The 72,089-nt window shown below is 37.5% G+C and overlaps 1 protein-coding gene and 1 long non-coding RNA gene across 2 annotated transcripts; one reads left to right on the top strand and one right to left on the bottom strand.

Annotated features, from left to right (window-relative positions):
- The first annotated feature begins 44,477 nt into the window (after positions 1-44,477).
- LOC128919858 (uncharacterized) lies at positions 44,478-57,610 on the top strand. Its single transcript, XR_008469995.1, has 4 exons — positions 44,478-45,342; positions 45,410-45,796; positions 48,755-48,988; positions 52,562-57,610. It is a non-coding gene; the product is annotated as an uncharacterized LOC128919858 (long non-coding RNA).
- A 3,988-nt stretch (positions 57,611-61,598) lies between these two features.
- LOC105210226 (uncharacterized) lies at positions 61,599-65,834 on the bottom strand. The gene is made up of 5 exons (XM_011181045.3): positions 64,494-65,834; positions 63,793-64,434; positions 63,600-63,732; positions 62,024-63,543; positions 61,599-61,965 (listed from the first exon to the last, which is right to left on the bottom strand). The coding sequence occupies exons 1-5, from the start codon at positions 65,584-65,586 to the stop codon at positions 61,796-61,798; spliced, it is 3,558 nt and encodes a 1,185-aa protein (XP_011179347.1). The 5' UTR covers positions 65,587-65,834; the 3' UTR covers positions 61,599-61,795.
- Positions 65,835-72,089: the final 6,255 nt, after the last annotated feature.

The raw sequence follows: 72,089 nt of genomic DNA, 5'->3' as shown, positions 1-72,089 counted from the left end.
CTGCAGCTCGTATTATTTTTTCCAGCAATAGATTGAAGAAGTCGCACGATAGTGAGTCACCCTGTCTGAAGCCTCGTTTGGTATCGAACGGCTCGGAGAGGTCCTTCCCGATCCTGACGGAGCTTTTGGTGTTGCTCAACGTCAGCTTACATAGCCGTATTAGTTTTGCAGGGATACCAAATTCAGACATCGCGGCATAAAGGCAGCTCCTTTTCGTGCTATCGAAGGCAGCTTTAAAATCGATAAAAAGATGGTGAGTATCGATTCTTCTCTCTCGGGTCTTTTCCAAGATTTGGCGCATGGTGAATATCTGGTCCATTGTCGATTTTTCAGGTCTAAAGCCACACTGATAAGGTCCAATCAGTTCGTTGACGGTGGGCTTTAGTCGTATACCACGGTAGTTGGCGCAGATTGTGGGGTCTCCCTTCTTATGGATTGGGCAGAGCACACTAAGATTCCAATCGTCAGGCATGCTTTCTTCCGACCATATTCTACAAAGAAGCTGATGCATGCACCTTATAAGTTCTTCGCCGCCGTATTTGAATAGCTCGGCCGGTAATCCATCGGCCCCCGCCGCTTTGTTGTTCTTCAAGCGGGTAATTGCTATTCGAATTTCTTCATGGTCGGGTAATGGAACATCTATTCCATCGTCATCGATTGGGGAATCGGGTTCGCCATCTCCTGGTGTTGTACTTTCACTGCCATTGAGCAGGTCGGAGAAGTGTTCCCTCCATAATGCCAGTGTGCTCTGGACATCAGTTACCAGATTACCTTTTCGGTCCCTACATGATAATGCTCCGGTCTTGAAACCTTCTGTTAATCGCCTCATCTTTTCATAAAATTTTCGAGCATTACCCATGTCGGCCAGCTTTTCAAGCTTTTCATACTCAAGCATTTCGGCCTCTTTCTTTTTACGTCTGCAAATGCGTCTCGCTTCCCTCTTCAGTTCTCGATATCTATCCCACCCCGAACGTGTTGTGGTCGATCGCAACGTTGCGAGGTTGTTTTCTCTCCACTGCGGAACGACAATTCTCATCGTACCAACTGGTTTTTTGGCGTTGCCGGAGACCAATTGTTTCGGCTGCAGCGGTATGCAATGAGTTTGAGATGCCGTTCCACAGCTCCCTTATATCGAAATGCTGATGAGTGCTCTCAGAGAGCAGGAGTGCAAGTCGAGTAGAAAATCGTTCGGCTGTCGGTTGTGATTGCAGCTTTTCGACGTCGAACCTTCCTTGTGTTTGTTGACGGGCGTTCTTTGCTGCACAGAGGCGAGTGCGTATCTTTGCTGCTACTAGATAATGGTCCGAGTCAATGTTTGGTCCTCGGAGCGTACGCACGTCTAAAACACTGGAGACATGTCTTCCGTCTATCACAACGTGATCGATTTGGTTGCGCGTGTTTCGATCAGGGGACAGCCACGTTGCTTGATGAACTTTTTTATGCTGGAATCTGGTACTACAGACAACCATATTTCGGGCCCCAGCGAAGTCGATCAGCCTCAGGCCGTTTGGCGATGTTTCGTCATGGAGGCTGAATTTTCCGACTGTTGTGCCAAAGACACCTTCTTTACCCACCCTGGCGTTAAAATCGCCAAGCACGTTTTTGACATCGTGGCGGGGGCAGCGCTCATAGGTGCGTTCCAGTCTCTCATAGAAAGCGTCTTTGGTCACATCGTCCTTCTCTTCCGTTGGGGCGTGGGCGCAAATCAGCGATATGTTGAAGAACCTCGCTTTTATGCGGATTGTGGCTAGACGTTCATCCACCGGGGTGAATGCCAGGACTCGGCGACGGAGTCTCTCTCCCACCACAAATCCAACACCAAATTTGCGCTCCTTTATAATTGACGTTGAGCAACACCAAAAGCTCCGTCATGATTGGGAAGGACCTCTCCGAGCCGTTCGATACCAAACGAGGTTTCAGACAAGGTGACTCACTATCGTGCGACTTCTTTAACCTGATACTGGAAAAAATTATAAGAGCTGCAGAGCTAAACCGAGAAGGTACAATCTTCTACAAGAGTGTACAGCTCCTGGCGTACGCCGATGATATTGATATCATCGGAAGCAACAACCGCGCCGTTTGTTCTGCTTTTTCCCGCATGGATAAGGAGGCGAAGCGAATGGGTCTGGAGGTGAATGAGGACAAGACGAAATATCTCCTGTCATAAAACAAACAGTCGGCGCATTCGCGTCTTGGCTCCCACGTCACTGTTGACAGTCATAACTTCGAGGTCGTAGATAATTTCGTCTACCTGGGAACCAGCATCAACAACACGAACAATGTCAGCCCCGAAATCCAGCGCAGAATAACTCTTGCCAACAGGTGCTACTTTGGACTGAGTAGGCAATTGAACAGTAAAGTCCTCTCTCGACGAACCAAAATCAAGCTCTACAAGTCGCTTATCATTCCCGTCCTGCTTTACGGTGCAGAAGCTTGGACGATGTCAACATCAGATGAGACGACACTAGGAGTTTTCGAGAGGAAAATTTTGCGTAAGATTTATGGTCCTAAGAACATTGGCAACGGCGAATACCGCAGACGATGGAACGATGAGCTGTACGAGTTATACGACGACATTGACATAGTTCAGCGAATAAAAAGACAGCGGCTACGCTGGCTAGGTCATGTTGTCCGAATGGACGAAAACACTCCAGCCCTGAAAGTGTTCGATGGAGTACCCGCCGGAGGAAGCCGAGGAAGGGGAAGGCCTCCACTCCGTTGGAGGGACCAGGTGGAGAGCGACCTGGTTACACTTGGGATCTCCAACTGGCGCCGAACTGCGAAGGAGAGAGAGAGGTGGCGCACTATCGTCGATTCGGCTATAACCGGCTAAACGGTAGCAACGCCAATTACATATATGGCCGCTGTAGTAGATGTCACAAGGACCCACCTTCTTCCGTCCTTGTCCCGTCCATCGCACTTCTTGGACGGCGGTGATGTCAGCCTTTAGTTGTATGAGGACATCAACCAGCTGGGCAGAGGCACCTTCCCAATTAAGAGTCCGGACATTCCAGGTGCATGCCCTCAAATCATGATTCTTAGTACGTTTGCAGGGGTCGTCATCAAAAGGGGGGTTTCTCATCCGAGGCTCGGTGTTTGTTTTCATTGGGGAGATTTTTTTATGTGGTGGGTCCCAAGCCCTACGCACAACCGCATAAGCGGGCTTCGCCTTCTCACTTTAGCTCACCTCCAAACGGATGTCTGTTAGCTACCCAGGGGATACTTGGTCTAAAACCGGAAGTCGTGAGCTGCTTGAGTCATATGGAAAAGAATCGTTCCTGGCCACTCCCAAGTGAATGGCAATCAGAAACTTTCCTCACTTGCGTGAACCTCTACATATGACCCCAAGCCAAGTAGCTTGATGTATTTTCTTATGCTGGAATCTGGTACTACAGACGACCATATTTCGGGCCCCAGCGAAGTCGATCAGCCTCAGGCCGTTTGGCGATGTTTCGTCATGGAGGCTGAATTTTCCGACTGTTGTGCCAAAGACACCTTCTTTACCCACCCTGGCGTTAAAATCGCCAAGCACGACTTTTACATCGTGTTGGGGGCAGCGCTCATAGGTGCGTTCTAGGCGCTCATAGAAAGCATCTTTGGTCACATCGTCCTTCTCTTCCGTTGGGGCGTGGGCGCAAATCAGCGATATGTTGAAGAACCTCGCTTTGATGCGGATTGTGGCAAGACGTTCATTCACCGGGGTGAATGCCAGGACTCTGTGACGGAGTCTCTCTCCCACCACAAATCCAACACCAAATTTGCGCTGCTTTATATGGCCGCTGTAGTAGATGTCACAAGGACCCACCTTCTTCCGTCCTTGTCCCGTCCATCGCACTTCTTGGATGGCGGTGATGTCAGCCTTGAGTCGTATGAGAACATCAACCAGCTGGGCAGAGGCACCTTCCCAATTAAGGGTCCGGACATTCTAGGTGCATGCCCTTATATCATTATCCTTAAAACGTTTGCAGGGGTCGTCATCAAAAGGGGGGTGTCTCATCCGAGGCTTTCGTAGATTTTTCATTGGTACTTCGTTTTTATGTGGTGGGTCCCAAGCCCTACGCACAACCACATAAGCGGGCTTCGCCTTCTCACTTTAGCTCGCCTTCAAACGGCTGTCTGTTGGCTACCCAGAGGATACTTGGTCTACAACCGGAAGTCGTGAGCTGCTTGAACCATGTGGAGAAGAATCGTTTCTGGCCACTCCCAAGTGAATACCAATCAAAAACTTTCCTCACTTGCGTGAACTTCTACACATGATCCCATCCTCCTACTACTTACGGGTCAAAAACCATATCTCAGGAACTACTCGACAGATTTCATTGAAATTCGGTATATAATATTTTCTTGACACCCTCATATCACGGGTAAAAAATGGGCGAAATTGGTTCACAACCACGACTACTTTCCTTATAACTCAAGTTTGAAATCCAGCTGATTCCTTCACTTTATAATATATACTTAAGGAACCAATGAAGATAGCGGAATAAAACATTACACAAATAGTACATATCATCTCTAGCTTCACTTGTGAAAAAATTGTCAAAAACGAACTATAACTTTTCAAAGCCCCAGATATCGAATATGTTGAACTCAGCGCCTAAGGGTAAATTTTAACCGAAAATGTGGGTAAATCTCTCAGATTAATTCAGAGGAAAGTTGTTTCTTCTAATAGTGTGTCGCTATTCCAAAAATTATTAAAATCGGGTCATAACATCTCCTAGTTCCCATATACCTAATTATAGGTTTTTCAAAAATACGGTGGGCTTTAATCTGCATATATGTATTGGTTAATATGTGAGATAGTTTAGCAAAATTAAGTGAGTATATAGTCTTGGATATAGTGTACCTTGCTGGTGAAAATGAATGAAATCGGTTCAGGAATTACCTCAGCCCTCATATACTATATGTAACGATTTTCGTTATTCTATTAAACTTTATGCCGAATTTAATAAAATTTCTTCAATAAATTGCGAGAGTATAAAATGTTCGGTTGCACTCGAACTTAACCTTTCCATATTTGTTTTTATTTACATTTCTCGCTGTTGCGCAATACACTTTTAAGCTTTTTATCAACAAATTTGTAAACAAAAGCCATTGTAGCGATAAGGTACTTCTACCATTTATAAAACAATTGCTATTATTTATTTTAACAACTTAAAATCATTCAATATATAAATATTTTTCGTTTCGACAGTTAATTTATCCGCTAAAGAAATATTTGGTATTTCATTTCGCTGAGAATAGCCTCCACTGAAGTAAACACAGAGAATGTATGATATATATATTATACATTTTCCGGAAAACGTCAATTTTCGTACTTTGTTTTGTGCCTATTCGTACAAAGCAGCGAGTACGAACTCACCAGCCCTGTTGGTGAACCTGCGCAATGCAACGTTGCCACACTTTGCATTGGTTGGGTTTAAGAAATGTACTCAACTTTACAAAATGCTGAAGTAATTGTCAGTAAAAATAAAACTAATAGTATTAAAATATAGGGTACTCGTATATTTATTAAAATATATTAAAAAAAAACATTATTCTTTATTTTAACACTTTTCCAAATCATTGTACACAACTAGACGCAACAAAAAAATGTTGATTAACTGTATTGTAAAAAAGGCAATTATTACTTTGAATTCCATAGTGAATAACGAAAAATAAATATCATCAATACTGCAACCACCTCATCCAACGAATTTCCATACCAATTTCAAACAATAAACAAAAACATGCAAACAAGTTAACATAATAAGTAAAATTTGAGTCATAATAAATTAAAATTGGAAATTTTGTTTGCAAACTTTTTCGCATATCATTATTCCAAGCAACAACACACGTTAAACTCATTAAAATCACAAAATTGCTGAACCAACACACACAACGGCGTTATTGAAATGCCCCAAATTCAGCCGAATGCATAACAATGCTAATTTTTTATTTGTTTTTGTATTCGCGGATTATAAGCATATAAAAAAGTCATAAATCCGAATTGAAAACAAATTTGTTTTACGCACTCAACTGCAACCTGATTGCACTGGCTTGGAAAATTCATTTTAGTAATTTCCATTATCCGTTACAATTCGCAACATTCCTTCTGCAACACACACAAATACATATAAACCTACCTCTATGTATGTATGTACATTCAGAAGTATCTGGCACTCAGAGGTATGCGGTTTTAATGACGAAATATTTTTCATTATCTTCTGGTAATAAAAGAAAACGTATAATTGTCTGAAAATCGCTGATGATACTGAATTTAATAAATATATATGTTTAATGCGCTTATTACATTCATTCCAATAAAATCGCATTCATACAAACCATATATTTTTTTCGCTTTCACTTATTGAGAGAAATTATACACTTTTCTATTAGTCAAATAAATAAATAGAAAAACAATGGATAATAGAAACTGTTAAAATTTTGTTGTTTTAATTTCGCAGTTGTGATGCCAATTCATAAGAAAGAAGTCATGGGTATATATTGAGTCAGTTTACCATTATTATTTACTGTACAGTAGTCTTGACCGTAGTACTACGACTTAGGCTCAACCCACACCAGATTAGTCAAAAACGTCTTTGACTAATAAGACACAAAAACGTATTTTGCTCTAACCCACACCAAGCGAACATGTTTTTTTGTCTTGTTCGGTGTTGGTTGACACATATGAAGCTATAGGATGTTGACGTATCAGACAAGAAAAGTCTGTGGGACGAGCCTAAGTCTTCAGCTTAAGCCGCATTAATTCGCAGTCCTTTTTAAGTGACCACTTGACTTTAAACGTATAATTTTACACTCCCCTGCTGCAGCTGCTGAACTAGCCCGAAAAAGAGTTTTTAAGTTCCATTCATTTACTGTGCTTAAAATTATTTCTTCTCTATAATAATTAACAAACTCGAAAAAATTCACAAAAGAGCTGCATAAGGTGCAAATAAATGAAACTAATTCATTTTCAGTTGTCCTCTAGAAGAGGGAGGAAGAGAGAAATTTCCGAGTGAATCAAAAGTTACCTGAATATACAAAAGCGAAATACACAAATGTTGAATCAAAGCATTGAATAATTGTTTGGTATTAAGACAAAGTTTGGATTGCGTTTTTATTAATCCAGGCATAGGTTTGCGTTTGTGTGGGTACATATGGGACAAGTATGTTCTTAGTATCCTTAAAGTTGTAAACAAGTACGAAAGTTCAAATATATTCCAATACAATAATGAAACAAACAAGAACCAATTGGAATTAGATATATATATATATATATATATTCGAAAATATTTCCAAATATACATACATATGTAGCTTTATGTCCGCACAACACTTGCATATTTCCACAGAGATTTATTAGAAATCAAAATTTTGAGAAAATTCATTTCAAAATTCAGCCTGACCCTACACCTTTTATTCAAATTATAATAAAATGCTCACATTTCAAGCTTGAAAATACTCAAAACTTCAGTAGGATCGAATTTAAAAAAATTCAATATATCTGCTTCATTGCCCATAACTCTGTAGAAATTAACTCTACGGGAATTAGGATGACAGCAAACGATAGCTGAGACAATCTACTATGGAAATAATATTTTGGAATAAATACGCCAGGTAATACGTGTACGATCAACACATTTCATAATTTACTCAAGTTATCGCTTACATGGTCATTCAGATATCCGAATTTCAACTAGTCTCGCTCCTGAGATTTTCATTTTATGTATTATATATGACTGTACTCATGTCATTTTAGGTGTTGCAAGCAATACACTTCTATCTACTTATATTTGAAGTCTATTTCATGTTCTTACAAACAGCTATTAACCAAAAAACTGCAAAGCCCACATGTTATTTATGGCATTTAAGTGTAAAAACTTACCAATAACAAGTTTTGCATGAAATACTAATACGAGTTAATTCAAAGTATTTCCGTTTTCTGTACGTTATTCTTAATATTATATTATACCCTTAAATTGAAAAGTAACTGTTGCCTAAAACAAAAGAAAATTTTACACAAAATTCTTAACGAGGGCCAACTCAGCAGTCATGATTGGAACACATCGATTTCCGTTTGCGTCAGTTAAACCCTTAGGAATGCATATATTTAACTTGTTCTGCCGTGATTTATGGCCTTGTCGACATCCTTCTGTTGGCATAAATTATTCAAATTCAATCGTGTAATGGGTGCAATCTCTCACTTGGGTCGATGTGGTAAGAAAAGTGCTAACTTATAATATCGATATGTATTCGTATGTGAGGCAGAAGCAGAACTTGCATAAATTTAGTTTGCAAAATAGAGTGCCCAACAATAGAACATAATATGTGTAGCAGGTGGGTAATGCGTGCTTTTGGGTTTTATTTGTGAAAGAGGATTGCAAAACACTATCTTCGAACCTTAAGAGTATTTACATAAGAGGTACTCGCATAAGGCTGTGTGTACTTTGCTTTTGTAATCAATATTGCTCATGTATTGGATTGATGTATAATTTAGTCATTCCTTTTACTTTTAACATATGTTACAGTCCTTTTTTAATTCCTTTTCAGATATGACGAAATAATATTTGTAATTCTACCTAGAAGGTTAATTAAATTGTATACTGGTGAGATCCCAAATCATCTACATTTGACAAAGCTGTGGAATTTTTTTAGGAAATATTATTTAAAGCCCAACTATGAATGAAGCGAGTAGCGAATCGAACATACCACTGACAAATAAAAATATTATAAATATGGGTTGTATTCAATTGGTTATTTGTGTTATAGCTTTCATATGTAAACCTTTTGTATATTTGCATGTCGTATAAATGAAGATTAGTTTCTAGATATTACTCTACGATAATAAGATTTCTTTATTGCCATGTTAGTACAACTTTAGTAGGTGTTTTACTGTTCGTATCTTTGTAAAATTACATCAACAGCGATGTCCTCCCATTCGTTTTTGTTTATTTTGTTAACAAGCGAAGCCACAAAGTTAATGAAATACTCAAAGAGTAGAATAATCTGAGTAAATGTGTGCTTTCAAGGAAAAGGACAAAATTTTACAAAAGCGGCCTAATTTCAAATACAATGAATCTCCACAAACTTTACTCTGATTAACACTGTGTTAGTAAAATAAACAGACGTGTACACTTGAGGACGCGCAGTTAAAGTGCAAATAGTCCACAACTGTCAAATGTTTCGATCAAAGTCCTAGCTAATTATTGTTGCGTAATTTAGGAAATTAAAATGTGGGCAACAAAGTTTAAATACCATTTGACATTTTCATGACACTTACAACCACAGTTTGGCACAGCTGTGTGCTCAATTCAAGCAAGTGCTTAAGTATATGAGTACAAGTAAACATTAACATCCTTCGGACGACCTTTGTCATTGGTTATTTGGCTTACACCGAAACCACAGCTGTGCAATTAAATTTGTTCTTAGCACATTTGGCACTTACATTTATAGATATAATGTGATATACCCAGTAGTGAAATGAACTGCTTGCAAAATATCTTACAACTGGTATGAAACTTAAATGTGCATTCGACTACATTTTTTATAAATGTATCTGGTGCTCAAAGGCATATGTACTGAGACACACAAATTGACGAACGCCAATACCAAACAGAGTGTGGAGCTAAACGAGATAGATGCATAAACTCAATACTCTCTCCTTGGCTGACCAACTTTCGTAAGACTCTGATTGAAAAATTGAAGTAAACGTACATGATGGCTTTAGCGCGGAGATCAGCCCTGAATTTCTGGAACAAACGCGTATCTAATTAGCATCCACCTAGTGTTAATAAATCCCATATTTTATTTAAAAAAAACACTAACAAAAAGTTAAACAAAATTGATCCATTGTATTAATGTAAAAAGTATGTTCCAACTGATTTTTAGCTCATTAGTTTCGCAAATTTAAATTTTTTGTAAAATTATTCTAAAAAATTGTATTTATAGAACTGAAGCGTGTAGTGAAAAATATACATGTAAAATACTACACGCTTGCATAAGCATAAAATATAGAATTTCATAGCATACCTCTAGGCGATTAAATGTGTTACTTAAATTTTCTACAGTCAGGGAAACTTTTTGTTGAATTCAAATTGAATAACGAGATGTGCACATGGCACCGTTAATAATATTTTAATTATCCAATTAATTAACACATATTCGTGTAATCCAAATCACAAATTTCAATCGTCTAATTATAACGACGTGCAAAGTAGGGCATACAAATTTTTGCAACAGTGATATATTATTTACTATATCATATATGTATATAAATTTGAGATAGGCAGTTTTTACCGAAATTCGGTGGAAAAAACTAATGAATTAAGTATATTTACTAAATTCTGGCAATAATATAAATTCATAGTTTTAATGATGTTCTGCTTACGCTCCTAAAGGTAGGCAGTTCGAATTGAGATTCTATGGTACGCAGATTATTATAGTATATTCGATAGCATCCTGAGTTCGTATAACAATGCATAAAAATGTTCGATCACTAGGCAAGAGGAAAACAGTTCCCTCCGGAACCAAAGATAATTCAGTTGAGTGTTTAAATAGTTAAGCCATTTTAGGTACCAAATATTGCTAAATTGTTGCGGAGTTAATTTTCATATATTGCTGAATAGCTAAAGGTATAAACCCCTCATATACGAGGAAATTGATAAAATAGGAAATCAAACAGTTTAAAGAAATTCTCTCGAAAAACATTTTTATTATTTTCGAGAAAGCATGTAAATCGATCGTAACCATAAAATTAGATCTTTAGTAATCTGATATATTTGCTATCTTCAACTGGGTTATGTTTTGGAGATATGAGAAGAATTTAAAAACAAGCAGGTCTGATAATCATATTTCGACTAAGCAAATAATTTGTCTAAAAACGCAATAGCTTTGTAAAATAAAATATTTCTCGCTGCCATTATTTTCATCTAATTTGTACTTATGTACATAAATACATATGTTTAAGACAACCTTTCCTAAGCAAATGTGTTTAACACTCACAAATGAGCACTTATCACTTCACAGTCGCCTGACTTTTAGGAAATTCGCTTTACAGTCTATTCAAATGGCATGAAATGCTTAAAATGCTGATAGCATTCACATTATTTTTGGGTTAAATAAGCCAAACCGAATAATAAATTTTATAAGACAAACGTGATTTGGCTACCGACTGGTAGATTAGATTACTCCAAGCTACATTTGTTCCAGTTCAATGCGAATTGAATGTGCATAAAGCATAAAAAACGATAAATGCCAAATATGTTTAATGTAGGAATGTAAATTTGTAGAATTCATTAAATATGAATATACACAGGCTTATTTATTGAAGCGAATTAAACAAGCGAGACTTTTTGGAAGAGGCTGCTTAACATTGAATTTTATTCTCTTACCTGGAGCATTATCTGAATCTCTTCTTCTTTGAATCCACTGCTGTTGAGTTATTAACACATGGGTGCAAAGAGTTGATTGAGTATCAAGCAACACTGCGGCAAATAAAAACACACCATTTGAATACATACATAAACATGAGTATGTATATAATGCCAGACGACATAAAAGTCATTAAATTGGCGTCAAGGCGCAACATTCCGTCTGCATTCACATATTTTTTGCGATTCCATTCACATAAATGCATACATACACCCAAACATATGGACATCTCATTTTTAGCAACCACAGTGCTCAGCGTCACAACACCACTCGGTGGATTGTGCAAGTGTTGAGGTTAGCTATACACACAAACATACCACCGAATGTGTGTGTAGAAGAAGTCGCACATCTGCTTGCAAGTTTTAATGAGTCTTGAACGTGACACTATCTGTTCCGGTGGGTGACGCCTCTAATGAAATTAAACGTGCTGCAGCAATAAAAGCCACCATATAAACACGCGTGTGAGCTTTCCTCAGTGAACATTTTCGGAACCAAGAGAATTGAAGAGCTTGCACTCTTCATCACTTCGGCTATTGTGCAAATGTCAGTCAGAACATTGTTGAGTTGAGTTGACTTAAATGGTCGTGACGATAAATGAATTTGCGAAGTGTCAGAAAGTCGCTGAATCGAAAAGTTTTTATAAATGCATATACGTATATGCATATGATTAATGGCATTCACATATTTAAAACATGAGAACTCTTGATTTTTATGCATAATTGCTTGTGAGTGCAATGTGTATGCCCGCGGCGCACAATGCAGATGTTATATACCGAGGTCAGTACACTTTACTTAAATATCCAAATATTCGACATTATTTTCATTCCCTAAGTTAGCTGCCTTCAATGTGAGAATTTGAAAGCGAGTACACAACTTTACAACTGTATAACTTAACCGTTGCTCACCTAAGTTTGACTAGAGAGCAGAACTCAAAACAACTATCGAAGAGTTGGCGTATCGAAGACCACCACTTTGCTATGGAATTAAGTATACATCCACTACGTTCATTATCAGCGCAAATCAAGTGGGACCGAATGAGTTTATCATTCAATTAAAACTTAGCAGCAAATCTATTTCACTTATGCAATTATTTATACACAACCACGAAGCACCAGTTGACTATCATTTAATTAGCAGACGTCAATGGCAAATCGATTGTGTTTACTTGAGCAACTTCATTGCATTATTGAATGTAGACCATTATAGACCATTATACATAGGCATAATTAGGCTGAACAAATGCGAAGGCTTTATGAGTTATCATCTGCGATTTTGAAAAGTTGAGTTGTTTTAACTGGTACTAATGGTTATTAAATTGCCTCAGGAGCTTCTGCACATAGCATTCTGTTAAGACATATATTCATTGCATTACATACATTTTCTGAATATATATTGGATAACTTCGAAACATAATCAACACACATAACATAATTTTAAACGCATTGCAATTGAGCTTATCATATTTTATACTTATTGTCCGACACTTTAATGTAAAACCTAAAGTTCTCCTACAACACTTGAACCTTACGAACAGTAAGAGTCAGCGTACAAATATTTGTTGCGTCAACTTCTTGGTAAATAGGAAGTGCTACTATGCACTAGTATTGTGCTGCATAAATGGGCTTCCAAATGTATCTATAGTGAGCGTAACATACTTGCAAATATGTATAGCGATTTTCTATGCCCTAGTCGGTATTTAAATATTTGCTCTTGCAGCACACCTGTGAGAAATATATAGTTGTTCAAATCTTATCGAGTATTAGATTTTGCTTTGTAAGTAAGTCGCAATGTTTTAACTGCACACACTTTATTGGTTTATTTTATTGAATGTATAGTATATAGTATTGGAGTTGGGTGCTTGTAACCATGATATTGTGTTTTTCTTGAGCGCCTGCAGCGGCTGATTTGATAGACTTTCTACTGTGCACAATTGAGAGATTTGAGGTATTACAAAAATGAAGTTCACAATCGAATTCAATCGAAATTGAGTTTATTAAAACTGGAGCTGAAATAAATAATTTTTCATTGGCTATAAGCAAGATTACAAAAAATAAATAAATAAATAATAACTAAATTTACATACCAATACTGTTTAATATATGCATTCCATACATACGAGTAGACTTGTAGTTAGGGTTGCAAACGATGTATCGATGTTTTTGAAACATCGATGTTTTCGTCAAAAAGCATCGATGTCTCGAATCTAAAAACATCGATGCATCGATGTCACTTTCAACGATGTTTTATGTCGATGTTTTATATAAAAATTTGACTTCACATCTTCACACTTTTCGGGTATTAACTCGAAACCCTCTATTTGGATAGGCTTTATTACATTGGAATTCGATTTTTGTAAAATACGGAGAATTCGTTAAGGGAATGTGCGCTTGGACAATACTGCGGTTACTTTTATGATTTGTTTATACAATTTAATTCTGGCATAGGCTACTGCGTTAGATCAGAGATTCAAATTACTGCATTTTAAAGATGCTATGGCTAAAGGAGATGGAGGAGGAGGATCATGTGTAGAAGTTCACTCAAGTGAGGAAAGTTTTTGATTGTCATTCACTTGGGAGTGGCCAGAAACGATTCTTCTCCACAAGGTTCAAGCAGCTCACGACTTCTGGTTTTAGACCAAGTATCCTCTGGGTAGCCAACAGACATCCGTTTGAAGGCGAGCTAAAGTGAGAAGGCGAAGCCCGCTTATGCGGTTGTGCGTAGGGCTTGGGACCCACCACATAAAAACGAAGTACCAATGAAAAATCTACGAAAGCCTCGGATGAGACACCCCCCTTTTGATGACGACCCCTGCAAACGTTTTAAGGATAATGATATAAGAGCATGCACCTGGAATGTCTTAATTGGGAAGGTGCCTCTGCCCAGCTGGTTGATGTCCTCATACGACTAAAGGCTGACATCACCGCCATCCAAGAAGTGCGATGGACGGGCCAAGGACGGAAGAAGGTGGGTCCTTGTGACATCTATTACAGCGGCCATATAAAGGAGCGCAAATTTGGTGTTGGATTTGTGGTGGGAGAGAGACTCCGTCGCAGAGTCCTGGCATTCACCCCGGTGGATGAACGTCTTGCCACAATCCGCATCAAAGCGAGGTTCTTCAACATATCGTTGATTTGCGCCCACGCCCCAACGGAAGAGAAGGACGATGTGAGCAAAGATACTTTCTATGAGCGCCTAGAACGCACCTATGAGCGCTGCCCCCGCCACGATGTAAAAGTCGTGCTTGGCGATTTTAACGCCAGGGTGGGTAAAGAAGGTGTCTTTGGCACAACAGTCGGAAAATTCAGCCTCCATGACGAAACATCACCAAACGGTCTGAGGCTGATCGACTTCGCCGGGGCCCGAAATATGGTCGTCTGTAGTACCAGATTCCAGCATAAGAAAATACATCAAGCTACTTGGCTGTCTGAAGCGACTTAACGAAGGTATCAAGACCGGAGCATCCTCATGTAGAGACCAAGGTGATAATCTGGTAACCGATGTCCAGGGCATACTGGGATTATGGAGGGAACACTTCTCCGATCTGCTGAATGGCAGTGAAAGTACAACACCAGGAGATGGCGAACCCGATCCCCCAATCGATGACGATGGAACAGATGTTCCATTACCCGACCATGAAGAAATTCGAATGGCAATTACCCGCTTGAAGAACAACAAAGCAGCGGGGGCCGATAGATTACCGGCTGAGCTATTCAAATACGGCGGCGAAGAACTGATAAGGTGCATGCATCAGCTTCTTTGCAGAATATGGTCGGAAGAAAGCATGCCTGACGATTGGAATCTCAGTGTGCTCTGCCCAATCCATAAAAAGGGAGATCCCACAATCTGCTCCAATTACCGTGGGATCAGCCTCCTAAATATCGCATACAAGGTTCTATCGAGCGTACTGTGTGAAAAACTAAAGCCCACCGTCAACAAACTGATTGGACCTTATCAGTGTGGCTTTAGACCTGGAAAATCGACAACTGACCAGATATTCACCATGCGCCAAATCTTGGAGAAGACCCGTGAAAAGAGGGTCGACACACACCACCTTTTTGTCGATTTTAAAGCTGCTTTCGACAGCACGAAAAGGAGTTGCCTTTACGCCGCGATGTCTGAATTTGGTATCCCCGCAAAACTAATACGGCTGTATAAATTGACGTTGAGCAACACCAAAAGCTCCGTCATGATTGGGAAGGACCTCTCCGAGCCGTTCGATACCAAACGAGGTTTCAGACAAGATGACTCACTATCGTGCGACTTCTTTAACCTGATGCTGGAAAAAATTATAAGAGCTGCAGAGCTAAACAGAGAAGGTACAATCTTCTACAAGAGTGTACAGCTCCTGGCGTACGCCGATGATATTGATATCATCGGAAGCAACAACCGCGCCGTTTGTTCTGCTTTTTCCCGCATGGATAAGGAGGCGAAGCGAATGGGTCTGGAGGTGAATGAGGACAAGACGAAATATCTCCTGTCATCAAGCAAACAGTCGGCGCTTTCGCGTCTTTTCTACCACGTCACTGTTGACAGTCATAACTTCGAGGTCGTAGATAATTTCGTATACCTGGGAACCAGCATCAACAACACGAACAATGTCAGCCTCGAAATCCAGCGCAGAATAACTCTTGCCAACAGGTGCTACTTTGGACTCAACATCAGATGAGACGACACTAGGAGTTTTCGAGAGGAAAATTTTGCGCAAGATTTATGGTCCTCAGAACATTGGCAACGGCGAATACCGCAGACGATGGAACGATGAGCTGTACGAGTTATACGATGAAATTGACATAGTTCAGCGAATAAAAAGACAGCGGCTACGTTGGCTAAGTCTTGTTGTCCGAATGGACGAAAACACTCCAGCCCTGAAAGTGTTCGATGCAGTACCCGCCGGAGGAAGCCGAGGAAGGGGAAGGCCTTCACTCCGTTGGAGGGACCAGGTGGAGAGCGACCTGGTTACACTTGGGATCTCCAACTGGCGCCGAACTGCGAAGGAGAGAGAGAGGTGGCGCACTATCGTCGATTCGGCTATAACCGGCTAAACGGTTGCAACACCAATCACATGGCTAAAGGAAATACTTTTTTTTTGTTTCATATAAAATTCAAAGAATCGCGCTGATACAACGGAATCTTCAGATGAGTGTAAAACAGAATACTCGTTTCATATTTGGAACCAGAATAAACATTTGGTCCACCAAAAGGTGAAATGTACGCTGTCAAATTTATCTACAATTACAGGGACGGAAGGTTGAAGAGAAAGTGTATCTCTGCTGTTACCCCTACCAATCAGAAGCCAATATAGTTTGGGTTGACATGATACTGTGTCTCCGGAGTTGTATAAATAGGCTTATTAATATTTACACATTGTGGCCACTTCAGTGCCGAGTAAACGACCGTTTTCTAAACCCACTACTTTTCACACTACTACATTTCATTTATTTATGCTTCTGATTCTGTATCCCTTAGCTTTTCACACTAAACCTAAAATAAGTTAAAAAAGTTGAAAAATACATCGATGTTTCGATGTATCTATGTTTTAATGGTCGATGTTTTTGAAGAAACATCGATACATCGAACCATCGATGTTTCATTTCACGATGTTTGCATCTCTACTTGTAGTCAACTAGCCTGCTACATACATATAGTTACGCATACGCCGCGTCAAACTTAATAGTTATACTGGCTGGTAGCTATAATATTGAAGAGATTGTAGTTTTAAATGCAATACAATTTTTTTTATAAAAATCACCTAAATGGAAAGAATTTATCTTATTATATCTTCATATAAGCCAGCCTTTTTCCCAGCGGACAAATTTGCTCTCGGAATGGTATTTTTTATTTTATTCTAAGGTGATAGAAACAATTTATCGCAGCAAAAAACTCACCAAGGCAAGAAACACTTCCCACACATAGACATACACTTGAGAATAGGCGAATATACAAAAATACATCTAAAAGCACACGTAATGGATGTTGAACAAGTGTGCGCAGTTATTTCCTGAGCAAACATTCCCACACAGCGGCGGTTGTGTGATAGAATTCCCATATGGAGCAAAAACTCATTGATGCTCATACGTCATTTAGCACTCACATACTTACGTACCACAGGCACATATGTTATGGATGGCATATCACCCCACATTAAGGATGCCAATGAATGATACATGCTTCATACGAACTTAAAACCATTCGCTTCTCGACACACACTCAAAGGATTGGAAGTACGAGTAGTTGTTGAACAAAATGCTATAACGATTGTTAGTTGATGTCTGCAAAATCCGATAAAATGGAGGTCGCACATAAAACACAATTAGATGACTTCGTCTCATGCCAGTTGTTTGCTGTGCATTGTTAAGAGAAGAATCCATTCGATTGCTTGTAGATAATTGAAGTATTTGATACATGCATAAATGCATTGTGATACATGCGAATATATTGATGTATAGAGGAACCTATTAAATGGAATATTATTTTTACTTTATAAAAAGCAGCTTAAGTAAAGTTCTATTAAAAATATAAGAACAATTTTACAAAAGCAAAGTTCTTAAGCATGTTACTTGAGTGAAGTATATGACTAATAATAGTCGTATTCGATTCGATACTTTATAGCTCGTTATGTTGGAGCTATACAATCTACATTCAAGTGCTGTTTCTTCCTCCTGTTACTTTTCCGTTTGTTTGATCCGCAGCTCTTTTATTTCCAAGTAAATCGAAGACAGCAAAAAAAATTTATTACTCGAATAGCATAGCGGTTATATAAATATGTAGACTTACATATTTCGTATATTGCATTAAAATAGACATTTTATAAAATTGAAGTTGACTGTAAGTAGCTTTTCTCAAGCACAACAGTAAAACTTTAAAGCCTAAAGAAATTGATAGTGAAATATATAACCCTTTTAATGTGCTTACAAGAGTACAAACAGGAGGAAACGAGGAAGAGACCTAAGGCAAAGCCACTTCGACGACAGAGAATGAAATTGTGAGTCTCCTTTGGTGAAATTTTAAAGAGAAACATTTTTCCAAAATTTAATAACACATATAAAGTCAAATAAATTTTGCCAAAAACATTTTTATTATATTTTTTAGTAAAATTATTTCTTTCCATTTCTCTTTTCAAAACATACTAGTAATTACACTAAGATTCTAAAAAAAGCAGTTTAAGCAATTTGACTTACGATATATAGTATGTAGTATTTCAACTTCAACTTTAGTTAGTCTTTTCATTTATCTACATGCTAGTTTTCACATTGAAAAATGTTGCTTACTTTAGTATGAGTGTGTTTTCCTTTGATTAAGTTGTTATTTCAACTGTTAAATCCTTTACGGCTGTTTTCGGCTTTTGCCTCTCTCTCACACTCTCTCTCTTTCAAACACTGTAGGCACACAGCTTCCGGTGTACTCAAATTGATAAACAAGCAACGGAGAGATAATCGAAAGACCCCCAGGAGTTGTCAAAGCAAATTGATAAATGACATTTGATTTGGGTTTCGATATTTGATGTGCTTTCATCACATAAATGACGATATGTGTCACTCAATTTGTTGTAATGCACTAAGGATAGTGGTGATTGTCTAACGTTTTTATAAATTTGGTTATTTTAAAGTTTTTAAAATTATTTAGAAGGAAAATTGCATTTGCAATTCTAAAATCAAGAATTTTCGGAAAAATAGTGCGATATTCTTAATTATTTAACCAAAAATGCTGATTAATCCTAAAATATATATTTGAGATTTTCTTACAGATTATAAGTTATTTGAAGACATGAAGAAATGCATTATATTCTTGCGGAACTTCTATAATACATATAAAGGGTGACTATCTTCAATAGAATATAATATTATATTAAACGAGTATTTGAGTTTTAAAAACTATTTGGTTGTCGCTATATTCACAATAATTTTCGTAAATATAACGAACATAACTATCAAAATATATGCTTAATTTGACATCTGATTTGAAAGCTATTACTCTAAAATAGCACCCTGTATACAAATTTAACTCTTGCCACACATTATTAGTTTGTCGGTAGACATCTACTTTCTACAACGTTTGTAACTTTTCTTTACTTTGTACTCTTTATTTATCCGACAATCGTGACGCATACAGGAAAGACGTCACGTTAGCTTTACAACAATTTGCACGTGCCGCCATGAAAACTTCAGGTTAAGTTTAACGAAACAAGTACAAACAAGACGAATTTCATTGGGATTAAAGGATGCCTGCAATTATACTCAACCAAAATAAAGATTATAAGTAATTGTTCGCTTCGCTAGTTTAATGTGACTATGAGATTGTGTTTCGAATAGTTTTTCATTAAAGACACATTCACAAGAAATCTTCGGTAAGAATATTGAAAGTTGAGAAAGAAAACAAGAATGGAAGTTCGTGTTTATTTATATATCTAATGTTATTAAGTCGTGGAGTATACTAAAATAACAAATATTATTATATGTATATATTATATACAAACTGGAATAATCACTATATCAATTTCAACTATGTTTGCCACCCAGCTACATTATATCCAAGATTTTACATCCTTCAATTTTTCTAAGATATCTCACATCTTAATCAATATACATATATAGTATAAAGTCCACCAGAAGTCCATGACGTATATGGGGCTAGAGGAAGTATTGAACATGATATGCAAATTTTTTTTCAATATTTGTAAAATTTCTGAAAGATTTGCTGGTATTTTTGCAAACTGTATATGTTTCTTCAATTTTTTAAACTTAGGTATTGGCGCAGAATTCTAAATTAAACGATTTAATCGACCAGTGCTTGACCCTAGAGACATCTATTGAAGAAGCAAAGTTGTAGACCTAATATACGAGGGCTGCTATATATATTTCTGTCCTAGGCAACACTAAGTGTTGTCAGGTATAATCTGACATTTCCATTGGAAAGTTTGACATTTTATAGCATAACATCACTCAGAACGTTTTGTCATTTAATCGTGAATTGTTTTCTTTACAGGGAATTAAAAAATTCATCTCGGCCAAAAAATGGAACTAACTCGTGAACATTTTCGTGCGATCATTTTTCACAACTTTCGACGTGGATTATCGCGACAAGAGTGCATCGATGAACTAAAATCTTTGTTTGGCTATGAAGCACCATTCTATAGCACTGTGAAAAACTGGTACAACGAATTCAATCGTGACCAACGCTCGCTCAAAGACGAATTCCGTGAAGGTCGTCCAAAAACAACCGTTGTGCCAGAAAATATTGATGCCGTACGTGAACTGATAATGCAAGACCGTCATGTAACATACCTTCAGATAGATTATGCATTTCTTTCACCAGCATACATTCGATATTGCATGAACACCTGGCCGTAAAAAAGGTTTGTTCTCTTTGGATCCCGCACAATTTGACAATCGCTCAAAAAAAAGGCTCAAAAAAAGTGCTTCAAAAATTGGTTTGAGCGCATGCAAAAGTGTATAAATCTTGATGGAGAATATTTTGAAAAACAATAAAACCATTTTCGTTGATAAATATTCCTATTTTCATTATTAGGCCACAAATATATATAGCAGGCCTAGTATTTATAAAAAAACTGTATATTAAATATTTCATGCTGGTACTCGTTAGAAGATAATATGATGGTATTTGATTTATTGGTTTCTTTAAGAGTTTCACGAACTGACTTATTAAGCTTTATAGCGATCTAATTTTTAATACAATTTCCGCAACTTGTTCCAAATCAAGCTTACATTAATTTTAAAATAATATGCTTTCACTTTTATTTCTTGCATTTTTTTATTTAAGAAATGCTTCATGAGCCAGTTTATTAATCTTTACAACGAGATTTTACTTAGTCAAATTACTACTTTTTGTAACTATTTCTAAACCATGACGTTTCCTAGTTATTTGTTTTTTTTTTTTTGTCCAAACAAAGCTGTGATATTCGGACAATATGCATGAAAGTACCCATAAAACCATGCACCATTTCAAAACCAAATGATGCCATTCTGCACATAAAATGACAACAACCAATGTCACATACAATATTCATTAAAATCGCATCTCTTTTGTAGCTATTTTCACATATGCGCGAATAATATTGCCAATTCGCCGGTTTAATGCCTCGCATCGGATGTCATGGCGAATATACATACCAGCGTATACTTCTATACAATGAATTACTTATTAATGCTCATAAAATGCTGCTCTGGCAACAACTACAAGTGTGTATGCATGTATGTGTGTAAAGACAAACCGGAAAATATGGCTGCTGCTATGTGAGCTGCATGTGTCTGTGGGACAAGTTGAATTTTACTGCTGCTTTTATCGTAATTACACGCTGTTGTGGGGGATCAAACAATTTAGGTTTTAGTGCATTAGGGAATGTTTTTGGGGGGAATGTGCAATACAAACTAACGATTTTTAGTGGCTAAAGTAGTAGCGAAACAAATGAGTATTATTGAATTGCACACTAATTGTAATATCACACATTTAATTATGCTTTGTGTGAAACTAAACAGTTCACAAAATTACAGACACATTTAGTACATATGTGTTTGTTTATTGTTTGTGTTTGTATTTGCTCCAAAACTAATTGCACCGAAAGTTAGTGGAAAATTCATTAAAAACTGCTGGTGATGTGTAGGAACTTTAATATTCTAAAACAAAATGTCAAAAATTATAAAATAAAGGCATTGTGGTTGTCTAAATTAATTTATTAAGTAAACAAGGAGCGCTGGAAGAACGTTGAGCTCTTAAATTCTAGGATGTGGGTCGGATGTAGTAGTAACCTCGCTTCCTAATATTATTTCATATATATTATTATTTACATATAATATTGAAGAGACGAAGTTTGTTTAGAATTTTAGGAATCTCGTGAGATATAATTTTTTTTTTGTCGCATGATATATTGTGGATTGAAATTGTTGAAATTTTTTTAACTAATTCCCATACATTTTTATGAAAATTGATTTTTATTTTCTTTTTCGTATATATTGTTCACTTTTAATAGAGAGCATTAATCATCAGCACTAAAATTGATCCCAGTAGCTGGCATAACTTTTACAAAACCATTAAGCAAAAGGAGAAAAATTAAAGTAATATGTCTGGATGTGGCATCGACAATATGTCGGAAATGTTGGCGGAAATATGCAATTCGTTCTACTTTGTCTAACTAGTTTCAATGACTACTAACGACCGGCAAATGGTGTGTGAAAAGGTAAAATGGGCAAAGCAATGCGGAGCACAAACTGGAAATTTATTGCATTCAAGGTTCATTGCACAGTGAAGATGCTGCCGACTGACTGTGTGTGTGTAGATTGTATGAGTGGTTTGGCGTTAAAAGTATAAATCTGGCGCTAATTACAACAAACTAAACTGTGAATATGAATGCAAATTTTATAAAAACTTTTAAAAATGAATATTTAAATTTTAAATGTATTTTCACCAGCAGCAAAACACACAAAAGTAAACTTTGTGAAACAAAACAATTTGTGACTTTGCAAATGAAATGGATAACAAAAGCCATTATCCACACGTTTACCAACAAAGACAAATTAATCCAATGAGAATTCGCAAATTTTTCGGCAAAAAGGTAAATGATTGTGCAAAGGCAAGTAGAAAGTGGAGGAAGGACTATGGGAGCGCGTAAGGCAAATATACCAAATGAAAAATTTGTAGAGGTCATGAGGAACAGAAAAAGTAGCCATAATCGCCCAGTTGTCTGCAATGAGAAAACGGAAGAGCAAAAGCGTAAAATATTCACGAAATATAGAAATATTGCACAAAACTTTCGCCGCGCTGTTAAAAATGGAAATTGAGAAGCGTAGAAAAAGGTGAAAGGGCGATACTGAATTGCCTTAAGCATGTAACTTGAATGCTCCTCTTTTATAGCGCGCAGATAGCCAAAGGAGAAGTGCCATTTTATTGTCCTTAGGCCCCGAATAGTTTACAAAGTTATTTAAAATGAAATTTTGGAGCATACAAAAATTTACAAAATATTTTTATTTTATTTTATTAGATTGCAATTTAACTTTTCGCTCACAATTGGCGTGTTTCCCAAAACACAGTTTGTCTTTTAGCGCTTTTTACTAAGGAAAAATTCTCTTAGAAATGAAGAAATAACTATGAATTGAAGAAAAAAAATAAATCAGAGTTTGTTTCACGTAACAGGAAATAATTTAACGGATATGGGGTAACCGGAAATGGAGAAATCGGAACCGCATGTGGGGTATCCGGAAATAATAATCCTGTTACCCATGAAGCGGACATGGGGTAACCGGATGTGGTGTTAACGGTGCCGGAACCGGAAATAGAGCAACAGGAACCGGATGTGGGCAACCGGATATGTGTAATATTGTTGCGAGATGTTATGTTGCCGAAATCGGAAATGGGGTAACCGGATATGAGGTGACCTCACTTTCAATCCATGTCATCAGGGTGTCTAGAAAGTATTATGTGCCGAATTTCAATGAAATAGTTTTTGACCCATAAATAGGCGAAGCCACGCCCATTTTGGATTTTTTAAACAAATCTGAGTAATAACGTTTTCCGTTAGTTAGTTAGCGCACTTTTAGAAACTTTTAACTTAACTTTTGTATGTAAGGTGGTCGTGGTTATTATCCGATTATATCAATATTAGTCGTGTGTAATTGGGTCCGTAAGGGAAACGACTGCATAAATTAAGCTATATTAGTTTCCGAGATATTCACAAAAAACTTATTTAGGTAAGGGACCACGCCCGTCAAAAAAATTACATCCATATATGCCCCTTCCTAGTGAAATCCTTTATATCAAATTTTACTCTTATAGCTTAATTTGAAGAAGAAGAATTGCTATTCAATTAAATGAAACAATAAACTAATTATTACAATATTAATTATTATTTTTTACAACATAATATAGAGATTGCGTTCATAAGTTTTTCTTTAATCAAATCTATAGTTCAACTGTCGTGGGAATTCTTTAAATTAGTAATTCCACAGTCAAATTTTGATGCACACAATTCCGATGTGCACAAAGCGGCAGATAAAAATTCGCATTCACCAGAATTTGTAAGTACAAAGGACATTCCAGGGGCACTCAAACGGATTATCATAAATGAAATTAGGATTTAGCTCAACTGTAAAAGCATAATAATGCACTTTACACCCATTCAATTACATACATCTGTACGCAGATATGTGCAGAAATAAGCTTTATGTAAATTATGATCCGAATTATTTGTTATATATGTGAGCGATTTCACCACTTTCCGGTATGAATTACAACGTAGTGACAGCAACAATAACAAATGTAGAATATGACATGACAAGCTGTAACAAGTGATGGCCTCATTAGCATAGTGAGGACACTTTAACCAAATCCTCTACGTGTTTATGAAAGTAAATAGTTCGTAACAACAAATAAAATGTTTAAACCATCAAAAGAGCTTCGCAGAATTTTTTTATATTTGGTACAAATTTGATCTCAGCAGAGAAATATTAAAAAATTTAGAAATTGTTCCTGTAGTTCCTTTAAATTTTCTCTTAAGAATTCAACTTTATGCGCTTGATTAAGCTTACTCTTGATTCAAACATGTAGATTGGGACTTTACAAATACTAGAAAACAACAATAAGAATAATTTGCAATTTGACAACATTGTGGTGTATGACTTAATGATCCCTAACACATAGGGAATACTAGTATTTGTCTGCTACTAAAGGGTGATTTTTTAAGAGCTTGATAACTTTAAAAAAAAAAAAAACGCATCGGTTCTTTATTTGAAACGTTAGATTGGTTCATGACATTTACTTTTTGAAGATAATTTCATTTAAATGTTGACCGCGGCTGCGTCTTAGGTGGTCCATTCGGAAAGTCCAATTTTGGGCAACTTTTTCGAGCATTTCGGCCGGAATAGCCCGAATTTCTTCGGAAATGTTGTCTTCCAAAGCTGGAATAGTTGCTGGCTTATTTCTGTAGACTTTAGACTTGACGTAGCCCCACAAAAAATAGTCTAAAGGCGTTAAATCGCATGATCCTGGTGGCCAACTTACGGGTCCATTTCTTGAGATGAATTGTTCTCCGAAGTTTTCCCTCAAAATGGCCATAGAATCGCGAGCTGTGTGGCATGTAGCGCCATCTTGTTGAAACCACATGTCAACCAAGTTCAGTTCTTCCATTTTTGGCAACAAAAAGTTTGTTAGCATCGAACGATAGCGATCGCCATTCACCGTAACGTTGCGTCCAACAGCATCTTTGAAAAAATACGGTCCAATGATTCCACCAGCGTACAAACCACACCAAACAGTGCATTTTTCGGGATGCATGGGCAGTTCTTGAACGGCTTCTGGTTGCTCTTCACCCCAAATGCGGCAATTTTGCTTATTTACGTAGCCATTCAACCAGAAATGAGCCTCATCGCTGAACAAAATTTGTCGATAAAAAAGCGGATTTTCTGCCAACTTTTCTAGGGCCCATTCACTGAAAATTCGACGTTGTGGCAGATCGTTCGGCTTCAGTTCTTGCACGAGCTGTATTTTATGCGGTTTTACACCAAGATCTTTGCGTAAAATCTTCCATGTGGTCGAATAACACAAACCCAATTGCTGCGAACGGCGACGAATCGACATTTCACGGTCTTCAGCCACACTCTCAGAAACAGACGCAATATTCTCTTCTGTACGCACTGTACGCATTCGTGTGGTTGGTTTAATGTCCAATAAAGTAAACTGAGTGCGAAACTTGGTCACAATCGCATTAATTGTTTGCTCACTTGGTCGATTATGTAGACCATAAATCGGACGTAAAGCGCGAAACACATTTCGAACCGAACACTGATTTTGGTAATAAAATTCAATGATTTGCAAGCGTTGCTCGTTAGTAAGTCTATTCATGATGAAATGTCAAAGCATACTGAGCATCTTTCTCTTTGACACCATGTCTGAAATCCCACGTGATCTGTCAAATACTAATGCATGAAAATCCTAACCTCAAAAAAATCACCCGTTACTATACATTAGTATATACATATATGTGCAAGTATATGGTAATACAATATAACATTATAGGAATCGTAGTACGTTCAATTGTAGTATTGTCAAATGGCTGTTGGATAGCTGTCCACCTGCGGCTGCCAAAAGACTGCTCTCGGATGGCAGTTACATCTGGCATATGACTGTTGTCAGAAATATGTCATACAACACCTGTCAGATGTATGTAAGCTCGAAACCACGTAATAGATCATACAAATAATTCACACTGCACACTTTTTCAATCAAATATTTTTTTTCACAAAGCTAAACATTTCTTAAGCACAACTTGAGTAACATGGAGAGTAAAAAAGCTGTTTCTAAGATAAATATCGCAACTAAGCAGTCAGGCAGTCAGCCAAGCAGTGCACTGGAAAATCACTGAACAAGAACATAAAAGCGAAAATCAGACAAAGGAAATTGCGAGCTGAGTGGAGCTAAGCAGCGAGCAACCGAACTTATTCTGTGTCAGTGCAATGAAAACTATGAATTGAAATTAAAACGCGCTAAAGCGTAAAAAGACATTAGAATATTACTTATTTGGTTGGTGGGCACTGATTATACACCAAAATGAATGCATGCGAAATTATCGTGACAGTATAACACTCACACATATGCTTTTGTACCGGAGGGGCATATTCGAAGCACCGGATCTGTGATACGGTCGGGCAATGGAACATCTGCTCCATCGTCGTCGATTGGGGAATCGGGTTCGCCATCTCCTGGTGTTGTACTTTCACTGCCCTTCAGCAGGCTGGAGAAGTGTTCCCTCCACAAACTCAGTATACTCTGGTCATCAATAACTAGATCACCTCTGGGGTCCTACAGGAGTGTGCTCCGGTCTTGAAACCTTCTGTTAATCGCCTCATCTTTTCATAAAATTTTCGAGCATTACCCATGTCGGCCAGCTTTTCAAGCTTTTCATACTCACGCATTTCGGCCTCTTTCTTTTTTTGTCTGCAAATGCGTCTCGCTTCACTCTTCAGCTCTCGGTATCTTTCCCATCACGCTCGTGTTGCGGTCGATCGCAACATTGCGAGGTAGGCAGTCAGTATTCTCTCTCCACTGCGAGACGACAATCCTTATCATACCAGCTGTTTTTTTGACTTTTCCGAAAACCAATGGTTTCGGTTGCAGCTGTACGTAAGGAGTTTGATATGCCGTCCCACAGTTCCCTTATACCGAGATGCTGAAGAGTGCTCTCAGAGAGCAGGAGTGCAAGTCGAGTAGAAAATCGTTCGGCTGTCGGTTGTGATTGTAGCTTCTCGATGTCGAACCTTCCTTGTGTTTGTTGACGTGTGCGCTTTTCTATACAGAGGCGGGTGCGTATCTTAGCTACTACAAGATAGTGGTACGAGTCGATGTTGGGACCACGAAGCGTACGCACATCAAAAACACTGGAGACATGTCGTCCATCTATCACATCATGATCGATCTCGTTGCGGGTGATTCGATCCGGGGACAGCCAAGTAGCTTGATTGATTTTCTTATGCTGGAATTTAGTACTACGGACGACAATATTTCGGGCCCCGGCGAAGTCGATCAGCCTCAGACCGTTTGGTGATGTTTCGTCATGGAGGCTGAATTTTCCGACTGTTGTGCCAAAGACACTTTCTTTACCCACCCTAGCGTTGAAATCGCCAAGCACGATTTTGACATCGTGGCGGGGGCAGCGCTCATAGGGACGTTCTAGGCTCTCATAGAAGGTATCTTTGATCACTTCGTCCTTCTCTTCCGTCGGGGCGTGGGCGCAAATCAGCGATATGTTGAAGAACCTCGCTTTGAAGCGGATTGTGGCTAGACGTTCATCCACCGGAGTAAATGCCAGGACTCGACGACGGAGTCTCTCTCCCACCACAAATCCCACACCGAATTTGCACTCCTTTATATGGCCGCTGTAGTAGATGTCACAAGGACCCACTTTCTTCCGTCCATCAACCAGCTGATAAGGTGCATGCATCAGCTTCTTTGCAGAATATGGTCGGAAGAAAGCATGCCTGACGATTGGAATCTCAGTGTACTCTGCCCAATACACAAAAAGGGAGACCCCACAATTTGCGCCAATTACCGTGGGATAAGCCTCCTCAACATCGCGTATAGGTTCTGTCGAGCGTATTGTGTGAAAGACTAAAGCCCACCGTCAACAAACTGATTGGACCTTATCAGTGTGGCTTTAGACCTGGAAAATCAACAACAGACCAGATATTCACCATGCGCCAAATTTTGAAGAAGACCTGTGAAAAGAGGATCGACACACACCACCTTTTTGTCGATTTTAAAGCCGCTTTTGACAGCACGAAAAGGAGCTGCCTTAATGCCGCGATGTCTGAATTTGGTATCCCCGCAAAACTAATACGGCTGTGTAAGCTGACGTTGAGCAACACCAAAAGCTGCTGTGTTATTCGACGACATAGACATAGTCCAGCGAATAAAAAAACAGCGGCTATGCTGGCTAGGTCATGTTGTTCGAATGTTTGAAAGTGCTCCAGCTCTGAAAGTATTCGATGCAGTACCCTCTGGTGGAAGCCGAGGAAGAGGAAGACCTCCACTCCGATGGAAGGACCAGGTGGAGAGGGACCTGGCTTCGATTGGTATAACCAATTGGTGCCAAACTGAAAGATGGAGGGATACGTGGCGCGCTGTTTTGGACTCGGCTATAACCGCGTAAGCGGTGTCTACGCCAGTCAAGAAGATGAAGGATCTGTGATACACAGTTGATTTGCATTCTATTATGCTAAGTTGTTTGTATTCGAATAACTGCTGGACTAATAACAAAACATTTACAGCATTCGTAATTATTTCGATAAAACCATGATTATATTATTTAAATGGGCTCGAATTATCTGATATATAGAAATGTAAGTATGTATATGTGAACACTTGGAATACGATAAATATCGATATAAAGTAGATTATGTGCTCAATTGTAATTTGCTACACATACTTTGTAGCACCTTTAAATTCAATTTTAGTTTACATTTTTCTACAAATGAGTATGTAGTTCATCAAGTTGACATTAAATAGCAGTCAATGGATTGAAAAAATATCGTACACCTTAAGAAATATGAGGAATGTTGCAAGCAACTTCATGTTAGTCATTTTATCGTCTGCTCACCTCCAATTGGACAAACATTCAGATACAAATGTGCATGAATATACCTCACATTGAGAGGGTGAGGGCTGGGAGCGTGTAAAGAAAACCGTCGCGACGAACTGAATTTTATGACTCTCAAGAGTAAGTGCGATGCGAAACAAGACGAACGAGCTGTGGCCGCGAGGAAAACTATTCAACGGATAACTATGCACACAAAGTGAATACGACTGTATATACGTATGTATATGCGTTCGTAAGCATTTACTTGAAGAATTCTGACAGTTTTTCCCGTGGAATTAATATAAACAACAGCAGACAACAAATGCAGTGAAGAGGCGAATAAATACGGTGAAAACCGCATAACTCCAACAAAGGCATTTTCCTCGACACAGTTTATCGGATGCCAAAGGCTCCACGTCTGGCTGTAACTGTAAGTGCAAGACATCGTATTTATCGATGCAGCCATCAATTTTATAAAGTTGCCATTTTTATATAAATAAATACATATTTATGTGTACATATGTATGTATAGTAAATGCATAAGGAATAAAAATATCAATAAATGGTAAATATGCATTGAAACCTTCAGAATATGAAAAATATTATTCATACATAAATGATCAATAAATAAAATATATAAAAATTGTATTTCATTCTGAAAAGTTGCGGTGCTGATAGTTAACCAACATGTTTTCTTCTGCAAATAAAAATATTAAAACCAAATTGCCTGAAATCAATTCGAATTTGTGGCTCAGAACTCTCAATGGGCATATTGTAGTAATCAAAGCTGCCTTTCGGTGTAGCGTAATCGATAAAAATTTATTAAATAAAACTGCATTGCGGTACAATAAAATTCCTTGTGGTTAGAGCAAAAAAATATTAAACCAAATTTTCCAATATAATTAAAAATTATAATCAATTACCTCTACATATTGTATGTACATTAGGACGGGCCGATTTGTATGGGTAAAAAACCAACAAAGCGGCTAGCAAAAACGAAAGTTACAGAAAATTCTAAGAAAGTTTTGCCAAGAAACCATGGGTCTAAAATAAATTCCCAGTTCGCGCAGAGCGACTTTAGATTTTGAGGTCATACTTATTAAATTGTACTCAAAAACCTATACTTTCTATACTATCCGGAAAAATGTGCTTGGTTTCTTTGATTATAACGAAAGTTTGTGCTTGGGTATGACATGGAATCACTGGGTCAGAAAGCGACAGATCATCAGACTCAATAAGCTGCAACAAGTGTTCGTATGAAATGTTTGCTGAGAATGGAGGCTCAGACAAAACACTGTCATCATCTAGGTCAACCAGATCAAAGTAGTCTGAGGATTCAAAATTTATTGCGTGCTTTTTTTTTTTTAAGAAGCAACCCTATTACCGATATTTCGCACGCCATAACGAAATGAAGTGTAGCGAAATGAGGTGCACGCCATAGCGAAATGAGGTGTATCGTACCTTTTGGTATTAATTTTTTTTCGACGAACTAGGCTCTCTTGCAGTTGGCATGGCAAACATCACCTCTGATTCAACATCCATATTTGTTGAGCCAGGAAAAAAAGTTGGATCAGGACTAGTTGGCGCCAGTGTTGATTGTTGGTCAACAGCAAAAGCCTCGAATTCGGGAATGGTTAGCTTCCTCTTACTGTGCTGATCAATCATAAACTCTTGGAGTTCAATGGGTATTAAACCACAGCAGCAAGGCAATGTTTTTGTGCACTGACATTTTCCAATATAAAACACTTGATCAATTGTTTCCAGAAACGTTGAAGACTTGCTTGGTCTACTTTTAAATTTTATTTCATTATGATATTTATTTAGCAATGTTTTTAGTTTTTTCGAGGCAGTTTTATCATTGATTAACGGATATTAGTTTATTCCAAATTTTACAATTTTTTTTTTTTTTTGATAGAAGATTTAGATCACTTAGATCTGCCTACAAACCTAACCTAACCTAGATCACTTAAATCTCTTGGCAAGCCAATATTCAGACTGCGAAGAACACAACACCCGGAGTTCATTGAAATTGTATCAATTTCTGAATTGGTGGAATCAACTGACATTGCAGACGTTCCCATTATAATTTATTAAACGAAAACTATTTAAAACTTGAAAAAAATTATTTTGAACACACTATTATTTATTCAACGCGGACCACTTGTGTGGTAAGAGTACCGTACGATTGCTTTTTATACTCTCGCAACAAATGTTGCTAAAGAGAGTATTATAGTTTTGTTCACATAACGGTTGTTTGTAACACCCAAAACTAAACGAGTTAGATACAGTACGAACTCGGTAATCGCAACTAATAGAAATCTAGGTAGTTGTTCTTATTGAGTTTGTTGCACCCAGCGAGGAAAAATATATAACAAGAAATATGACAAACGAAAATCGTTTTATGATATAGAAATCTTATTTTTTTATTAAATTTTTTTTTTTTTAAACATATCGGGTTTTATTCCCTATTAAATGTCCTTTGGTTGGAGAATCGCGGTACAGTTAGGTGGAAGACACATAACGGATATCATTTCATCATCACTTTTCATCTCATTGTCTTTAGGATGACACGGGGAGTTATCCAAGACCAATAGGGCTTTTTTGGGAAGTCCCTTTGATTCTAGAAATTCGCGTACCTATAACAATCCAAAAAATACACATAAACTTTAAACAAAAATTCAATACATTTCGTATTTCTCACATCAGGAACAAACGTATGATGAAACTAGTCTTCGAAAAACAAATAAGTCATTCACGAGTTCTTGTTAGCCTTGTAGACAACGGGCATTTTTTGAAAATTTTTGAATGCTCTAGGGTTTTTTGCTTTTCCAATGATAAAGAGCTTAACTTGCGAGAAATGTTATTCTTTCCTTACTAACTTTCCGACCAGGAGCAGATTCCTTGAAGCTCACCAACGTTTTATCTGGTATCTGCCTGAAAAACAATCCGGACTCGTCGGCATAATAAATTTGTTCTGCAGAAAGATCAAGCTCCTTGATTTTAATTCTAAAACGTATTACAAATGGGTCGACGGACGCTGTCTTATTGGAAAGCGGAAAGATTCTATTTTATGTGGCGGAGGCCATATCGCTTTTTGAAATTAGATACCCAACCATTACTTGCATGAAAACATCCTGTCTTTTCTTTTATTTTCTCATGAAGCTTGCGAGCTTTTGCTTTGACGATACCGACGGATATAGGCACATTTTCACTCCTTTGTTTCAAAAACCACTTGTAGAGAGCCTTTTCCATTCTTGGGTATTCACAAGATTTTAAGGTTTGCCGTTTTCCTGGCCCAGCTTCCATATTTGTGGCATATTTAAGTATACAAGCTTTTTTCTTCTTTATTCTCGTTATTGTCGACTTGTGAACTTTATAATCAATACAAAGAGCTTTTGTCGATACACCACTTTCTAGTTTATCCAAAATTTCAGTTTTTCTTTAATTGTTAGTTTTATTAATTTTTTTGTGACCACCATGACTTTTACACATAAAACACTACTGGCGCGTTTCAAAATAAACTGATAATGAAAGTAATTTATTGACAATTGCTCTTAACACACACACAAAAACAGTAAAGTCGACAGAGCAACGGTAAAATAACGATCAGTTTGTGAATATATAACAAAAAAATGCCATAAGAAGAAACCGACAAAAAAAGAACTGAAGCAAAACATATTTTGATGCAAAGTTGCAGTTATTGAGGACAATATTTTTGAGTAGTTGCACTTATAAAGGTTACAATGCTATGTTTTATAGTGTTACATGAATCGAGGAGTTGCGTGTATCGAGGGTTGCGGTTACCGAGTTTATACTGTATAGGGTTATATATACCAAAGTTATCAGGGTGAAGAGTGGAGTTCAAATCCAAATGTCTGTCTGTCCGTCCGTCCGTCCGTCTGTGCAAGCTGTAACTTGAGTAAAAATTAAGATATCTTGATGAAACTTGGCACACTTATTTCTTGGCACCATAGGAAGGTTGCTTTCGAAAATGAGCAAAATCGGACCACTGCCACGCCCACAAAATGGCGAAAACCGAAAACACATAAAGTGCCATGACTAAGCCATAAATAAAGCTATGGAAATAAAATTTGGTATGAAGGATCGCACTATAAAGGGGCATATTTGGATGTAACTTTTTTGGGGAAGTGGGCGTGGCCCCGCCCCCTACTAAGTTTTTTGTACATATCTCGCAAACCAATAGAGCTATATAAACCAAACTTTCGTCAGTCGTTTTTTTTAGCCACTTCCTAATACAGTCCAAAAATGAAAGAAATCGGATCATAACCACGCCCACCTCCCATACAAAAGTTAAGTTGAAAATTACTAAAAGTGGGTTAACTCACTAACGAAAAACGTCAGAAACACTAAATTTCACAGAAGAAAATGAAAGAAGATGAAAGCTGTACTCAGATTTTTACAAAATGGAAAATGGGCGTGGCGTTGCCCACTTATGGGTCAAAAACCATATCTCAGGAACTACTAGACCGATTTCAATGAAACTTGGTTTGTAATAGTTTCCTTACATCCCACTGATATGTTGTGAAAATAGGCCAAATCGCTTCACAACCAGGCCTACTTCCTATATACCAGAACTTTGAAGACAATCTGAATCGTTTACTTTACAATATATAAAGTAAGTACAAGTGAAGATATCGGTGCAGAACTTTGCACAAATACTATGTTAATAGTGTGGCAGCCCCATTCTAAAAATCGCCGAAATCGGACCATTGGTTTTTAAGGCCCCATATATCGAACACCCGAGAAAAGAGGATCGACACACACCACCTTTTTGTCGATTTTAAAGCTGCTTTCGACAGCACGAAAAGGAGTTGCCTTTACGCCGCGATGTCTGAATTTGGTATCCCCGCAAAACTAATACGGCTGTGTAAATTGACGTTGAGCAACACCAAAAGCTCCGTCATGATTGGGAAGGACCTCTCCGAGCCGTTCGATACCAAACGAGGTTTCAGACAAGGTGACTCACTATCGTGCGACTTCTTTAACCTGATGCTGGAAAAAATTATAAGAGCTGCAGAGCTAAACCGAGAAGGTACAATCTTCTACAAGAGTGTACAGCTCCTGGCGTACGCCGATGATATTGATATCATCGGAAGCAACAACCGCGCCGTTTGTTCTGCTTTTTCCCGCATGGATAAGGAGGCGAAGCGAATGGGTCTGGAGGTGAATGAGGACAAGACGAAATATCTCCTGTCATCAAACAAACAGTCGGCGCATTCGCGTCTTGGCTCCCACGTCACTGTTGACAGTCACAACTTCGAGGTCGTAGATAATTTCGTATACCTGGGAACCAGCATCAACAACACGAACAATGTCAGCCTCGAAATCCAGCGCAGAATAACTCTTGCCAACAGGTGCTACTTTGGACTGAGTAGGCAATTGAACAGTAAAGTCCTCTCTCGACGAACCAAAATCAAGCTCTACAAGTCGCTTATCATTCCCGTCCTGCTTTACGGTGCAGAAGCTTGGACGATGTCAACATCAGATGAGACGACACTAGGAGTTTTCGAGAGGAAAATTTTGCGCAAGATTTATGGTCCTCAGAACATTGGCAACGGCGAATACCGCAGACGATGGAACGATGAGCTGTACGAGTTATACGACGACATTGACATAGTTCAGCGAATAAAAAGACAGCGGCTACGCTGGCTAGGTCATGTTGTCCGAATGGACGAAAACACTCCAGCCCTGAAAGTGTTCGATGCAGTACCCGCCGGAGGAAGCCGAGGAAGGGGAAGGCCTCCACTCCGTTGGAGGGACCAGGTGGAGAGCGACCTGGTTACACTTGGGATCTCCAACTGGCGCCGAACTGCAAAGGAGAGAGACAGGTGGCGCACTATCGTCGATTCGGCTATAACCGGCTAAACGGTTGCAACGCCAATCACATACATATATCGAACACGAGGACCTCGGTGCTTCTAACCTAATATTATGGTTTCCTACTTTCAATGGACTTTATACAATATATATGTGGGTCAAATTGTGTATTATATATTATAAATAAAGTTATATATATAAATTGCGAGAGTTTAAAATGTTCGGTTACACCCGAACTTAGCCCTTCCTTACTTGTTTTTGTTGTTTTTTGCTCAGCCACTTGTAAAAAACAAATAAGTTACAAAAGCCAGCTATTATTGCATTAACTGCATGGCATGCTGTTATTTTTAAAACTGTAGGTTTTTGAGTACGTTTTGCGCGAGTTGGGAATTAATTTTAGACCCATGGTTTCTTGGCAAAATATTCTTAGAATTTTCTGTAGTTTTCGCTTTTGCTAGCCCCTTAATGCGAAAAAAATTCGACCCACCCTAATGCATGCAAACTTATATTCATCATCATTTCAAAATCATTTTCAACTACAAAGATAAATATTATATTTTTTCATATGTACATACATAAATATTGGATTATTTGACTAATTTCGGATTATTTAATTAAGTTATTATTAATGGAATTTAATCAAATTATATTATTAATGGAATTTAATCAAATTACTCTATATACTATCAGATTTATGTTAATTAAATAATTTATTTTTTATAATATTATAACAGCATTTAAATATTTCTAAAGAATATGCTTTAATTCATTATATTGGTTCCTTATTTGACTTTTCATTATTATATAGCTTTATTTTGCTTTACCTCCGATTCGTCTTTCTCGCAATTTTTAGTGGCAACGCTTCCAATTTGGAAACTCACCAACGAATATGAGACACAAAGAACTCGTTTTGTTTACTAGTAGGAAATTCTGTTAAAAGAAAACACGAAAGATGTGACACTTCACTGTGACAATACGCCGCCTATAAAAAATGTTTTAATATTCCGTAATACATAGTTTTGAAGTCAATATTATTAAAGTTAGTGAAGATTTCGCAATTTCAAAAGCGGTTTAGTGTATTTAGTAATAAATAAGTGTGTGATATTCACTTAACATATATATGTCGGATTTGAAACACTTGAATTAGGTGAGTTCCGCTATAAATTTTCCAATAAGTATTTGTTGAAATCTACCGCAAATCTTAATAGTATCTAAATTACAATTAAAGTGTAAACAAATACTAAAGTAGACAATTTATGAGTGTAATGAGTCTTAAGTTTCAATTTAGGTGAGAAATGAGCGTTTTCGCTGTTTTAACTGTATAAAACATTGCTCGATATGTAAATGATAGTGACAGTACAATTTAATCAAATTTTGCTATTGATGTGAAGGTTGTAAATACTATCTATCATTTGCTTCTCTACTAGCCTTTCAGAAGATGGATAAGATTATGGTGTCACAAATAAAAACATGTTTTGAACGCCGTTTTGTTTTTTTTTTATTTAAGTATCAAAAAACTAAAATGATATTACAACGGAAGTATGGTTTGATTCAAAAGAATTGCAAAATTTGAAAAAGAGGCTGGCACAATTCCGATTACTATGGCGCCGCGATCTGATTACACCGTTGGAAAGAAGACGACCTCCCGATTCAAAAATATATAGGGTAATAGGTACCGCATACGCCTAGTTGTGGAGATATTCCGCTTTAAAGATAAAATTTTCAACTAGCTCTTTCACACAATTTAATACACTTTAACACATTTTACGCACTTTTTTCACCTCAAATATATTAAATAAAACTGTAGGTGTTGCATTAAATGTACATTTTACTTTTATTATATAATTTTAATGTCAGAATTATATGTTTCAAAAATCACTTTTCACTCTCAAATTTATGTGTTTACAATTATGCGGAAAACGAGCGCTGCCATATTGTAGATACCATATATAAATTCATCCATAAATTCCTCTTTCTGCGAAAATTACTCTTTTTTGCCAAAACTCCTCTTCTTTTATTTAACAAAATAAATTTTTAAAAATCATATCGAGGACAGCCTTTTATTTTGCTAACACTTGTATTGGCTTGACCAGAAAGGAGTTCTACGCGAAAAAACTTCGAACACACCTGGTTTTGGCTCGACCAGGGTAATTTTTTTGAAGCCGCCCGAAGGCCGCCAGTGCAGAAAAGAGTTTTACACGAAAAACACTTCGGACATCCCTGGGAAGATTTTTTATATACATCCTTGATGCAGAAGAGAGTTCTACGACAAAAAACTATGATATGCTAATAAATAAAACACAGTCATTAAAAAATCCATCATCTATGGTTTCTAACATGTGGCAACGCTCGTTTTCCACATAATTGTAAACACAGAAACCTTTTCAGCTATTAGTGTGCTAAGTGATTTTTAAAATAAGTAATTTTTGCTTAAAAAATCTTAAATCAATCTATATTTTGAATTAAATTTAATGTTAATAGTGTAATTTTCAATATGTGAAGGGAAAAATGTGAAAAAATAGTGTTACAGTGTGTGAAATTCCATGTGTTACTTATAGAAAAAATTGGACTTTTAAACATGAATATTTTATATATATAAGTCCAATCAAGAATGTGTGTGTGTGTGATTGGCGTTGCAACCGTTTAGCCGGTTATAGCCGAGAGAGAGCTCATCGTTCCATCGTCTGCGGTATTCGCCGTTGCCAATGTTCTGAGGACCATAAATCTTGCGCAAAATTTTCCTCTCGAAAACTCCTAGTGTCGTCTCATCTGATGTTGACATCGTCCAAGCTTCTGCACCGTAAAGCAGGACGGGAATGATAAGCGACTTGTAGAGCTTGATTTTGGTTCGTCGAGAAAGGACTTTACTGTTCAATTGCCTACTCAGTCCAAAGTAGCACCTGTTGGCAAGAGTTATTCTGCGCTGGATTTCGAGGCTGACATTGTTCGTGTTGTTGATGCTGGTTCCCAGGTATACGAAATTATCTACGACCTCGAAGTTATGACTGTCAACAGTGACGTGGGAGCCAAGACGCGAATGCGCCGACTGTTTGTTTGATGACAGGAGATATTTCGTCTTGTCCTCATTCACCTCCAGACCCATTCGCTTCGCCTCCTTATCCATGCGGGAAAAAGCAGAACAAACGGCGCGGTTGTTGCTTCCGATGATATCAATATCATCGGCGTACGTCAGGAGCTGTACACTCTTGTAGAAGATTGTACCTTCTCGGTTTAGCTCTGCAGCTCTTATAATTTTTTCCAGCATCAGGTTAAAGAAGTCGCACGATAGTGAGTCACCTTGTCTGAAACCTCGTTTGGTATCGAACGGCTCGGAGAGGTCCTTCCCAATCATGACGGAGCTTTTGGTGTTGCTCAACGTCAATTTACACAGCCGTATTAGTTTTGCGGGGATACCAAATTCAGACATCGCGGCGTAAAGGCAACTCCTTTTCGTGCTGTCGAAAGCAGCTTTAAAATCGACAAAAAGGTGGTGTGTGTCGATCCTCTTTTCTCGGGTCTTTTCCAAGATTTGGCGCATGGTGAATATCTGGTCAGTTGCCGATTTTCCAGGTCTAAAGCCACACTGATAAGGTCCAATCAGTTTGTTGACGGTGGGCTTTAGTCTTTCACACAATACGCTCGATAGAACCTTGTATGCGATATTTAGGAGGCTGATCCCACGGTAATTGGCGCAGATTGTGGGATCTCCCTTTTTATGGATTGGGCAGAGCACACTGAGATTCCAATCGTCAGGCATGCTTTCTTCCGACCATATTCTGCAAAGAAGCTGATGCATGCACCTTATCAGTTCTTCGCCGCCGTATTTGAATAGTTCTGCCGGTAATCTATTGGCCCCCGCTGCTTTGTTGTTCTTCAAGCGGGTAATTGCTATTCGAATTTCTTCATGGTCGGGTAATGGAACATCTGTTCCATCGTCATCGATTGGGGGATCGGGTTCGCCATCTCCTGGTGTTGTACTCTCACTGCCATTCAGCAGGTCGGAGAAGTGTTCCCTCCATAATCCCAGTATGCCCTGGACATCGGTTACCAGATTACCACCTTGGTCTCTACATGAGGATGCTCCGGTCTTGAAACCTTCGTTAAGTCGCTTCATTTTTTCATAAAATTTTCGAGCATTCCCTCTGTCTGCCAACTTCTCAAGCTCTTCGTACTCACGCATTTCGGCCTCTTTCTTTTTTTGTCTGCAAATGCGTCTCGCTTCCCTCTTCAGCTCTCGGTATCTATCCCATCCCGCACGTGTTGTGGTCGTTTGCAATGTTGCGAGGTACGCAGTCTGTTTTCTCTCCGCTGCGAGACGGCACTCCTCATCGTACCAGCTTGTTTTTTGTCGTTGCCGAAAACCAATTGTTTCGGCTGCAGCGGTACGCAGTGAGTTTGAGATGCCTTTCCACAGTTCCCTTATACCGAGATGCTGATGAGTGCTCTCAGAGAGCAGGAGTGCAAGTCGAGTAGAGTATTTCGTGGCTGTCTGTTGCGATTGCAGCTTTTCGACGTCGAACCTTCCTTGTGTTTGTTGACGGGCATTCTTTGCTGCACAGAGGCGGGTGCGTATCTTCGCTGCGACCAGATAATGGTCCGAGTCTATATTTGGTCCTAGGAGCGTACGCACGTCTAAAACACAGGAGACATGTCTTCCGTCTATCACAACGTGATCGATTTGGTTCCGCGTGTTTCGATCAGGAGACAGCCAAGTAGCTTGATGTATTTTCTTATGCTGAAATCTGGTACTACAGACGACCATATTTCGGGCCCCAGCGAAGTCGATCAGCCTCAGGCCGTTTGGCGATGTTTCGTCATGGAGGCTGAATTTTCCGACTGTTGTGCCAAAGACACCTTCTTTACCCACCCTGGCGTTAAAATCGCCAAGCACGACTTTTACATCGTGGCGGGGGCAGCGCTCATAGGTGCGTTCTAGGCGCTCATAGAAAGCATCTTTGGTCACATCGTCCTTCTCTTCCGTTGGGGCGTGGGCGCAAATCAGCGATATGTTGAAGAACCTCGCTTTGATGCGGATTGTGGCTAGACGTTCATCCACCGGGGTGAATGCCAGGACTCTGCGACGGAGTCTCTCTCCCACCACAAATCCAACACCAAATTTGCGCTCCTTTATATGGCCGCTGTAGTAGATGTCACAAGGACCCACCTTCTTCCGTCCTTGTCCCGTCCATCGCACTTCTTGGATGGCGGTGATGTCAGCCTTAAGTCGTATGAGGACATCAACCAGCTGGGCAGAGGCACCTTCCCAATTAAGGGTTCGGACATTCCAGGTGCATGCCCTTATATCATTATCCTTAAAACGTTTGCAGGGGTCGTCATCAAAAGGGGGGTGTCTCATCCGAGGCTTTCGTAGATTTTTCATTGGGGGGTGTTTTTATGTGGTGGGTCCCAAACCCTACGCACAACCGCATAAGCGGGCTTCGCCTTCTCACTTTAGCTCGCCTTCAAACGGATGTCTGTTGGCTACCCAGAGGATACTTGGTCTAAAACCGGAAGTCGTGAGCTGCTTGAACCATGTGGAGAAGAATCGTTTCTGGCCACTCCCAAGTGAGTGACAATCAAAAACTTTCCTCACTTGCGTGAACTTCTACACATGATCCCATCCTCCTAAAAAATCAAGAATATTTACATATATTTCTGCTCTGGAGAGCATCCTCTTTCACCCGATACCCCATTTATACCGATCGGAGTTGTCAAACCCCGACCGCCAAAGTAATCGGAATCGTGCCAAGAGGCTCATAACCGAAGTCCATTATGTGACCGAACTTGACACCTTTACAGCTCTCTGCCGAAAGCGAATTGTCAAAGCAGGTTAACATTACATACAACTAAGCGGAAATACCTGCGGCAGCTGGTGGACAATAAACAATAGCGAATGTTCTACATTCGAATATGCATATAAATAATTACATACATACATCTGTGTGTAAATATGATGTGTAGACAGTATCAAATTTATGCATGGGTGAATGAAATTTTGAACTCAATTTTATAATGCTAAATTATGTATGAATGAAGTAGAAAAATAATTTTATTCAACAATATGGGTTAACATAATATGTACATATATACATACATACATACAATGGAACTTCTCTAACTCGAATCACCATAATCCACAAAAAAAACTTCGAGTTAGAGAGACTTCGAGTTATTGAAATTTTCATTAACACATAAATTTTTCAAAAAGGTATAAAATATAGATTTATCCACAGTTTTAGTTATTTACTTCGCAAAGAGTTTTATATAATTACATTAAAACGTGTATTTTGTAATTTTGTTTGTTGCATTTTGCTATTGTTTGGCTGTTGACGTCTGATTCGATCGTGTAACAAGATTTATGAAATCCATTAGACTAATATCATATTTTTTGTTCTCCTCCATACGATGTAGAAAGACTCTTTCAAAATTGTATTAATTAAAATTTTAAATTTTGTATTATGCCCTGGTCGAAAAGTTTGATTCATGAAAGGAAATTTGTATGAAATTTGACTTCTATTTCCAATTTAAGAGTTCGAGTTATGGAGAACTTCGACTTATAGAAGTTCGAGTTATTGAAGTTCCACTGTATTTATAATTGCTTTAAAATATGATTTTAATAACTTTAATTTCAATATTAATAAATTTTACCTAAATAAGAAAACCTAATTCTAAGTAAATCGCAACAAAATGCTAATTAACTCTCGGCAAATGCAAATATTTTAAGCGCCAAACAAAGCTTAATTTATGCAAATAAACTCTCATCAAATTAGATATGACTGCTTGTCGGGAAATTATGTGAAAATAATATACGCATACATACATAATATATTCGTAATTACCAACAAAGCATGTATACAACAACATACAGTCTCTTTAATACAACAAATCCCCTAGCATCTGTCGCATCAATATTCATGACATTCATTCATGTAATTTTGACCGAATTACCAACACACACACCATACTTCAGCATTTTAAGAGCTAAGCTATGAACTGCAACGACCTTTGCTCGACTGGGGTTTGCAAATTTCCCTAAAGGTATAAAATATTTGCCACTTAACTTGTTTGGTCGTAATTCATTTGCTTCTGCGTATGTAAGCACAGGTACATATACATATAACTTAGAAACACTTCCTTTACTCTGCTTCTTATGCTTTTAAAGCTTTAAATCCTTCGAATTTACTACTTAATTACAACACATTATACAAGTTAAGTTAAAACCGTCCCTGCTGTGAAATCAAGTAGCGATGACTAACCTGCTAAGTGTCGTATTTGCATTCAAATAACCGTTATTATTTATCGTTCAATTATAAATAATATATTATTATGGGAGGAAGTATCCTTCACATTTATTACTCTATTTCATGCATTTCATACAATTACAATACACCTATAGCACGGCATACGTATTCGCAAACTCATCGAAAGAGTAAAATTATTCACTTCGTAGCCGATTAAATCCAATTGTATCAGCAATAAAGCGCACATTGCAGAGTGTCTCGCAGGTATAATTCGATATAAACCATCGGAATTGCGCTCATTACACTCTGCACATGATGATGGAGCATGTCATGTGGTGGCATCGGCTGTGGCAGCAAAATAATGTCATTTGTATTTTCCAATTAATCAATCAGAGCTGAACTGCTGATGGCTCTAAAGCTAACAAACTCAATTACTCAGCGTGCAACATCTACATTCATCCAACGGCAACAAACACTGCACCTAACTGCGCATAGCAACACTTACATTTGTGTGTTTGTTCCTGAATATGTTGCCAACAATCAGTTGGTAATACATTCGCAATTGAATATCTGATGGACACTGATTGCCACCATGTGGGTGTGTGCAGAAATGAATTCCTTAATCGCATTGGAATAGATTATACAATTTTCAAACCACATCGGCTTGTTGCCCCATATCAGTTTGCTATATTTCTCTAAATATATATATAATTTCATTTATTTTCTTCATTCAATTTCTAAATATTTTTTATGAATTACTATATTTATTACAAGCTTTCACATAACTGAAAACACTCTATTAATTAAAAAAATAAATATATGAAAAAATCTCCTTTTTATGTGGTCACAATGCATTTTGAACTTCCTCACTCACTGTTACAAATACTCAAAGAAAAGTATCTTCTAATTTGTAGTAGTTTGTGCTCAAAGGCCTTAGCTGGTTTTGCAGCTGGCAGATATACAACTTCTTTCTTCAAAGGCTTTTATTACAACGTCATTGACTCAGTCAAATGGTCAGCGAGTTTACCAAAAGTCTAAAGAAACAAGTAAGGAAAGGCTAAGTTCGGGTGCAACCGAACATTTTATACTCTCACAATTTATTGATGTATTTTTATAAAGATAACACGGATTGAATTGTTGTTGTTGTTGAATATATTCGGTATAAAGTTCAATAGAATAACGAAAATCATCATAAATAGTATATGGGGACTGAGGTAATTCCTAAACCGATTTCACTCGTTTTCACCACCAAGATACAATGTATCGAAGACTATACGATCACTTAATTTAATATTACTTATAATTAGGTATATAGGATCTGGGGGAAATTATGACCCGATTTTTACCATTTCAGGTACAGAGAGAAACTGTTATAAGAAAAAAATTCAGAGGGAATGAATTACATTAAAATATCTGAGGGATTTACCTATATTTTCGGTGAAAAATTAACCTTAAGCACTGAGTTCTTCATGCTTGATATCAGGGGCCTTGAAAAGTCATGGTCCGATTTTGACAATGACAAAATAATACAGTATTTGTGTAAAGTTTTATTCCGCTAGCTTCATTGGTTCCTTATGAATACATTATAAAGTGAACGAATCAGATGGAATTCAAAATTGGGTTATATGGGAAGTAGACGTAGTTGTGAACCGGTTTCGCCCATATTCCACCCGTGTCATCAGGTTGTCAAGAAAGTGTTATATACCGAATTTCATTGAAATCGGTCGAATAGTTCTTGAGATATGGTTTTTGACCCATAAGTGGGCGACGCCACGCCCATTTTCCATTTTGTAAAAAAATCTCAGTGCAGCTTTCTTCTGCCATTTCTTATGTAAAATTTGGTGTTTCTGACGTTTGTCGTTAGTGGGTTAACGCACTTTTAGTAATTTTCAACCTAACCTTTGTATGGGAGGTGGGCGTGGTTATTATCCGGTTTCTTTCATTTTTGGACTGTATAAGGAAATGGCTAAAAAAAAACGACTGCAGAAAGTTTGGCTTATATAGCTTTATTGGTTTGCGAGTTATATACAAAAAACTTATTTGAGGGCGGGGTCACGCCCACTTTTCCAAAAAAATTACATCCAAATGTGCCCCTCCCTAATGGATCCTATGTTCCAAATTTCATTTTCATAACTTTATTTATGACTTAGTTATGACACTGTATAGGTTTTCGGTTTCCTCCATTTTGTGGGCGTGGCAGTGGACCGATTTTGCCCATTTTCGAAAGCAACCTCCTCAAGATGCCAAGGAACATGTGTTCCAACTTTCATTAAGATATCTTAATTTTTACTCAAGTTATCGCTTGCACGGACAGACGGACAGACGGACGGACAGACATCCGGATTTCAAATCTACTCGTCATCCTGATCATTTATGTATATATAACCCCATATCTAACTCTTATATTTCTTGGTGACACAAACAACCGTTATGTGAACAAAACTATGATACTCTGTGCAACAGGTTGCGAGAGTATAAAAATAGAAGAAGAAAACCCAAATATAGCGAACCAGGACAATTTAAATTTTAAGATTAAAGATATGTTCTGTTTCATTTTGTTTTTTTTTTCTTGAATTATTTATTAGGAGCATACTGTACATTATAATTTTCCTTTTATATACAATATCTTACTTACAATTTTCATTTATGACATGTTTTCTTTTAATCCTCTTTCGTTTTGCTTTTTCATTTAATTAAATTTGTTTATGTGCTATCCGCAGTCTGACAAAGTAATTTTAACTATTGTGTCCTTTGCAAAAATGTCATATAATCAAGGTATGTATGTATGTATTATACCGTTGTATGAGCATAAGACATTAGAGCTCTTTTATCTTCCGCACAGCTTCAGCATTGAATATGTTGCATTTGAATGAACAGCAGTGCAGTCATAAAACCAAAATTGTAAAAAAAGGAAGTAATTCTCTCTACGCCATAATGACTGCTATGATGTCTTCTTATCAAAGTCATCATGACCTCAAGCTCTGTTCACACCACAAATTCCATTACACGCGCGAAAACATCGTCGCGCTCGTAAAATTCTCGCCGTCACCAAGAGGAGGGTTTCAAAATTTTCGCTTTGTGTTTGTATGGATGTGGTGGCATGTGGTTTTGTGTACATGGTAGTGTGTGTGCGTGAATGAGGAAATGGGTCAAGCATGTAAGCAGCTCAACAACAACACCAGCAGCCAAAGTTGCAGCAATCAGTGAGAGCAATATGGCCAATTCTTTGGTAATGGACTTCGCTGTCTAAACTGATGACAACTTACCATTGTCATGGTTGTTTGCATTTTTTGTTGTTGGTTTTGTTTTAGTTTTGGTTTTTCTTTTTGTGCTCTTGCCACGTTTTTTACTTAGAAGTGGATATTTGTAGCTATGGCTGTTGCAGTCGTTAAGTTTTACGAGTGCGTCCATTGTTCATCGAATCGTAGTCCTGGAGTCAATGGTTTTATACTGCCAAAGTGAAATTTAAATTGTATTAAAGAGAATATGTACAATATATGAAGATATATTTGAAATGTAGTGTTTTAGTGGTTCAATGTAGAATGGTCAGAAACGACTACCGAATTATATCATAAATGTTTTTTAAACAAATTTAAGTAATTTCTAATTCTGTAGTATATAAAAAAAACCATGCTTGATCTTAGGTGTATCATATAGAATCCACAAAATATCCGATTGGAGAGACTGTTATTTATTGGTTATGTATGAAGTGTTACCTTAAATCGGTAGAAAGTAAGTTTCAAAGTCGAAAATGCTCAACTCTAGTTTAAAATTTTCAAATATCTGACAAGCCTACTTAAATCACTAATTATTGATGGTATAAATCTATGAGTGCTCATTTCCGTTGTTAAAACTAATCGGTTCGAGGAAATCCTCGAATTTTTCTCAACATCGCTGCCAAAGTTTTCCTTCGTTGTTCTCTAATCAAACGGCAACTGAATTATCGTTGCCAAAATTAAATATGTTCACTTAATACTGTGTATATTTTAATTTATATTTGAAGCTACTTTTCCACTTTAAAAACTCGTATGTATACAGCATGTACGTCTGCATATGACATTTCTCCATCATCAGCATATGACACCATAATTTTTTTTGAACCTTGACCTGTAACGCTGAAAGTTTTGTTAAAGCAGACTTGTTTTTAAAATATTTTATTTTCACTCTTGAACGAAAAAAAACAGTATGAAGGCAACATGCAAAGCTAGTCGCATATTTATGACATAATGAAGAATGAGAACATACACAAGTGCTTATGCATATCATTCAACTCTTTGTTGGCAGTGTAAAAATGTTTACTGGTGATAAAAATTATGGAAAATGCAACAGCAAGCTCTATGCGTTGTCATGAGTGGAACTGCCAGCTGTTGCTGTCCGCTATCTGACAGCATGGCGCATGCTATGCCGGAAGCTGTGGTATCATTAAGCAAAAATACAATATATAATACGCCTACAGTGTGTTACAAATAAATAGAGACATAGTACTTTGAACTATTAATATTACATTTCAAAAATATTTTGTTTGTGATCTTTCTAAAAGAGGTGAATAGGATATTTTGTGCAAGAGATGTATAAATTACTTATCTAACCTCACATTACCGTATAGACTTTTATCCATGAAATATTCATATTCGATCACATATTGGTCTACAACTTTGCTTCCGCCGTTTTCCAATAGCTGTCTCTAGGGTCAAGCACTGGTCGATTAAATCGATTAAATCGTTTTATATTGATCTTGGACATTTGTGTCAACATTAACCCAACAAATATTTGTAGAGATCTGTTTGCATCCCAAACTTATTCTCAACTGAAAATGTCAATTTTTGAGCCGAATTCTCGACATTTGCGGGAAATTTTGCTCACAAACGAAAAAATCAGAAATCAAATTCTTCTCATAAGAAACCTTTCAAATTCGTCCACATAGTTTAGAATTTCGGTCATAACTATCTTACAGTATTCTAATTTTGCTTTTGTCTATACGGAAGTACATAGGTGGGTATTTGTGTATGCTTTTAAGTATATTTACTATAAATACGCAAACTAAGTGGTGCAGTGCTTAGGAAGACAAATGATAGCGTTGTTGATGCGCCAGTTGTTTTAAATAGAAACAATTTAAATATGAAAAGCAAAGGAAACGGCAGATGCAGAATGCACTCCAAAACTGAAGCTAAATTTGACTCCAATGTTGAAAACTGTATAAATAAATACACTGCTGCAATAATCAACAGACTGAAATAATTATGCTTAAATACACATGCAGCAGAGACAGAAAAAGGCACAAGTGCAGGGAAGTTACGACTTGTGCAGCCAACAAACGCACAAACAAAAGAATAAATCATCAAGCCGTAGCTTGCAGCTGAATAAATGGCAACGAATGCACCTATGTATATATAAATATACTTATACATACAAACAATTGTGGCTGGTGTGTTGCATGATGAAGCTGGAGTGTTGAAATTGAGTCGATTTAACATGAAGAGCTTGTAAAGTGTCTAAGTAGAGCAAACAGAAAAGACAGGAACATTTGTGCGCATGCACATTTGCATTCACGATGCTTAAATATAAGTATATATTCATATATGTATCTACAGTGTCGCTGGTGCTTAGCTTTATAGAAGCGTTAAAAAGAGCAATTGCGGGCTATGCGCTTGGACGACAAAATTTCGCCTGACAAGCTGAAATACGACGGCACTCAGACACAGAGAGTTTAAACAGCCTGCAACGACAGACAAAATATGTAAACTGCACCAGTCAGACAATACATGAATGACAGAGCAATCGAAGCTAGAAGATGTAGCTGGTAGGCAGACAACAATTATGCAGTTCTGGTCGAAGCAGATGGCAATGTGTGCAGGTTATTCCGGTCATTAACAACTTTTCACACTGACTGTAATGCCCCTTCGCAAATTTATTTGTACCACTGCACATTTAATTTGCGAGGGTGGTTCTAAAAATGTATTGCTTCAGAAAGCAAGTTAGGGTTAATATTTATTTGAATCAGATAACTCAAAGATTTTTCATCTTAGCTTCACAAAAGATTTTTTTATTATTTAACAACTTTCTGTAAGTCTATCCGACTACACCGAGAACTATCTTTATAATTATTATCTCTGCAAATAAGAAAAAATACCTAACTCTCTAACAAAAAATATAAATTATTGTCGCCTTTCAAAATGTATTTTTACAGAAATGTTTCAAGATTTAATTGTTGTTTAAATAACAAAAATCATCATTCAATACCTAAATAAATTATAGTGGAATATATGTTAATTAGCCTGGAGAAACGTGCAGCACTTGCCTTGTGGTATCATCATCGTCTATCATTTGACGTTTATATGAACATTTATGCGCGTTTTCCTCATCACTAACACCAGTAGCCTGATTAAGTGCTCTCAGCGTGATCCTTGAGTGCAGACACGTGGTATGTATGTATAACCAAGCGCTGCTAACTGATTGCTATGTGTTATATACATATAGTACATAGTTGCACACTGCATCACAAAAGTACATGACCCAATGGTATAAACAACAAGCCTGACTAAAAAGCACATGAAATGTTATTCCTCGCTTCTCCTCTACTCTTCTACAATGTCTTCAATTAATTTGCACGCTTTTTTGACTTGTGCGATCTAACTCTCCTTGGTTTATTTATTTGCCTCTGTTAATGAATTGTAGAGGTGTCAGGGAATTTCTCCGTAATTAATTGGGGCCAGTTTTCGTATAATCCTTAAATAATAAAATTTTTCTAGCAAAGAACATAAAGTCACAGACGTATTTAGACACATATACTTATTTGGAATATGTCGTACGTATATGTACCATATGAAGTACCACACACAAAAATATTGATTTACTTAAATACAAGAAAAATTAAACTTTTCCGGCTTCTTATTTTCTTTCCTCAAACAAACAGTAGCCAAAATATGCGCATTTAATGCGCCAAAATACAATACTATGTATGTAAATGGAAATGCTTTTGTTGGCACACGTAAATTGAGAATCGAGCGTGCATTTGGCACGCACGTGAATTGAACGCAACACGCCTGGAAATGCCACATTGACTTTTACGAGTACACTATCCAGTTGTTTGCTGTAATCGCATTACAATACTGCATTGTTTACTTTTTTAAACTATAAGAAAATATACCTGCTTACATATTTTCTGCAAATCGGAAAGTCTTGTATCGCTGGCAAAACGAACAACAACTGGTATAAATGTAATAAACTGGCATAATCAAATAGAAATCAAATATGTGTTTATATGAATAGGGATACTTCCATCACGTTCTTGTCCAACTGGATTACTTATTATTGTTTTCAAATATACATTTTTTGACAAGCGGGCAGTGTTTAAACGTCTATTGTTATTTTATTTCTAGCGACTTCGATAGATTAGCATTGACTATTTTTTAGCATTTCTCTACATCGCTATACATGTTTGTTAAGTTGCTTTCAAGCAGTTTTATACCGTTTTACACACTTTTTCTGAAGATTTTTAAGTACAAGAGCATGTGGAAAATAAAAATGTTTAGTGACAGTTAAAGCAACTTGCTAAATGTATGCGTTTGTACGAATATTCGAAAGAACTGTAAAAATCACGAAAAAGAGCGATGTGGAAACTTCTAAGTGGCATTAGTGTAGTGAAAGGGAATTCTTCTTCTTCTTGACTGGCGTAGACACCGCTTACGCGGTTATAGCTGAGTCCAAAACAGCGCGCCACGTATCCCTCCTTCTGGCAGTTTGGCGCCAATTGGTTATACCAAGTGAGGCCAGGTCCCTCTCCACCTGGAGAGGAGGAGGTCTCCCTCTTCCTCGGTTTCCACCAGCGGGTACTGCGTCGAATACTTTCAGAGCTGGAGCACTTTCATCCATTCGAACAACATGACCTAGCCAGCGTAGCCGCTGTCTTTTTATTCGCTGGACTATGTCTATGTCGTCGAATAACACATACAGCTCATCTTTCCATCGTCTGCGGTATTCGCCGTTGCCAATGTTTAAGGGACCATAAATCTTCCGCAAAACCTTTCTCTCGAAAACTCCTAGTGCCGTCTCATGGGATATTGACATCGTCTACGCTTCTGCACCGTAAAGTAGGACGGGAATGATGAGAGACTTGTAGAGTTTGGTTTTTGTTCGTCGAGAGAGGACTTTACTTTTGAATTGCCTACTTAGTCCATAGTAGCACCTGTTGGCAAGAGTGATTCTGGGTTCGATTTCCAGGCTGACATTGTTATTGCTGTTAATGCTGGTTCCCAGGTAGACGAAATTATCTACAACTTCGAAGTTATGACTGTCAACAGTGACGTGGGAGCCAAGACGCGAATTCGCTGACTGTTTGTTTGACGACAGGAGATATTTCGTCTTGTCCTCGTTCACCACCAGACCCATACGCTTCGCTTCCTTATCCAGTCTGGAAAAAGCAGAACTAACGGCGCGGGTGTTGTTTCCAATGATATCGATATCATCGGCATACGCCAGTAGCTGTACACTCTTATTGAATATTGTACCTTCTCTATTTAGCTCTGCAGCTCGTATTATTTTCTCCAGCATCAGGTTAAAGAAATCACACGGGAGTGAGTCACCTTGTCTGAAACCTCGTCTGGTATCGAACGGCTCGGAGAGGTCCTTCCCGATCCTGACGGAGCTTTTGGTTTTGCTCAACGTCAGCTTATACAGCCGTATTAGTTTTGCGGGGATACCAAATTCAGACATCGCGGCATAAAGGCAGCTCTTTTTCGTGCTGTCGAAAGCAGCTTTAAAGTCAACAAAGAGATGGTGTGTGTCGATCCTATTTTCACAGGTCTTCTCCAAAATTTGGCGCATGGTGAATATCTGGTGTGTTGTTGATTTTCCAGGTCTAAAGCCAAACTGATAAGGTCCAATCAGTTTGTTGACGGTGGACTTTAGCCTTTCACACAATACGCTCGACAGAACCTTATACGCGATGTTGAGGAGGCTTATCCCACGGTAATAAGCGCGTAAATGGGGTCTCCCTTTTTGTGTATTGGGCAGAGTACACTGAGATTCCAATCGTCAGGCATGCTTTCTTCCGACCATATTCTGCAAAGAAGCTGATGAATGAACCTTATCAGCTCTTCGCCGCCGTATTTGAATAGCTCGGCCGGTAGTCCATCGGCCCCCGCCGCCTTTTTGTTCTTCAAGCGGGTAATTGCTATTCGAATTTCTTCACGGTCGGGCAATGGAACATCTGCTCCATCGTCGTCGATTGGGGAATCGGGTTCGCCATCTCCTGGTGTTGTATTTTCACTGCCATTCAGCTGGCTGGAGAAGTGTCCCCTCCACAAACTCAGTATACTCTGGTAATCAATAACTAGATGACCTCTGGGGGTTCTATAGGAGTGTGCTCCGGCCTTGAAACCTTCAGTTAGTCGCCGGATCTTTTCGTAAAAATTTCGAGCATTACCCCTGTCGGCCAGCTTGTCAAGCTCTTCGTACTCACGCATTTCGGCCTCTTTCTTTTGTTTGTCTGCAAATGCGTCTCGCTTCCCTCTTCAGCTCTCGATATCTTTCCCATCCCGCTCGTGTTGCGGTCGATCGCAACATTGCGAGGTAGGCAGTCTGTATTCTCTCTCCACTGCGAGACGACAATCCTCATCATACCAGCTGTTTTTTTGACTTTTCCGAAAGCCAATGGCTTAGGTTGCAGCTGTATATAAGGAGTTTGATATGCCATCCCACAGTTCGAGATGCTGATGAGTGCTCTCAGAGAGTGCTCACAGAGTGAAAGGTAATAAGGACTCGGTATTTCGTTGCAGATTTACGTATACGCAAACATACATTCATTTTGTTATTTGAAAAGCGGTTGAAATTTTCTCAATCATAAACAGCCATATAGTCGTCTCTACTTAAGAAATTAAATTTTTGAACTATTGATTTAAGTCAACGACAAAATTCAAGTGAACTTGGTTATATTGTTGTATGTAAATTTACTTATAGCGCTACTTTCCTTCATTTTGCTCTTTATTACATACAGATAAACTTTCATTTTATATGCATTGCATATACTTAGCCTGTGGAAATTCTATCAATTCGATGGCCACTTATGAACGAAATGCAATTGTCATTGTCATGAATCTCACCACAAATGCAGCTGAGCCAATATAACGTCACGCAATGCCAATGATGCTGTTCACAGCTCGCTATCTTATATAATATGTACATTGTAGAGTGTGAAAGTGGATATTCTGATATGTATATATGTGTGTGTCTGGTGTCACAGTGGTGAGGCAAGCTGTTCTTGGTTTTGATCATAAAAATACAAATTCTTGATTTTAAGCACTTAATATGTATTTAACACTTTTCAAAAAGGCAATTCGAAATCACCAATCACATATGTATATGCAAATTGGTTTGTCATATCTTACGACTTTATAAAGCAATTAATAAAAAAATCTGAAATTTTGCCCTTGTTCATACTTTCATTTATTATATAAAAGTTATGTAATTTGATTAAATGTCCAAATATTGAATATGCTGAAGCAAACGCTCTCCAACACAAGGCTGTTGACATAATTTTGACCAACTTTTCAGTTCGCTGCTTCCATACTCTAGCGTAGACTCAGCAGATTGTGAACGCTGTGTCTGACTGCATGATTTATGACTTTTGAAGTCTTCGGTTACTACGCGTTCTCGACTCACTGAAATTTTTGATTTTTCCTTTTTTTTTCAAAAGATTAAAAAAAAATCAAGTACTTCCTCGTACACCTTGAGTGGCAAGAGAGGAAATGGAATTTAAAATTTGTCACTCTCTTGACTGTTTTTGGCGGCAAATTATAGCGAAGCATTGTAGCGCGAAATTAGTCAATTTTCGTTAGTAACAACTTCCTTTCGTCGACAAAATTCGATGATACTAGTCGATGTGTACGAGTGATTATAATATCCTGAGTTGCGCGAAAATTATGGCTGGCCAAAGATTTCGTGTCAGTGAGTAACACTTACCATATTATAAGCGGATATTTAATAAGCAACACAGTCAACTAATAGAAATTTATGTGTATAGTTCGTTTGCGTGAACTTTCGCAGGCATAAGCTCATTTTCTTTGTGCTATTTTGCACGTGAGTTTAATATAGAGGCGTTATGTAGAATTTTGGGGCTGTTGTTGAGCGAACCACACCTTGCAACTATCACAGCATAGGATTGGTATTCGATTCCCTTTTCATTTTAAGAGGCGTAGATTAAAAATATAGCCTTAAGCTGTGTAAAAAATTACCCAAAGTTTATTATCCAAGAGGTTATAATTACATTGCTTTAGCTAGTGGCCCGGAGGGTATTTTCATTTCGCTTTCCTTGGCAAAATTTGAAGTGCCTACCAGAAGGAGTCTCTCATTCTCTGCAAACTCTATATTTTTCCTTTCAGAGCTAATTTGACATTGTCGTACAGTTCATACGACTCACATCTTTCTTCTTATTCCTTAAATATAATCACGTAGTAACTTTCTGTCGAACACCTCAAGATTTGCGTCATCAAAACATCGTTCACGCCGTTTTACCAAACATTAAGTGGTACACCTAGTGTAATGGCCTAAAAAAGGTGATTTTTGAGAATTTTTATTAAAAAAACTACTTTATCAATTATTTCAAAATTTTAAGAATATATTTATATATGATTCAAGAATATAAAGTGAAATTTTTGAAAAAAAAATTAAATATTTTTTAAGTTATAGTCGATCTCCAACGGCGCGAAAAAAAGGTCCTTCACTGCTGCAGTGATTCCGGCCTTCTCCGTGGATGAAATCTAAAAAAACAAAATTCTCCTTAAACTAGATAATATTGTCTGTACAATGACCTACGATAAAAAAAATCGAAAATTGACAATATGGCGACTTAAAAAGAAAATAGTCGAATTTTACCCAAAATTTTGGTCGATTTTGGTCTGCCAAAATTCGATTTTTTGATCAGATCAAAAATCGATAGGTCATTGTACGGAGAACTATATAAAGAACATGTAAAAAACTCGATAGTGATCGGATCATTTGTTTTTGAGTAATCACTGCAGCAAATTCGGAAAATGATGTTTCGAGAAAAAGGCGTTTAAAGATAAAATGATCGTATTCACTGTTACCGAGCGGCTGATCTGTTGGAAAATAAATCAGCAGTAATTAGAGACTCGGGATTTTCCTCTAAATTAAACTGATTTATTTTAAAAGTCAACAAGTTCAAGATTTTATAAAATAAACTAATCAAACTAATAATATGGCAACTCTTATTATTATGCACTGCTAAATATCAGTTAAAATTGCAAACGTGTACCATATCAATAGTGTGCACGCCTGCAGGTATGCAATGCTAAATACCATTTGTCATGAATTTATGGTGTCTTGTGTACAACGGTATGTAAGTAAGTACTTACACACACACTCATACGCGGTGACTGTATACTTCCCTATCGGAGGCAATGCGACAACGCCGTGCCTTGCATGCCGTACGCGTGAGATAGCACAATTTATGCCTCTCAGTTGGTGAAAGTGTAAAATACGGCTGTTGCATGCAAATCGCTGGTTGGACGAGCACACAACGACGGCGATGACGACACGCCAGCGCTGCAATGACAGAAGCGACATACTTCTAGGTTGCCTTTCGCAAATTTTCTCTCTCGAATGCAATTTTATGCACATATTTGAGCACAAATACACACATACACGCGCGCACTCACTAGCTACTCGAATTGTTGGTGACATACAACACGGCAATAATTGCAACCAATTCAGTGGCAAACATTGTTTCACGTGGCGTGTATGCAAATGCCGTTGACGTTGATGGTAACAACAACTGCATGCCGAACATATTCCCGTGCCTTTCGGCTGCGTTCTCATGAGAAATGCCAGGTTGCACCAACTTGCTTTTACATACATGTACAGTTGCGAGCATTGAAATAGTGGTGCCTATTGGCAAGAAGAATTTTGTTTTAAAATTTTGTTATTTTATGATATTGCCGTTCATTATTATTGTTATATTCACTGAGATTTAACTGCCTTGTTATACAAAACAACAAGTGTGAAACACTTACCGTTACTATTTTATAATTAATTTTATTAAGATATCTGTTTTTTTGAGCGAGCAATAGAATAGTAGTGAAAGGTGAGCTGATCCAAAAAAACAATATTTTTACTACAAAATATTTATTTTTATGATACAAAAAGTGGGTTTCCTTTTCTTTTATTTGTTATGCAATGAAAAATTAAAAAACAACTTTTAGTGGGCCGCGGGAAGCACTGTGGTGAAGAAAAACGATATCTCTCATAAATACAGGTGAAACCTACAAAGAAGTGGAAAAACTTATAGGGTGTTCAGCCAAAATGATTCGCAATGCAATTATTTATAAGAAAAAATACGAAAAAAGGGGCGCAAGGTGGATTATTTCTGAGCAGTGTCTACGAAAAGTCGTAAGATGCGCTAAAACTCGACCTACAATGTCAGCTGTGGAGATTTGGGACGTACTGAAACTGCCCTGCGGTGTTCACACAGTGAGAGAACTTCTACGTGAACATAATTTATATGCTCGCAGTCCTCTACAAACACTGTTATAAAAAAAATCATGTAGCACGATGTCTTAAATTTTACTAAAGAACACCTAACTTGACCGATTGGGAAATGACGCAACATCTTGTGGACCGACGACTCGAAAGTGGTTCAATACGGCGGAAAAGGGGACCGTTAGTATGTATGACGTCCCTTTAATACAGAGGACGACCCTAGATTCACCACAAAAACTTTGAAGCATGACGCTCCGAGTGTCATGGTTTTGGGCTATTTTTCTTACCACACCTAAGTATGGTGTTAGGCCCAGTTCACTAGATTTCTGACATAATGGCGAAACGCATACGAGGATATAATGTCGAATATTGTGAGACCATTTGCTGAATAGGATATGCCGCTGAAGTGGATATTACAGCAGGATAATGACCCGAGTCACACCACTTGGGTGGCAAAGAAATGGTTTCGGGTCAATGGAATTGAGTTCATGGATTGGCCAGCTCAAGCCCCTGACCTCAATCCCATTGAAAACCTTTTGACAGACGTAAACAAAGTCGTGTGGGATGATAAACCCAAAAACAACGAGTTGTGGACCGTAGTGCAGCAAGCATGGAGAGCATACCACTGAAAAGATCCCGGGGTCTCGTAGGTTCTATGAAGAGGTGTTGTGTTTTACTGCTCCCTATAATTTTCACACATAAACACACCTTTGTAAAAAACATATTTTGCACCTATGCAAATCAAAATATTTTTATTAATAAACATAGCCTGAAAAATATAATCCATTTTTGCATTTCAATAGTTGTTAAAATTGTTTGGTATTTTGTATAACTCAAAGATATGTAAAACTCTAACACCCACTAATATTTCACTGCTCGCAGCTGTATATTATTTATCCGCAATTATGCTCAAGAATATGCTAGTTTTGGTCGCATTTGCACGTCGTTTCGGCGACTTTCCACTCAGTCATTTGCTTGGTTAGCCGACTACTTGTGAGTTGCATTTTGGTTTCGTTTTCGTTGTTGTTATTGTTACAAATTTGCCATAACGGTTCAGCGAAAATGTCACAAAGTGTCATTCATTATGTCACGCACCCGCTCTCACCTATCTCATATGTATATAATACCGGCATATTATGCTCGTAGCTTTAAGTCAACCACAGTAGCAAATGGTCCCAGGTTAGAAATCATTAACTTCTTCGATGAGATCACCGATGTGTTCAAAAGACAACTAAGCATCTAAAAAGATAGCGAAAGAGAGAGAGAGAGTTTCACCATGGTTCCTGCTTTATTTTGCTACGTTATCTCATTACGTTTTTATAAGATCATCAAGCTTGAAGTTGGTATATCTAATACGAAATGTTAACCGAACCTTCAAATAACTCTACAAGCAAAAATATTGTATATCTTAATTACAAAGGATCAAAGTAAAAAAAAATTATTGATTTCACTATTAATATAAGTATTTTCCGAAACTGTTAATAAATTTTTATATTTTCTTTGCAGAAGACAAAACAAGAATACATTTTGACACCTAGACCTCAGATAATATCTGCTTTTAAAGTTGAATAACCAAGAAGATTAAATCGTGTAGTATATACTTTGTTATACACCAACAACATGGAAGTAGAAATAATCTGCGAGAAAAGCGCAGGGTGCTCGAATGTTTCTACTACTACTCACACATGTTTAAACCATCGAAAATTAATTAGAAAAGATTTCATCACCCATCCAACTCTGCCAAGGGAGAAAAATATTGAACGTGAAATAAGATTTGTTCAGAGGAAATTTTCTGCTATAAAAATTGATTTGAAATGCCGCGAAATGCCTCTGTCCAAATCAAAAAAGAGGCGCCTACGTAGAAAACGTCAAGCCCTTGGCAGGCTCAACAAGAGTACGGCAGGTTTGGAAAATATTGCAGAAGACCCTCCAATAGTACAAAACACATTTGAAGACGGTGATGTTATTAAGGAGAGATAAAATGGTCAATACATTCGCTCGAGAAATTCATAAAGAAACTACTACAAGAAAGAAAAGGGTAAGCATATGATCTTGTAATAAAGCTAGGCATAATTTAGAAAAATGTGCAAGAAACTCTCTAATAGTAGAAAATACGGAAGGAAGGAATGGATGAATGAAAAGGTGTGAGAAGATTATTTTGAAAGGACATACATTGAAACTCAAAATGATGCTTTATAAACTTTATTGTTTAGTTAAATCTGCATAAATTACAAGATATTTATGATACCAATAATTGGCGCCTACATAAATATGAGGCGGGCTGAGTTTGTGTCGTTGTTCTACATTAGAAATACCCTCGAAGGTTTGATGCTGTCCGCAAGCTGGAATAGAAGACAATTTCAGACAAGATCACTGCACTATGAAGGCCGCCAATTACAAACAAAATATCTATGTATATATGCTGGATCAGTTCTTTGGTTGGCAATCCTGCGGTCTTCGCCAAGGATAACACGTCTGCGCTTTCGCCTATAGTTCGTAAATATAAAATTTATAAAAGTTAAAAGTTATAAAAAAGTATCAAATTTTTTGAATATATATTTTTTTTTGTATAAAGGACCAATTATTATGATTTTATCCATAGTATGCATTTCAAAAAAAAATAAAATTTTGGTAAACCAATAACAGCGCTATAACAAAATAGCAAATTGGTTTGTTAAAAATCTATATTTTAGTGGTGAGATGTAAAATATTACTGGTGATTCGCTGATGTACTCCACTTATTATATAAATGTGGACCTCAATGAATTAAAGTCGAAGATAAAACAGTTGTTGCCAAGATAGTAAGTGTCACACAAATCTATCAATGCTGTTTGCGATTCCATCGAAGCTGTGAATGATAAAACAGAGTTTTAGAATTCATTGGATATGCCGAGCATGCCACCGCACCATTTACAATTGAAGTTTGGAGCTCGGGTTATTTTGCTTTCTAATTTGAAACCACCACGACTTTGCAATGGCACAGGATTAGTCTTGAGACGATTACCTGAAGCCACTATTTTGAATGGCAAGTTCCGAGGCGATAATTTATGGCTGCCACGAATACCTTTGATTCTCGGAGATTAGCCAAATGAATTCAAACGCATACAATTTCCAATTAGCATGTTCTCGCCAAGCTAAAGACGGACGGACCGAAAATATTATATACTCGGTGCTGAGAGATTAGTCTTCGTGTAATGTTTAATTAACATAATTAGTAGTAGAAATATGAATAAGTATTTTCGATTTATAGATAAAAGAGTTAATTGATAATAAAGAGTTTTTTATTAAATTATTAATTAATGCTCGAAAATTTTATGAAAAGATCAGGCGATTTACAGAAGGTTTCAAGACCGGAGCATTATCATGTAGGGACCGAGGAGGTAATCTGGTAACGGAAGTCCAGAGTATACTGGGATTATGGAGGGAACACTTCTCCGATCTGCTGAATGGCAGTGAAAGTACAACACCAAAAGATGGCGAACCCGATTCCCCAATCGATGACGATGGAATAGATATTCCATTACCCGACCATGAAGAAATTCGAATAGCAATTACCCGCTTGAAGAACGATAACGCGGCGGGGGCCGATGGACTACCGGCCGAGCTATTCAAATACGGCGGCGAAGAACTGATAAGGTGTATGCATCAGCTTCTTTGTAGAATATGGTCGGAAGAAAACATGCCCGACGTTATGAATCTCAGTGTGCTCTACCCAATCCATAAAAAGGGAGACCCCACAATCTGCGCCAATTACCATGGTATAAGTCTCCTCAATGTCGCATATAAGGTTTTGTCGAGGACAAGACGAAATATCTCCTGTCATCAAACAAACAGTCAGCGCACTCGCGTCTTGGCTCCCACGTCACTGTTGACAGTCATAACTTTGAAGTTGTAGATAATTTCGTTTATCTGGGAACCAGCATTAACAACACCAACAATGTCAGCCTTGAAATCCAACGCAGAATCACTCTTGCCAACAGGTGCTACTTTGGACTGAGTAGGCAATTGAAAAGTAAAGTCTTCTCTCGACGAACCAAAATCAAACTCTACAAGTCGCTCATTATTCCCGTCCTGATGTATGGCGCTGAAGCGTGGACGATGACAACATCCGATGAGACGACTCTTGGGGTTTTCGAGAGAAAGGTTTTGCGTAAGATTTATGGTCCTCTGAACATTGACAACGGCGAATACCGCAGACGATGGAACGATGAGCTGTACGATTTATACGACGACATTGACATAGTTCAGCGAATAAAAAGACAGCGGATAAGCTGGCTAGGTCATGTTGTACGAATGGATGAAAACACTCCAGCTCTGAAAGTGTTCGATGCAGTACCCGCTGGAGGAAGCCGCGAAAGAGGACGACCTCCACTCCGGTGGAAAGACCAAGTGCAAAGTGACCTGGCTTCACTTGGTGTTTCCAGTTGGCGCCAAAAAACAAAAAGGAGGAACGAGTGGCGCGCTCTGTTGGATTCGGCTATTATCGCTTAAAGTGGTTTCTACGCCAAACATATATATATATATATATACTTTATTTGTCTAAAAGGCTTCGTTTTTCATACACTTATATTGTTTTTTTTTTTTTTTAATATTTCATTAAAGAAAAAGTCTCACATGGAAAGACTTACTCACCATGTGAACACCGAAGCCTCAGCTCTTGTCGCTCAAAGCGAATGGAAAGAAAGACTTAAACGCAAAAAGCCGCACCACCTTATGCAGTAGCTAGACACTCCGCAATATACACGCAGAGCATACCTAATTTATTTGTATGATACAATAATCAAAACAAATTGTTCGTTAGTTTGTATTATATTAACTAGTTTAAATGGTAAAATAAATAGAAAAAAAATTAATGAAATATTTCCCAGAAATAATGTATTGGGCAACAACAACAAACCAATACAACGGTTGTGGGTCAGCCATTTTGTATATCTATATAAGTAGCATTCTAATACGACAGGTTCTAATGCGAGAATAGAGCGTCTTTCAATCGAATGGCACGACGTTTTGTACGATAACAATTTTAAGACGATTTGAAAAATTTGATTGATAAGATCGTATAGCATTGATAGGTACAGAATATATAATAACTCCATTGAAAATATTTATGAACTTTATTATTTAGTAATTGTGCATACATTTCAAGATTTTTGGTATACAAATAAGTAACGCATACATATAAGCTTAACTGCGGCCATCTACATATGCCACAGCAGATTTACCATTGCCCGTCGAAAGGTAAAATGCTGGGAGATAAAAGAAATGTCGGGCGATTAGATGCCTATGGGCAGTGTTTTCCACTTTTACAGCTAGCAATCTCGCTGATCTTCAGCCCTTGGTATTACAAACAGCATTTTATTAAACCAATTTAAATCAATACTCTGAGTATAAAAACGTGTTAAGAAATGAGCTGAAACAAATTTCAATAAAATGGCGTAATTTTAAATTTGTATACGATACGAATTAATATAAATTAATATGTTAACAAAATATACAGTTCCACCCATTAATTGTGCGTGTAAGACTCCAGTAAAGTATATGGGTCCAAATTCCATTAATATTTATTTCATTTAATATTCACTGCAACAAGTTCAAATTCTAAATGACTAAAAACACAAATTAAAGGAAATACAAATGTATATTATACATATATTATAAAAAAAAGTTTAATTAAATTAAACAGCAGCAAACTGAATTAAATCTGCAATTCGAATTCGCTTTGTCCCACACAAAGTTACTTTGCAGTTACGGCATTTTTCATAGTTTGTTTTGTGTTCTCCAAAGCATTTAGTTTAGCCAATTGCTTCATGACATCCAATTCTTTAATGAAAGAGGCCAGCACATCCTTCGTACTCTTATAGTCGCCGTCCTTCAAGTCTATGAGTTCATCTTGATTTTCAAGTTCTGTAATGTAAGGTTATGTTAAGGTAAACTATTAATAACCGAAACGTTTCATACAAACCATCTATTTCATTTTCAATATCGTCTAAACGTTTCAGCACTAAATTCTGTTGTATTTTAATGTGATCCATTAAGCGATGTTGGCACTCTACGGGATCGATAGGCGCTTCCGGTTGTGGTATGTTGGGAATGGGATGGGATGGTGTAGTGGGTTCAGATTTAATTCTCTTATTGGGCGATAGCTTCGTACCCAATACTTTGCTGCCGATTTCAGCGTCTTCGATTTTAATATCTTGATCGGATTTTATATCCGTTTTGATACTTTGCTGCGCTATGTCTTCCTCCCACTTCTTAGCCCATAAATACAATTTGGGATGACAGCGATTGTTAGCAATGTTCATTTTCACGCGCAACGAATGCATAAATCGATTTAGCTCAACTAAATTTCCGGTAAGAACATGCGATTTCTTTAGAAACTCGAAACGTTTTGGCAAATTTGGATTGCCAATGTGGTAATTGGCTACAGGTAATTTTCCGTCATACAACCAATCTTGATCGTGTTTGAAACGCATTGATTCGCGACCGCGTTGCGGATTTCGACAAATGTAGCATACATATTTCTCGGGCACATCCACCTCCTTATCGATCCCATTGCAAATGCCGTGTTGCCAGCATAAGCACAGTTCGCATTGTATCATCAAACCGTCTTCCTCGCCATATGAGCATAAGCAATTTATTATTTCCTCTTGTCGCATGCTGACAATCTTTATTAATTCGCCATTTTCCTTTATATATTGTGGATTTACGCTTGTGGCAGCACCCATGGCATCTGCTTCATTGGAGCCATGTGCCAATAGAGGTGGAAACGATGACGAACCCGAATCGGCAGTTACCGGTGAATCCAGACTGCTCATAGATGTGACTGGCGCTCCAGAAGATTTGCGTTTCTTTCCCACCTCTACAACTTTGACATCTGGCGTTGCGTTGAATGAGTGCCGCGTCTCCTCAAAATCGGACACACCGAAACTATTATCGCCAGTCACAACGGGTAACAAAGATGTGCCTGCCGTGGCTTGTGCAGCTGTTAGATAACGCTTTGTGGTGCGCTGGCGGTTGCTTTTACGAGAGCCCATTGTGCGCTTACTTGGTGACATGCGCGAGCGTTTAGCTGGTATGCCCGATATGTCCGACAAGCTGTCATCGACCATTGGCGTAGCAGCAACTGGCATCTCCACCACGATACTGTTATCTTGTGCTGAGCTATTAAGGACGGTCTCATTGAGACCGACAGATATTTGTGAAGTCTCAGCATCGGCGTCTGTGTCCATCTTGTTGTCCGTTTCCGATTTTAAATCCGTCACAGGCACAGTAGCCTGAGAGGCACTACCAGTTGTTGTTGTTGTTGGATGTGCACCAGCACTACGTCTATGAGCACGTGTTTGTAGCATATCTTGCTGATGTAGTTTAGCAAAGAATTGCTGATTTGGAATTTGATTGCGCGGAGCAGGTTCATGTTGGTCGGGTTTAGTGTGTGTACGTTTTTCTGCCAGATCGAGCATTTTTGGACAGGAACCAAGTAGCCTGAAACACATTGTTATTGAAAAATAATGGACACAATGAAAAATTATGTTACAAACTTATTCAAATCGGGGTGGTAGTGTTTAATGTGAATTTGCAAATGGTCCTCCTTACGGAAGTTCTTCAAACAGCCTTCTTGCGGACAACGGAAAAGGTTATTGATTATTTGCACTTTCAATCCACCTATGTAAGCTATAAGACAAATAAATACAAGTTATAGGTGCTAAAAGTAATATCAAAGAGTATAATTACCGTAACCATCTTCTGCTGCCAAATTAGCATCCACCGAACGTCCCGATGCAGCGTCTGCATTATCTGCATTTCCAACAACATCCATTGTATGGTCTTTCGAAGGGGAATTTGTTGTTAAAGTTGGTGTCATCAGTTCTGCAGGTGGTTCGGCTGTGGCCACGGGAGTTTCAATATATTGTGTAGTACTGATAGCAAGTGCTGTGGTAGCTGCTTTCACGCTTGCTGCATCCATGGCTGCTATGGTGTTATCAAGTGGTTTTGGTTTTGGCGGCGGTTGTGGTGTGTAATCGGACGTGTACACATAGGCGTTGATATCCTTTGCACGCCGTCGATGAATACTAAAATCATATATGTCTGGGTTGTACATCTGACCTTGCTCCTCAAGAAAAACTTTCAAATCCGCTTTTGAACGAAAACGTTTTCCACCCGGCGTAACTAATATAACATCCCATTTGCCTAATACATTAGAACGCTGATACATATGTTTCACCCAGCCAGGTGGCAAACGCCAGTCTTCAACGATTACTGTGGGTTTTCGGTGCTCGCCGACAATAAGGAACCCTTCTTTTCCAATTGGTTGATCGTTAACCCAATGGCACGTCCATTCCCCATCACGTGGGATATCCGGTAAATTTAGTGCACCTGAAATATTTACAATAATTTAGTAAATTTGTTATAAATATTATTCAGTTAAAATTTACATAAATCCAGTTTGGCGAGATCGAGTAAGGGCCAGTCCTTACGAGAACCAGAAGAAGATCTTTTCTTTGCACTTGTTGAACTTGGCGCTACTGGTAATGGCGAATCATTTTTTGGAGTTTTTAACGGTGATGTTTCTGGCATATTTGTTGAAGTGTTCTGTGGTGTACTGGGTACAGTGGGTGATGATATTGGTGCTTGTAACTCGGTATCCAATGGTTGTATTTTATTTATATGAACAGCGCGTACATTCTTTACATAGCCATCATCGAATAGTACTTCATATATATCATTTCCGAGTATCTTTTTGATAGTGCCAGGAAATTTTCGGGGTCCCGACCAACGAGCCATGCACTTTTCTTCTAACTCAAAAACTGGTACAGGTTTTGTTGAGACCTTCTGACGCAAACGTGTTGAATTCATTGGAATCCACTCTTCTGTGCCAACAACTGCCGATTTTACTTTTCCCGAACGTTCAAATTTTATTAGTACTTCTCTATCATCATTGTCAACTTCAACCACACGTGCTGCATGCCAGACACCATCAAAATCTTGTGCTTCTAATCTTGCACCAGGGTTGAATGACGTAACAGGTTCAAATTTAATAGCAGCTGGAGATGCAGATGCTGGTGTTGTTATGGGCGAAGCAGTTTCGTTATCTGCATTCGCTTTAGCTGCACTACGTTCTGCAGTTTCAGCCATTATTTGTGCAACCTTGGCTTCTACTGTGGCTTTTGTAGCGTCCTCTGTTGATTGATTTGTAGCACTCGATGTGTTCATGCTATTATTCTTTAAATCCTCTAAATCAGACTCCACTTGTGTTGGATCAACTTTGCCCCATGGAAATACAGTAGGAAAAACACGCTGCTTAAGTAGATACTTTCCACTACGTTGTGGTTGGAAATCGATACGACGAAAATGCCTCGAACACACAAGCACGCTTTTAGTGATTGGTCGTTCTGAGCTGAGGCGGGTATTACGCATCCAAATGGCGCGTATGTTTGCATCCAAAGGGAACGAATGGTAAGTGACACCATGATGCTCCGGTAAACGTGACGTCGAATTGCAACCAGTTACACAACAACGGCGACCCATTTCGATATTTTCTATTTTCTGAAGACGCACTATTGCAGGTATAATGCAAATATATTATATTTTTTATAGTTGCGCTAAGTAGTCGGCGTATCCGTCACATGTGAACTGATGAAATTATTTAAATCTCTACTTAGAGATCCTCTTAAACTTGATGGAATAAGCACAATTTTATTGTGAAAATTATATGTTTAATTTGTAATCAAATTGGTAAAACTTGTGAAAACACCATTTAGAACTGAATTGAGCATTTACACTGCATTATCGACATAAATGTGACATAACATTCAGCTTTTTGTGATGGCTTGCTTAAAGGTTGCCAAATTATTATAATTTTTTATAAATGTATATTAATATATTTAATATTTGCACAATAGCATTTTTAAAACAATAAAAAAATTATTATTTTATAATAATGTAAGTAACGAATACATTTTAAACCGTAAATGAACGTTATATATAGACATATTTATGAGCAAACAGAAGACTAAAACTTGAGATATTGAGATTCTTCGATTAATCTTATTATAATTTTACGTCGGAATCATTCAACCGTATCGAAAATAAAATTTACGATCACATTGAACTCACTTAAAGAAAAACAGTTTTACGTTCTCACTTTGTGGGAAAGCAGTTTATTGACGAAATCAATGATTGCATTAAGATTTTCGATCGAAAATCATTATCGTATCGAAATCAAATTCGCTGCGGATTCAATGATTAGGCCCAATGAAACTTGAACTTTTAATTAATTTATCTGAATTTAGGGAACATAAATATGTCGTTATGTGTTGTGAATACCAATATATTATTAATGAAAACGAAATTCTTGACTATTTTGTTTAAATCACTTTGACCTTTACACACTGGCAGTTGAGGCATGACTTGGAGACTTTCCAAATGCGATGCAGTATGATCTCTAGTTATTTTTTTTATATTTTTATTGAATAACATTGGCATTGTGAAATCAAGTTCTATCAACAATGAACTTCATCATTATGTTAAGTACAGTTGGCAAGTAGACGAAGGTTTGAAAATGTATATACATATACTTATACATACGTACATATACCAATTGGAATAATAAATAAATGCGCTCTCGATTTTTATACTCTCGCAACAAAAGCTGTTAAGAGAGTATTATAGTTTTTTTCACACAACGGTTGTTTGTAACAGCCAAAACTAAACGAGCCAAAATCCGAATGTCTGTCTGTCCGTCCGTCCGTTCGTCTGTGCAAGCTGTAACTTGAGTAAAAATTAAAATATCTTGATTAAAATTTGCACATTTATTTTTTGGGGGAAGTGGCTGTGGCCCCGCCCACAAATAGGTTTTTTGTAAACCAATGAAGCTATATAAACCAAACTTTCTGCAGTCGTTTTTGTTAGCCACTTCTTAATACAGTCCAAAAATGAAAGAAATCGGATAATAACCACGCCCACCTCCCATACAAAGGTTAGGTTGAAAATTATTAAAAGTGCGTTAACTAACTAACGAAAAACGTCAGAAACACTAAATTTTACAGAAGGAATAGCAGAAGAAGCTGCATTCAGATTTTTTTACTAAATGGAAAAACCATATCTCAGGAACTACTCGACAGATTTTAATGAAATTATAAAAATTTAATAATATATAATAATTATAATATTTTATTGACACCCTGATAACACGTGAAAAGGAAATCGGTTCACAACTACGACAACTTTCCATATAACTCAATTTTGAATTCCATCTGATTCCTTCACTTTATAAGATATATGTACATTAGGAACAAATGAAGATAGCGAAATAAAAGTTTACTATATACTGTATATGATTCGTGGCATCACTTGTGAAAAAATTGTCGAAATCGGACCATAACTTTTCAAGGCCCCGGATATCGAATTTGAAGAACTCAGTGCCTTATGGTAATTTTTCAACGAAAATATCGGTAAATCTTTCAGATATCTTAATTTAATTCACAGGAAATCTGTTTCTTCTAATAGGGTGTCTCTGTATCAGAAATGGTTAAAATCGGGTCAGATAAATCTGGTAGAATTTTTAAAATACGATGGGCTTAATAGCTTATAAATCGGGTAATATATGAAATTTCTTAGCCAAATTAAATGAGCATATAATCTTAGATATATTGTATGTTGGTGATGAAAATGAGTTTAATCGGCTCAGGAATTACCTCAGCCTATATACCATATATGATGATTTTCGTTTTTCTATTGCACTTTATACCGAATATATGGGTCAAATTGTGTGTTATCTTAATAAAAATATAGCACAAAGTTTTCTAATATCTCAAAATTTTCATAATCGATTGCAATAATAATATTTTCATAAATTTATTCTTATAACACTTATATATATATATATAAGTATGACATAGTCACCGACGCCACCCCAAAGCCAAACCAGGAGGAAGGGAACAACTCGTGTTTGTTTTTATGACCATTTTCATGAACAACCGGAAATGAAGCACTTTCAATTGTTTTTTACATATGCACATAAATTGAAAACTCCGGAGCTTCTGAGGAAGCCGCAGAATTCTTAATTATATGCCACACACAGCAGCTAGTTAAATATTCGCGGACAGTCACACAAATACGACTACATTTATATAAACACTTGAAAGTAGTAGTATTACCCATGAATTGAAACATTAATTGAATCCTAAAGAGTTGTATGGTGTCCAAGCTAAATATAAAGGTATTGTTTCTGGAAATATGTGCGTACCAGCCCACCAAATGGTACATTCACTTTGTATAGATAGGAAGTGAAGTAGATGGTCATTCTAAACATTTTGGTTTATTTGTAAAGGAACGAGTAATTTTGTTTCTAGAGTTTAGTGATCATATAAATAGTTATGTCTCTCTCGTTACATGTATGAATTAGTTGTTGGACTTATTTGCGGAGATATATAAATTTATTTATTTTTATTTTGCCTGAGCTTAGAGAGTAAACTGCATTCAAAATCATTTTTGCTAAATGTGAAATTTATGCGATAAAAAGTTGTCTTCTATCTTAAATTTCACTCTGCTATCTTTATGCCAATGTATTTGATTTATACCCGCTGTTTGTTCTATTCGCCGCTCTTCAAAGTTTGACGAGTCAATAACAAATATATATGTAAGAAATATGTATATATGTATGTGTATATATGCTTAAGTCTAGAAAAATCCAAAATCGCAATTTATTTATGTATTAAGATAACACAACATTTCTTTCCATTTATTCGGCATAAAGTCCACTAGAACATCGATAATAGTCATAGATTAGATATGGGGGCTGGGGTAATTCCTGGACCGATTTCAACTACTTTTGCGACCTAGCTACTTTTTATCCTTTCACATAAGTTTACTAAGATATCTCATATATTCACCGATATATATGGTATTAATTCCACCGGAAGTTTGAAAATCCGTATAGGATGTATATGGGAGCTAGAAGAAAGATTGACCTGATTTGCCCATTATGGCACAGAGGCACACTATTAGAAGCAGCGCATCTTCTTTGAATTTCTTTAGAATATCTGAGAGTTTTGCCGACATTTTCTATAAAAAAAATTAGCCAAATGCTTTGAGCTCCTCATTTTCGATTTTTTGGGCCTTGAAAAGTTACAGTCCGATTTCGGCAATTTTTATACGTTATAGTTTTGTTTACATACGAGGGCTGCTATATATATTTCTGGCCTAATAATGAAAATAGGAATATTTATCAACGAAAATGGTTTTATTGTTTTTCAAAATATTCTTCATCAAGATTTATACACTTTTGCATGCGCTCAAACCAATTTTCGAATCACATTTTTTGAGCCTTTTTTTGAGCGATTGTCAAATTGTGGGGGATCCAACGAGAACAAACCTTTTTTACGGCCGGGTTTTCATGCAATATCGAATGTATGCTGGTGGGAGAAATGCATAGGCATGCCTCTATCTGAAGGTATGTTACATGACGGTCTTGCATTCTCAGTTCACGTACGGCATTGATGTTTTCTGGCACAACGGCTGTTTTTGGACGACCTTCACGGATTTGGCTTTGAGCGAGCGTCGGCCACGATTGAATTCGTTGTACCAGTTTTTCACAGTGCTATAGGATGGTGCTTCATAGCCATACAAAGATTTTAGTCCATCGATGCATTCTTGTCGCGATAATCCACGTCGAAAGTTGTGAAAAATGATCGCACGAAAATGTTCACGAATTAATTCCATTTTTTGGCCGAGATGAATTTTTTAATTAAATTATGCGATAAAAAGTTGTCTTCTATCTTAAATTTCACTCTGCTATCTTTATGCCAATGTATTTGATTTATACCCGCTGTTTGTTCTATTCGCCGCTCTTCAAAGTTTGACGAGTCAATAACAAATATATATGTAAGAAATGTGTATATATGTATGTGTATATATGCTTAAGTCTAGAAAAATCCAAAGTGTGTTTAAACGGTTTTCCTGTCGGGGCAACTACTACATTTTTGGCTTTAGAGGCCAAGGTTTCCGACTGTCACCATATTATATCATGTGATCGTAACCCCTATAATCAATAAAAATTATAGTGACTATGAACACGTACCTATGTACATAAAAATATAACCCGCAGTTACTTTGCTACTTTATTTCGGCAGTTGATAGTTGCTGATATGTTGCCAATGATTTGCTAGTTGCATGCTAATCAGATAATTCACAACTTTGCAAACAGCTACTCATGTGCACATACATACTCGTGTACCTTTTTCAAATAAGTACAAGTAAATATGTATGTTTGTTGCCAAATTATTATTGAATAATATTTCAAAAAAATTATAAGTGCGCCAAATATGGAATCTTAGTAGTTTAAGACTTTATAGGAATTTATTACCACATACATATGTACATGTATGGATTTAAATATATAAATACATACTTCGTTTATTTTTTTTTAAATAGATAGATGTAGATTGTGAGGTGGTGATTTTATGTATTTTCGAGATGGTTTTCCTGGTTGTTTAGAATAAAGGTTGGTAGTTTAGTCTGAGCTGTTTAAGAAAAAATTCAACTCTGTCTAAATTTTAATGAAATATATTTTAAGATAAAATGCACGAAATTCACAAATTGTTCTCATTACTTTAAGTCGTCTTCCTATACTCAGTTAAGTACTTTAGAAATGTGTAGCTTGCAATATATAAACATATTCTTGAACCTTTGACAAATTAAGTTATAAGTGTAATTGCATACATACATATATATGTATACAATATTATTCATACGAACAGGCACTGCCAGACGTCGAAAGCAAAGTTTAAACACAAATTCAACAACAGTTAAAGTTAAACCCAACACACTTATATTTTATATTTTCCTCCATACACTAATCGGTCTTTCTTTTGTCGCCAGTTCACAGCCTGCGATTTCAGTCAACAACCTCCGGCGTAATCTCACCCAAAGCATAAAATTAAGTGCATAATCACTAAGGTTGCAATATTGGCAGTAGTTATGCTTTGTATATGTGTACATGAGTATCTATGTACATATGTATGTGTATGTATGCAAGTAAGCATTTACTCGTAGAAATTTTCTCAGAAATTTGTGTGTCCAAAGTCGTTTTGCATACAATATTTGTGGTTGGAGCATTTACAAATTTTCAGTAGTCAAATTAAACTTCACCTTTAACTGAACTGCAGTTAAGTAACTGTGTGTGTATTATATTTATTTAAACTTGTGCCTACATACATATATATTATATGCACCTAAGATATGTTATTGCAGTGTTTTAATATGGTCATTATTAGTTTTAGTTTTTCCAATTATATATTTAAATTGTATCCATTAGGGAGAGGTAGAATGCTTGCATTATATAAATAGTAAGAGTTATTATCAGAATTTAAAAGCAGAATAAACAAGTAATGAAATGCTAAGTACGGGTGTAATGATGAGACGACACTAGGAGTTTTCGAGAGGAAAATTTTGCGCAAGATTTACGGACCTCAGAACATTGGCAACAGCGAATACCGCATACGATGGAACGATGAGCTGTACGAGTTATACGACGATATTAACATAGTTCAACTAATAAAAAGACAGTGGCTACGCTGGTAAGGTCATGTTGTCCGAATGGATGAAAACACTTCAGCTCTGAAAGTCTTCGATGCAGTACCCGCCGGAGGAAGCCGAGGAAGGGGAAGGCCTCCACTCGTTGAGGGGACCTGGTTACACGTGGGATCTCCAAATGGCGCCGAACTGCGAAGGAAAGAGAGAAGTGGCGCGCTATCATCTATTCGGCTATAACCGGCTAAACTGTTTCAACGCCAATCACATACATACGGGTTTAAGCGAACATTTTATACTCTCGCAATTTATTTATGTATTAAGATAACACAACATTTCTTTCCATTTATTCGGCATAAAGTCCACTAGAACATCGATAATAGTCATAGATTACATATGGGGGCTGGGGTAATTCCTGGACCGATTTCAACTACTTTTGCGACCTAGCTACTTTCTATCCTTTCACATAAGTTAGCTAAGATATCTCATATATTCACCGA

The sequence above is a fragment of the Zeugodacus cucurbitae genome, chromosome 2 (assembly GCF_028554725.1).
Source record: "Zeugodacus cucurbitae isolate PBARC_wt_2022May chromosome 2, idZeuCucr1.2, whole genome shotgun sequence".
NCBI lineage: Eukaryota > Metazoa > Arthropoda > Insecta > Diptera > Tephritidae > Zeugodacus > Zeugodacus cucurbitae.
This window is presented reverse-complemented; position numbering and strand designations above follow the sequence as displayed.

Coding starts and splice junctions, on each gene's coding strand:
- LOC105210226 (XM_011181045.3), bottom strand. CDS start 65,586: ATGGGTCGCCGTTGTTGTGTAACTGGTTGCAATTCGACGTCACGTTTA. Junction 63,733..63,792: donor GGCAGCAGAAGATGGTTACG/GTAATTATACTC, acceptor TTTGTCTTATAG/CTTACATAGGTGGATTGAAA. Junction 61,966..62,023: donor TATTGAAAATGAAATAGATG/GTTTGTATGAAA, acceptor CTTACATTACAG/AACTTGAAAATCAAGATGAA.